This window comes from Mytilus edulis, chromosome 13 (genome assembly GCF_963676685.1).
Source record: "Mytilus edulis chromosome 13, xbMytEdul2.2, whole genome shotgun sequence".
In the NCBI taxonomy this organism is placed as follows: Eukaryota; Metazoa; Mollusca; class Bivalvia; order Mytilida; family Mytilidae; genus Mytilus; species Mytilus edulis.
This window is the reverse complement of record NC_092356.1, coordinates 26,500,648-26,557,139: the sequence shown is the minus strand read 5'-3', so window position 1 is coordinate 26,557,139 and position 56,492 is coordinate 26,500,648. Positions and strand designations below refer to the sequence as shown.

The 56,492-nt window shown below is 31.7% G+C and overlaps 2 protein-coding genes across 8 annotated transcripts; one reads left to right on the top strand and one right to left on the bottom strand.

The window, feature by feature from the left end:
* Positions 1-8,528: 8,528 nt before the first annotated feature.
* On the bottom strand, positions 8,529-33,192 carry LOC139501071 (transmembrane and coiled-coil domain-containing protein 4-like). Of its 4 annotated transcripts, none has more exons than XM_071290042.1 (15): positions 32,876-32,994; positions 28,139-28,245; positions 27,463-27,520; positions 25,491-25,635; positions 24,704-24,836; positions 21,305-21,402; positions 20,249-20,392; positions 19,495-19,574; positions 18,858-18,927; positions 17,398-17,559; positions 16,696-16,832; positions 15,094-15,178; positions 13,898-14,015; positions 12,800-12,917; positions 8,529-12,143 (listed from the first exon to the last, which is right to left on the bottom strand). In XM_071290042.1, exons 1-15 carry the CDS (start codon positions 32,906-32,908, stop codon positions 11,397-11,399), a joined length of 2,235 nt encoding a protein of 744 aa, XP_071146143.1. In that variant the 5' UTR covers positions 32,909-32,994; the 3' UTR covers positions 8,529-11,396. The 4 variants fall into 4 exon arrangements, with proteins under 4 accessions (XP_071146143.1, XP_071146145.1, XP_071146146.1 ...); XM_071290044.1 differs by having other exon boundaries at positions 28,139-28,242; positions 32,876-32,975; XM_071290045.1 differs by lacking the exon at positions 18,858-18,927 and having other exon boundaries at positions 19,428-19,574; positions 28,139-28,242; positions 32,876-33,192.
* Positions 32,978-52,835, top strand: LOC139501072 (OTU domain-containing protein 3-like). Of its 4 annotated transcripts, none has more exons than XM_071290048.1 (9): positions 32,978-33,059; positions 35,417-35,655; positions 40,151-40,299; positions 46,805-46,917; positions 47,537-47,665; positions 48,471-48,620; positions 49,280-49,376; positions 50,686-50,852; positions 51,610-52,835. In XM_071290048.1, exons 2-9 carry the CDS (start codon positions 35,426-35,428, stop codon positions 51,775-51,777), a joined length of 1,203 nt encoding a protein of 400 aa, XP_071146149.1. In that variant the 5' UTR covers positions 32,978-33,059; positions 35,417-35,425; the 3' UTR covers positions 51,778-52,835. The 4 variants fall into 4 exon arrangements, with proteins under 4 accessions (XP_071146149.1, XP_071146148.1, XP_071146150.1 ...); XM_071290047.1 differs by having other exon boundaries at positions 33,005-33,245; XM_071290049.1 differs by having other exon boundaries at positions 33,007-33,333.
* The last annotated feature ends 3,657 nt before the right edge of the window (positions 52,836-56,492 follow it).

Below are 56,492 nucleotides of genomic sequence, written 5' to 3'. Positions count from 1 at the left end.
TTCACACATTGTTGTCAATATAATGGAATTTTATGCGACTGTTATGCAATTGAATGATTGAGAGGATAACCTAGTAATAAAACCAGGTTTAACCCACAATTTATTACATGAGGAAATGCCTGTACCAAGTCAGGGATATTTCAGTTGTTATCCATTCGTTTTATGTGTATAAACTGTTTCAACTGCCATTTGATAACTGAATAGGGGACTTTCCGATTTGAATTTTCCATGGAGATCGGTAATTTCGTTATTTTACTTTTAACTACATATGCCTTGAAACTAATTTTGGGTTTCGAACTTTACATCAAGAGCTGTTTACGAAATTTGATTACTCACTCACCGTAGAGTGAACATGTCGATGAACGGTAAGTCATTCTATACATTACATAGTTAAATGAAATGCTAACATGATTAAAATTTGTGTATCTGAAAAAAGTTTTAAGGTAAAGCATGCTCTAGATGAATAAATTTCAAAAATATTTTATGTTTGAGAAAATGAAAAACTTGACCATGTTGACAGGATTCAACGGTGTACTTTTTTTCATTCCTTCGAAAGTATAAAAATAAAGTAAGTTGTGAAAAAGGTTTGAGAACTTCCCCAAAGGAAATAATTGAAGTGAACTGTATTGATTGAAATGCATAATGGATGGACAATAGTTACCTGACAATAATTGGTGATTTAAGGGGATAGACCTTGGTTCAGGGAGATAACTCTTTAAATCAGTTAAGCGTTTGTAAAAGTCAAGTTCATCCATGTATTTTAAGCATTTACCTGAAACAGATTGAAAATAATCTATGTAACCTAGAAGCTTAGAATATATTCTTAACAAGAGTGCACACACTGAAATGTCTCGCCTTCTTTACTAATCATTGATATTATGTTGAAAGTCCTAAGTATAAAGCTTTATTACAACTGTCACATAAACTTAACATTAACCAAGATAGCTAAACAAAGACCAATGAACCATGAAAATGAGGTCAAGGTCAGATGAACCATGCCAGACAGACATGTACAGCTAACAAAGCTTCCATACAACAAATATAGTTGACCTATTACTTAAAGTTTAAGAAAAATAGACCAAAACACAAAAACTTAACACTGTGCAATGAACCGTGCAATTGAGGTCATGGTCAAATAAACCTGCGGGACTGACATATAGATCATAATATATTTCCATACACCAAATATAGCTGACCTTTGGCATATAATATTAGATAAAAAGACCAAAACTTAAAAACTTAACTTTGACCACTGAACCATGAAAATGAGGTCAAGGTCACATGACATCTGCCCACTAGACATGCACACCTTACAATCATTCCATACAACAAATATAGTAGACCTATTGCATAAAGTATGAGAAAAACAGACCAAAACACAAAAACTTAACTATAACCACTGAACCATGAAAATGAGGTCAAGGTCAGATGACACCTGCCAGTTGGACATGTACACCTTCCAGTCCTTCCATACACCAAATATACTAGCCCTATTGCTTATAGTATCTGAGATATGGACTTGACCACCAAAACTTAACCTTGTTCACTGATCCATGAAATGAGGTCGAGGTCAAGTGAAAACTGTCTGACGGGCATGAGGACCTTGCAAGGTACGCACATACCAAATATAGTTATCCTATTACTTATAATAAGAGAGAAATCAACATTACAAAAATTCTGAACTTTTTTTTCAAGTGGTCACTGAACCATGAAAATGAGGTCAAGGACATTGGACATGTGACTGACGGAAACTTCATAACATGAGGCATCTATATACAAAGTATGAAGCATCCAGGTCTTTCACCTTCTAAAATATAAACCTTTTAAGAAGTTAGCTAACGCCGCCGCCGTAGCCGCCGCCGCCGCCGGATCACTATCCCTATGTCGAGCTTTCTGCACCAAAAGTTGCAGGCTCGACAAAAATGGTTGACATAAACGTACTGATGATTTTAAGAGTTATTTCGCTTAACCTAGGTCTACCTCCTTAAACTGTGTACCTGAGTGGACCAAATCAAGTGAACTCAACTGTTTGTTAATGATATCATCTTCTGTAGGGACAAACAAAAAGGGCACTGCAAATGTCTAAAAGATACATTGCATTTGAATGTTATTCACCTAGGGCATGCTATGCCTTAAAACTTTTCCTGATGCACAGGTTTGTCTATACTAAGAGCAAATTTTGAGGTGAAAACGCAGCCACCTTAGCCAAAGGGTCCACATGAACCTTAAAACATGTGTACTACATGCAAACAAATATTTGTAATTACACTAGTTCAAATAAAAGCACATACCATGAAATACTTTTGATATAATAATATCATTTTTCATGAAGTAAATTATAATACATGTATATTATTTGTTAAATGACAAATAATCCTAAATTGTGATGCCATAATAATTTATTCATCGAACAAAATTAACGGAGAAGTGTTAAGGATACTATTAAAAAATTCTTGTATTTCGTAGGTGTAAGGTAAATACACTACTGTTAATCAAATTTTTTTCCCACTGGCATGTAATTCAATTTTGGATGTAACGCGTTTTTTGATTGGCTGACGTTATTTTGTTGTCTGCCCATAGACATAATATAGTCATGTGACCGTGACGTCATCAACGTTTTTTTATGGTTTTCTACGGTTTAAAATGGAATTTAGAATTAAATTATAAGAAATGACTGTAATATTTTTTCTGTCTTTTCGAAGTAACATTTAAAATGTGGTGCACACTGTTAAATAACCCGCTACGCGCGTTATTCAGTGTGCACCAAATTTTTTATGTTATTTCTTCATAGACAGAAAAAATATTACAGTCATTCCTTAATTAAATTTTATCAGTATCTGGCTGTCGTCCATAGTTTTTAGTACTAGTATTTTGAAATTAGCAACGTATATACTCATCTCCTCAATTATCGAGGACAATATAAAAAAAAATAAAGAGAGGTGGTATGATTACCAATAGGACAACTATCCACCACAGCTCAAATGAATAAAAACTATAAGAAGAAAGCTATCTTCCAAGTAATAAAATTCGTAACTGTAAAATATAAAGGCAGAAACTACAAGCACGGGGACACATGCTACAGCATCCACAAAGTACGAGCAACAACCACAAATTGAAGTTATAGCTTAGCCTTCACAATTGGATGTCTTGAATTGTCAACTTCTAAAGTACACAACCAACAGATACAACACTAACCATAGGTTCAACTGTATGACTATTGTTGCTGAATAATAGTTACATGTTACCTATTTCGTAGATGCGACGTTAAAAGAAGACTAAATGGAATATAAATTTAGTGGCCATATATTGTTGTTTTTAACTTAGATAAAACGGTGATATCCCAGAATTACATCTGACCTTTTACAAAACCTGCTAACTTCAATTAACAGATTTATCCTAACCGCAACCCTTATCTATGACATCATCATGAAACGATCTAAAACCGGAATAAACTAGAAAAGTTTTCTGATCTGTAAATTTACCGTCTTTGTTTTACTACGACATTTGATAAAGGGTGGATTCGCGTAATGAATGATGTATGATTTACATGAAATATTTACAAAATTTCATCATTACTGCATTTAATTTGATTTCCCAGATGTGTTATCTTAGATTTTGTTCAAAATTAATTTACTGGATTTGAACATCGGTTTACTATTGTACATGTAGCCTTCGACGGTTTTGTGATATATATATATTATTTCTACCATTCACCATATGCAAATGGAAATTAAACATCAAAATAACGATTGAATTTTCGTAGATGCGTAAAATCTGACGAGCGATTAAAATTGAACTTTATAGAATAAAATTATATTTAGCAGCACTGATCGTATATTAATATTTTGTACAATTAATAGAACCGATTTCAACAACTTAAAAATAATAAAAGTAAATTACATGAATTTTTAATGATTCATAATAAATAAAATGTCAAGAGAAACTTTGAATTCCTCTAAAACCGTATTAAAAATACCGAGCTACCAGTAACTCGAATAATTCTGCGCCCTCTAGCGGCATATAGCCTATATGTTAATGTAGCAATCGGAGATTAGACGGAGATCAGCGGAATATAACGACTGACATTATTCGGGTTAAGCTACCAGGTAAATTATGCAGAGGGGAAGTCCATAAAAACTGACAAAAAATCAATCAACGGAACAAGCGAAAAACGACGGTCATATTCCAGACTTGGTATATATGTATTATCCGAAGAATTGTGGGTTACACATGTTGTTATATTAAAGTAAGGTAAACCTCCCACTTGTATTACAGTTGTCATTCAAATTTCAAAGTAAATAAAGGCAACAGTAGTATACTGCTGTTCAAACTCATAAATCAATGGACAAAAAACAAAATCGAGGTAACAAACTAAAACTGAGCGAAGCGCATTAAATATAAGAGGAAAACAACGACACAACACTACAATGTAACACACACAGAAACGGACCAAGCATCAGACAAAATCCCACGAGAAAACAAATATAACATAAAAACCAAATACATGAATTTGGGATAGACAAGTACCGTGACACGTTTTATCGCAATGTGAATTTACACTCAAAGACAGCGTTAAGAACACAGATCTCATTACCAACTGTTTGAAATCGATGGTTTTCGAGGGGCTGCCTATTTCATGTATTTAAAGCTGTTGAAAAAAAAGAATATTTTTGTTGAACAGTACTGGACAATATTGCCAGACGAACTGGTTGGGAAATAATACGTATCTAAAGTCCAACTGTTAATCAGAAAAACTTTATCCAAAGGATTTGAAATTGACCAATTAATATGATCTCCAAATATAATCAGAAAAGAGTCTTTTGACTGAATGTATGAAACTCTCTAATTAAGATTGATTGGTTTATACTTAACGCCACTTTCAGCACTATTCTGCTAGTTTATGTAGTCAGTTTTCGTTGGTGGAGGAAGCTGCAGTGCTCTACCTTCAGTAGGACGACTGACAATCCTAGTCAATTAAGATTGAAGTAGAGCGCACCTGTCACGTGCCAGTTTCGAACTCACAAAAGGTTAAAGAAACAGAAGTTCAACTTCTTAGACAACTCGGCCACGGCAAGGTCCCTTAAATCGAGGTGATGAAAATGTTCATCATCATAACTGTCACAGGTCCATGGTGGCAGATGACCATCAGCAGTTAGCTAATTTTAGAGCAGAATCTTGTTTTACTTGCATTTTGGTGGCTTTCCTGTTGCTAAATCTTATGGTATCTATGCAAAGTTAATTGACATGAATATCGATTAAATGGTTATTTTTTAATTTCCTGTTTACAAAAGTATGAACTTTTCGAAATACTTAGGATTTTCTTATCCAGGCATATATACTGAGTGCCAATGAAAAATCAACACTTGGTTTTTCAAAAATAAAATTTATACTAGAAATGATAATCGTTCAAAATAAATTGTTCTTGAAAATTAACAATTTTAACAAAAGATCGATATCAAACAAAAACTGTTTCCTTGTCATCTTTCGTGCACAATAGGTAAACGAAACATCCAATGTCGATTCATCAACTCACAGTCCCAACACAAAATGTTACAGCCCTGTGGTGCAGTGCAATCTCCACAGCGCCGTGGAGTTGATCATCCCGGACGATTAATGTGATCCCGAGGAATTTTATTCCACTTGTCCCGCAAAGCAAACTCAAGCTGACTTTATGATATTGGTGGTGGTTTTTATCGTCTAAACCATGTTAAATCTGATGCAAAATTTGCTCGATTGGACCAAAATCCGGCGAAAAGCAAGACTTTTGGCCAAGGCGCGTGCCAAATGTCTATGTAACCACCACTGATGTTTTTTGGTACATAATGAATGTTTTTTGGTCTACAGAATTCGATGTTTACACCAGACGGCCGTTTAGATGTCACTAAGGAAAGACTGTGGTGCTCTTTAACAATTTCTGCGCAAATGGTGCTTTACTGAAATTGCTCCAAAGGTTCTACCGTGACCACCATTGAACTCTCGTGACCTTTGAACAGCCATCAGAGTCGATATCGGATATGTTAATAAAGACCAAATGTATCGGTCTTGCTGAGCGTTTCTTGCTTTTTGTATCCCGGGATGTGGCTTATCATTAAATGATTCATTTTGGTTGAATTTGTGGATGATTTGGGTTATTGTAGAGGCTACAACTTCAGTCTTTTCGTAATTGTATACTGTGAAAGGCTTCATTGGATCATGCCCAAAACTGAATGTCGCTGGTTGTCAGAAAGTCCTGGCATTTACTCAGATGTTTATTGCAGTTTGTAAACAATAAGGGCGGGAAAATTCCTGACATTAACCAAGCTTTAAACGACAAAATCATGAAAATGGTGGGTATGTTGAAAAGCGGTGAACTCGGTTTATGTCCGTTCAAAATAACCCACCTTCGCATTTGTTCCAAAAATCACTCAACCGTAAAATTGTCGACAATTGTCTTAAAAGTCATTTTCAACCAACTATACAAAGTTCTAATATAAATAAAATAAAAATGATAAGATTTTTTTGAAAAACAAAAGTGTTGCATTTTCATTGGCACTCAGTATATTACCTTAGCCGTATTTGGCACAACTTTTTGGAATTTTGGGTTCTCAATACTTGTTCGGCTTAATAACCATTTTGATCTGTGCATCACTGATGAGTCTTATGTAGGCAAAATGCGTGTCGGACATATTAAATTACAATCATTGTACCTTTGATAACTATTGGGGTAATTCTTGAACTTAAAAAATATAAATCTTCAGTCAGAGAAAGACAAAACATATCACAGGAACGAGAAAAAATGAAAACAAGCAATAGTCCATAACAAGATACCAACAATAAATAGTTAACCAACAGTATTTTTTCAGCCATCATTTTAGAAGCAATCATGTCCTTCAGCTTATGATTTTTAATGTCTGTTTAGTATCCTGTTAATCATATCTTTGTAAAGCAAAATGATATAACGTTGATGCATCATAACTATACGGCTACTTTCCTTTAAAAATGCAGCAAAACTGAAGACTTCTCAGATAATCCCCAAAACTGTCTACTCTGCATTATATCAAATTCTATTAAAAACAAGAAGAACAACCAATTAGATTTCAATAGGTTTATTCCAAAGAAATAGCATTTAATATAAAAAAAAATAAAGGTAATTATATTGCACTCAAAAGAAACTAAAACTTACATTATTCTCATTAAAGAGTACTAAATATACAATATTTGTACATTGTCCGAAAACATAAAAATTTATTGGTTAAACTTTAGAAGCAGGACATAAAAGCTCAGTGAGATGTTTCATATTTTCTACCATATACTTATATTGTTTCTATCCTGCAATTTGCACCCTGCACTCGAAACTTTATTTGTAAAAAACCAAATCATTGTTCCTAATTTTTCTAAGAAAATGGACATAGTTTAAACGCGGACAGCGTAAAGGACCCCAAAATGAGCTGTTAGGCAAAAAGAATTATCCACATTACCGGTTGCTCAACATGTAACAGGGTAACAGGAGATTTTGCTTGTACAAGTACAATTAAGCAAACATTTATTTGTGTACTTATTATTAGTACGATAGTTGGCTGATTGCAGGACAAATATGTGCACCTACATGTAAACAAACATTAAATTAGATGGGATAATGAGACAGTCTCTTTAGAGAGGTTTCACTGTGACATTTTTAACATCATTGGATCAATTAAGGAATACATCATTTTCGTAAGCAACACAACTACCAAATCAAAGTAAGAATAAGCAGCCTTGATCTTCCAAAAAAAAAGAGTCACAAACAAACAAATAAGTGAAAAATTTTACCCTGCTGAAAAGGTGTTTAATTACCACAAAATTTAATTTCTGTGCAAATAAAGCATTTTACAGTATCTCCTTATATTGATATTTATTGGTTAAAGTGTTCATAAAAACAATGCAAACAGGAAAATCAGAGATTTATTCAAAAAATAATTCCCTTTAAAGGAGTATGGCCACAAAGTCCCAATATTGGCCCTGTGAGGTGACAAAAAATGAAAGTGAAATAGGTGTTTATTGTTACTTTTTATTATAGTAATTAATCATGATGTTTGTGACGTGTATGTATGCAAAAATGAACATGTCTACTAAAGATTGTTCAATATTTCTAATATGCAAAAACAAAAAAACAGCATCTAACAAAAATTAAAACAAATTCCATATCTCTTTTCATTTACTAAAACTTTTTCAAATGAAAAATAAATTGATACTTCACAGTAGATATTAATTATTTTCATCCAAAGAACTTTTAAACCACTACCAAATAAAAAAATTAACATTTAAACAGTTAAAAAATTCAAAAAAAATTGAAGATGCCTGCCAGTGGAGCTGACACCTCTTTTATATTCTCCTTAAAAAAAATGTATAAATGCTTAAGCAACAACATATCATGAGTATAGCAATGATGTATTAATAATATTTATGACACATTTAAAGTTCTGGTTCACCTTTTCAACAAAATTTACAAAAATTGATACATTGCGAATATTTCATGATATTTATTTTAATTCTGTCCAATTTTTTGTTTCTCAAAAAAAAAAGTTATGTTTACACAAAATTAAAAGACTAGTACAAATACATCTTAAAACATCAAAAAGCATGCTATGTAGATGTATAGACAAAAAATAATATGGTTCTTTTCAAATGATAGTTGATGGTGACAAAACAATTCTAAATAGGCACTGTTCCGTAACAAACAAATCTTCTCAAGAATATACTGTGAACCAACTTATTTCGCAAATAGAAAAATAAGGCGAAAATATATTGTCTTGAAAGTGCCACACAAATAAGACTGTTTGAAAATTGAAACTTGAATTTTCTATGATTTAAAAACATCAACAAAATTAAAAATCATCTTAGAATTGTCTAAAAGCTGCTCAAAAGGGTATAAACACTTAAGTTGTATCTGCTAACATAAGTTGGTTCACAGTATCTGATGACTTAAAAATATATGTATTTTGACTGTATTAATATGTGCAAAAGGCAAAATAGTGATCTAGCTCTCACACATATATCAAATTTATTTCTAGTAAAACCAATTTTAGGTGGTGACCTTTCACAGTGAATCCTAGTGATTGTGGCGAATACACTCTAATGAGGGTTGTAATGGGGGTACTTTCAAGACGAATAATGGTTAAAATACTTGCAAAATGACGTAAACAGTTTTTTTGGTGCATTCAATAAATTGTACACTTCATTTGGACGATAAAAAAAATCTACAGATTTTGAAGAATCACTTTAATTTTTGTCTAAAAATGATGGTAACATTAATTATTTGAGACCTCTGACGAATCATTAGGATACTTTGATGAATCACCGTAAATTTTTAACCATTTTTTGGCTTACGGTAGCCGAAAATGACAATTTGAAGCCTGACAATAAAGGGCATTACTTCCCTTTATAATGTACATGTGTATTTCTCTTCTTTCTCTGTATATATCTAAGATGTAATATCTTATGATTGAGTTGAAATAAATGTGCTTTCAACTTTAATCAGCAACAATCATTTTAATCCAGACAGTGACACAATTCACACACCAACAAAAGTCTCATTTTTGTGTAGAAGGCATTTAAAGCATTTTATCACAGATAATTTGACAGTGTAAATACATAATGTATGATATAAGAAAATGCCCATTCAATGAATTCTAGAAAAATAGCCTTTCAAAGAATGTTCAGAGTAATGCTTATACTACATACTGCTAATTTTACATTTTAATTGATGACTTCAAATAATAAAATTACTCTATATAAACAATTTAATAATCAAACATTTAATTTTCAGAATGACAAATATGTATTGTTGAAGGCCGTACATTGACCTATAATGGTTTACTTTTTTTAAATTGTTAATTGGATGGAGAGTTGTCTCATTGGCACTCACACCACATCTTCCTATATCTATTGTACAGGATAAGGTTTTAAGATGATAGGTGAGTAAAAGGCATCAAGAAAATAATTTTTGATAAGTTTGTTTACTGGAGATTGATTGATATATTGGTGATAAATGCCACTTTCAACACAATTGTGCTTTTTTGTAGTCTTTATTTTAATGGTGGAGTTATTTACAGGAGAAAAACTGACCAATATCAATATTTTATCTTACAAAAAATCTGTATAAAAATGTAGACTAAGGTAACTAAATTGATGAGTAAACCTTCCTTTCGATGAAAAATGTGAAGATGACTAAAATCTTTCGATGATTTTCTGAATCTCAATATTAAACTTAAGCCTCCTGAGATTTGGTAAAAATAAATATGAATTAATGTGATGAAAAATTTCCCTAAACCCTAGTTTGTTACCAAAATGTGTGCCCTGATGGGTCATTGCTAATATTATAAATGACCTTTAAAATATTAAATTAACCTACATGAAATGATTGATAAACAAAATTAATGCACAAAATGATACATCCCTTCAAAAACTCTGCATGATCAAGGTAAACTACAGAATTTTGCAAAGACATTGAAATAACAAAATTTTACCCAAACCAATTCAATACATTTGACTGGTATGATTACTTTACAACTAAAAAAACAAATGTATTAGTGTCAACAAAATTTATCAGTTCTAATGAATCTAAATTGATTTTTTAATTTCAGTCAAATTTGAAATTTGAAAATGCACTGAGATGAATATAGGTGTGCTTGAAATCAAAATGAAAGTAGACAAACTACTAAATAAATGGAGCATTTTACACATGTGATGCATGCTAATACACATGTTGAAACAAACTTCCTGCAAAGCAGATTAAAAAATGTATGAATTGCATAGCAGCAAAATGCAAACATGTGTTCACCAACTTTCTTGCAAATGGTTTATTTATTTGAAGTTTTATCAAAAGCTTTTTAAAAATTGTTAATTACTTTTATATTATTCAGGTAATATATATAGCTTTGATCAGACGATCTTAAACATGATTTACTTAGGTTCAACATTACAGTTTCAGTACCAATATCTTGTTTTATATAGCACTAGATAAAAAACAATATAATTCACAACTTGAAAAAAAAATATGTAGAGTAAGGAAAATTGATAAACCCTTTTTTTTTTCATCAAGCAAACCATCAAATAATGGTATTTCATAACTTATAATATTTGACAGTGTCAAACAAATCTCATAATTTTCTACAGATAATTTTGTTGCTTTCCATTATAAGATCTATGTACTTAAATGTATAATTTCATATAGTTTAAAGTTTCTTAATTTTTTATTTTACCTAGCAGTTTGCTTAAATTAAAAGTAGCAACATAAAAATAGCAGTTATAGTTTCAAAATAAATAAAAATGCTTAAGTTTGGTAAAGATTCAGGCTGCAACATCATCACATTACATAAATATTACGATTAAATCATAAAAATTTCAAAGGATTTCAAAGATTTCTATATATCTTTGTTTCAAAGGTTGTTGTTTTCAATTTGACTAACATCAATCTCCTGAATTTTATCATTTGTTGAACTTGAATTCTTATCTAAATCTAATGGAAGAACTTTAATATCATCTGAATCATCTGTACAAGATAGTTCAGTTGCCTGGTTTAGACTAGTTTCTACTGGTTTTGACTTGACTGGACTAGTATTTACTGGTTCTTGCTGTATTTGACTAGTATTTACTGGTTCTGAGGTTTGAAGTTCCAAGGTAGGTTCTGATTCTGAACACTGATTATTTTTATCTATTGGCTGATCAATCCCCTGTTTTGAATCAGGTGAATCCTTAGCATTACTTGATTCTAACTTTTCTTTATCATTGAAGTTAGAATCTTTGACTGGACTTTGATTAACATGGTACATGACAAATTTTTCTGGGTCTAAAGGTGAATCTAGCTGTAACTGGTGTATTCCTGTTTGAACCTGCTCATCATGAGTATTAACATCTGATTGGAGGGAACTGGTTGCATCACATGATGTTGAATTCTTAGGTTGCGTTTTGTCCTTATGAGACTTCTTCTTTTTGCTTTTTTCAGATGATTTTCCACTTTCTTCTACCTCTTCTTCACTACTGGTTAAACTCTCAAGGTTGTCCTTGCTTCCAGCCATCATGGTGTGAGAGGTCAAAGGTCTAACCATTATATCCTGCTTCATTCTGACCCCAACAACTTTCATGACCGTGTCCAGCTGTTTCAGGTATTCACCATGTCCAGTGACCTGTGAAAACAATGAAGTTATTTGTTTGCATAAACACATTATTATAGAGTTAGAATTCTTTCATTCATAATATAAAATCTTGTTTGTGCATGCTTGGGAATACATCAGAGCAAATCGATGGCCCAATGAGATATTTCTACAGTATGAGTATTTTCAGCTGATCTTTTCATTGTCAACATGGTCAACAAATGGTTGTTCTCTTTGTTGATTTAGGGCTATTTTATTAAAACATAGATGGTACAAAGGGAAAGCACTTTGAAAATTGAGGAACCAAAAGTAGAAGCAATATTGGAGAGTTTTACATTTTTAAGGTGGTACCTAACACTACAGGGAGATAACTCTGTAAAATCAGCTAAACGTTTTAATCACAATGTATTGTTAAGGGAATATTAAGCTTCTCAATGATCAAAATGAGTGTTTGTCAAACTGCTATAAACCAGTGTAATTTTAGTGATGAAACGGTTGGTTCAAATTTTTTGAAATTTTTATATTTTTGTCAAAGGGTCAAAGTAAATACTTTGTAAAATATTTATGAAAATTAAACGAGCCAAACTAATTTTAGTGAAAGTGTTGGGTACCACCTTAATTTGTACATAAAACACTTAATCCAACTTCAAAAAAAAAAGTTTGCATGTAGATTTCCTGCGGACACTTACTATTGCTGTGAGATCTATGTTGTGCATTCTTCTGTCATCCCATTTGATTGGCTGTAACCCAGCAACACTAAATTGTACTGATGAGGTTCGGTAGAGGAACTTCAACATCCAATCAGCCCTGCAATATATTAATAAATACATTTGATCCTGTAATATATTAATAAACACATTTGATTGGCTGTAATCCAGCAATACTTAATATGACTGATGAGGCTCTACAGAAGAACTCCATTTACCAATCAACCATGTAAATAAGATAAAAATAAGTTTCGGAAAAGTCTGGTAACTTTTAGCAAAAATCCTGTTTTCTCATTGCATCAAATTGTTCTGTAGTGTATGGAATCAGTTGAAACTGTAACGATAAATCAGAATAATCGGACAGGATGCTTTTATTAGATTTTCATCCTTAACATGTTCAATCAGTTTTTTAATTGATGCAAATAATGTAAGAATTCATTTTGTTCCTTGCATTCTTCTTTTTGGATCTATTTAATTATGAGATTAACTTAATTTTTTGCTCACCTGGCCCACAGGTCGTCGTTAACTTTTTACATTTTGAACTTCTTCTAGAGAACCATAGAATGGAAAAAACCAAACATGGCATGAATGTTCCCTATAAGGTGCTGACTAAGTGTTGTTACTTTGTAGCGGATCCATCATCCAAGATGGCTGCCCAGCGGGGGACTTAGTTTAACATTTGACCCAATGGGAAATGCATACAAATGACTTCTTTTAGAGAACCACAGAATGGAATAAAACCAAACATGGCATGAATGTTCCTTATAATGTGCTGACCAAGTGTTGTTACTTTGTAGCCAATCCATCATCCAAGATGGCCGCCAGCGGGGGACTTAGTTTAACATACGACCCTATGGGAAATGCATACAAATGACTTGTTTTAGAGAACCACTGAATGGAATGAAACTAAACATGGCATGAATGTTCCCTATGAGGTGCTGACCAAGTGTTGTTACTTTGTAGCAGATCTTTTTAATATGATTTCAAAAAACCAAGTAGAATCAGGTGAGCGATACAGGCTCTTGAGAGCCTCTAGTCTGTTTCATCAAAGCTTGCTTAAAATATTTCAAAAATAATTACTTTGAATATCCATTGATGATTTTTCCTGCCACTACCTTGCCCAGGGTTTTCCAACTTTTTTCATCACCAGTAACTGGGGCTCCCAGAAGGATAACATCTTCAATTATGCCTTCACAGCCTATAAATATAGGAATGACAGAAGTGTAAAAGAAAATAGGGAGGGCTCAAAATAGGATAATTTAAGAAGATATTTGATTAAGAAATAATTCTCTTATGCCATATGCTCTATGCTCATTTTGACATGGGTAGGCATTATATTTGTCAATTTCTTTATACCAAACGTAGTGACGTAACCATTTAAAATACAACTGACGTTGCAGTTTCAATTGTCACATCAAACATGTGCAGCCCATTTTTTATTCAAATTATTATTACACCATGGCCTTAATTCTAAAGCGAAAGAAGAGTGTCATATTAGAATTTCTTTCAAGGTAAGAGGTCCAATATTGAGATTCAATTTTTTAAAGGAAAAAAGGGAGTGTCCCCATAGAACTGGTGATAACAGAATTCACAACTGAATAAAATTAAGGAGAGAGTTTGGTGCTCTCTGTACATTCTGTATGTATGTGCCTGTCCCAAGTCAGGACCCTGTAATTCAGTGGTTGTTATTTGTTTATGTGTTACATATTTGTTTTTCTTTCAATTTTTGTACATACATGTAAATTAGGCTGTTAGTTTTCTCGTTTGAATTGTTTTACATTGTCATTTCGGGGCCTTTTATAGCTGACTATGCGATATGGGTTTTGCTCATTGTTGAAGGCCGTATGCATGGTGACCTATAGTTGTTAATTTCTGTGTTATTTTGGTCTATTGTGGAGAGTTGTCTCATTGACAATCATACCACATCTTTTTTTTTTATAGTTTAACCTCCCCACATTCTGTATGTGCCTGTTTACAAGTCAGGAACCTCTATTCAGTGGTTGTCGTTTGGTGCTGTATATCATATTTGTTTTTTTGTTCATTATTTTGTACAAAAATAAGGCCGTTAGTTTTCTTGTTTGAATTGTTTTACATTTGTCTTTTCAGGACCTTTTATAGCTGACTATGTGTCTTTTGTGATATGGGTTTTACTCATTGATGAGGGCCATACGGTGACCTATAGTTGTTAATTTCAGTCATTTGGTCTCTTGTGAACAATTGTTTCTTTGGCAATCATACCACATCTTCTTATTATTTATATTATCAAAATTACTTACATTTTCTCTTTGCCATCTCTTCCAAACAGTGAAATATAACCCTAGCACCTAGACTGTATCCTATCAAAGTTACTGGCCTGTTTCCCTAAAAAAAATACAATGCATTATCTTAGAGTTTAACTATTTGATTGTGGACTTCATGCATAAAAGTTGTGTCCAAAATTGTTTGGCGATTAATAACCTTTTTTAATGATCCAGACCAAAGTTTCAATTCTGTTTATTTTAAAGAGGTAACTTTATTTACTATATAGTTACACCATAATAATTTTGAATCTGAATTGAATCATAGAAAAATGGACTGGAACCGACCTCCAAACAGTCAGGATTCTACTTCGTCAAAATAATCTCCCCATTACACCAGTTTATTTTCACAATCGTAGAAATGGAAGCCATTGTAGGGATGATGCGCTGCCAATTTTGCTCTTGAAAACCGATAAATTTATCCACATAGCACCATTACGATCCTTATATGTCAGTTGTGTTTTAAAAGACAAATATATTTACTAGCTAATGAGCATCAGTTAATGATCTTGTCTGCATTGATTCAACTTAAAACTATTGTCTAATTGGTTGTCAGGTGGAATTTTGAAAATTCATAAACATTTAAAAAAATTCTAATTAAATATTTCGTGGAAGGGCAGACTAGCTTTTTTTAGTGGTTGAAGACTATAAACCTTAGTTATCACACACAATTTTTTTTTCTTTTTTCGAAGATACGATTTTTCATCATCCAACTTGAAAGACTGTCGTCAAGTACTTTTAGTAAAAAAAAAGCTATTCGAACACACCTACTCATTTTTTATGATTCAAAAGATTTTAAAAACAAAACACTTCGTAATTGAGAAGAAAATTGTCATTTTATTTGTTTCTATTAACTTTTTTAATTTTTTGTTACTATAGTAAACATTACAGTGAGCATTTATCGCCTTCTCTTACAAAGAGCTTCAATTCTTTTGTTCTATTTCAACCTGAAAACCATCAATGATTCTGAATTGAGGAGTATCAAAATTGCATCCCTGCTTAAATTCAAATCCTCAAAAATCAAATAACATGTTTTGTTCTATAAATTCAAATATTTAGAACAATTTAACATTAGTTCATACATGGTATTCTTTTTTTTTTCAGAAATGGGTGCTTGTGACATATGATATTTTATTTGACCCTTTCTAAAAGATAAATTTTTGTAAAGATTGCATGGCAATGTTTCTGTAGGTTTTACTTGTTCAGAGAATGATTCATGTTAATATATACTGTGAACATTTTGTGTATATCTAAATATATTCACCTATGTTGGAAGACATGTACATTGTCAAATCATAAAATTACAATTTGTTTGGTGTTAAAGAAAGCTTATGAGATTTCCCCACCTACTTTTGTTAGAAAAGGTGCAATTTTGGTAGTGACATTATGCATCAATTTCCAGTTAAATTCTACCATAAAAAGATGCACCTCATACCTATTTCGTTTATTTTTTTTTTACAAAAAGTAAGTTGATACATTTTGTACCACACTTCTAAAGTAGAATGTATATTTTGTACCTCACATTTGGCAGTAAATAATTACAGATGTACATTATAGTCAGCAAGTACATTTTAACTGTACCTGTTCTCTAGCTAACAATGTTTCTGCCAATTCTTTTCCTACAGTGACAGATCTCTGTAAACAAACACTCCAGGGATTGTCAATAATATTAGCTGCTGATATCAGAGTTGCTGGCCAAGCTATAGCACTTATTATCCCTAAAAAAGAAAAGTCCATCTTAATAATACATGTGCAATCACCTTACCTTCAAACCTTATATATACCGAATAAGATTCCTTTGCTCCTCTAAAATCATTTAAATTACTGTAATGACCATTCTTCCTCTTACAAATTTCCTTGTAGGCAGTCAGTGGTATTCTTAATATAACAATTAATTAAATCTGTATGGCCTTTTAAGAATAGTTTTACATTTTTCATTTCTTGGCTTTTTATAGCTGACTTTTCGGTATGGGTTTTACACATTGTTGAAGGCTGTACAGTTACCTAAAGTTGTTCATATTCGTTTCATTTGGTCTCTTGTGGAGAGTTGTCTCATTTGCAATCATACCACTTATACCATTCTTATCTTTATATTGGAAATCAAAATTACTTAACCAGAATAATAGAAATAACTTATTTCAACTAAACTTTGGCATTTCATTTTCTTTGAACATTGCAGTTTTTGATATAATAACTCATAATATATTTATAAAGAATTGATTACATGTACTTGTAATTAAATTTGTACAATTTTGAGGAATCTTATAAAAGATTTCATCTAACCTGAAAGAAGTGTATATTTCAATGCCTCTTGAGTTGCCATGGAAACAGCTCCGCTTAAAAACAGTTCAAAGGCATCACCAAGGATACAGAGATGTTTGGATTCATACCGTAAACAATACTGTTCATTTGATTCTGCCAGATTCTTCCAGGGAATCTTGACATCTAAAATAAAAATATAAATTCAGTGTACGTAAATACCTGGCTGCGTCAAACTTATAAAACAAAACTTGGGTAAACTGATCTCTTGCATCAGATCCTATAATTAATATTTTGTCAGTAGTCAATAAAATTGAGAATGGAAATGGGGAATATGTCAAAGAGACAACATCCCGACCATAGAGCAGACAACAGACCAAGGCCACTAATGGGTGTTCAACGCAGCTAGAAACTCCTGCACCAGGAGGGGTCCCTCAACTGGCCACTAAACAAATATGTATACTAGTTCAGTGATAATGGACGTCATACTAAACTCCATATTATACGCAAGAAACTAAAATTAAAAATCATACAAGACTAACAAAGGCCAGAGGACACCTGTCTATTCTGAATAAATCAGACTTACTATGGGATATCATTCACTACTGGTACTGAACTAAAAATAGTTTTATTTACATGTTTTAAAACCACTGGGTATGCACTGCTGCAAAAGAGATACCATTCATAGAGTAATGTAGCCAGTATATATTCATTTTTGAATGAAGCGCTTTCACACCCCAATAAAGTTACAAAAAGAAGCATTCAATTCTTAAACAATATTTGTCTTCTTACCTCTCATTGTGTGAGACAGCCAGCCAGTGACAGCTATAGTAACATGTAACTGTTTAGCCATAGAAGTCCTCTGTAAGACACCACCAGATATCATTGGCTTATATTAGTGACCCTTACCTCTCATTGTGTGAGACAGCCAGCCAGTGACAGCTATAGTAACATGTAACTGTTTAGCCATAGAAGTCCTCTGTAAGACACCACCAGATATCATTGGCTTATATTAGTGACCCTTACCTCTCATTGTGTGAGACAGCCAGCCAGTGACAGCAATAGTAACATGTAACTGTTTAGCCATAGAAGCCCTCTGTAAGACACCACCAGATATCATTGGCTTATATTAGTGACCCTTACCTCTCATTGTGTGAGACAGCCAGCCAGTGACAGCTATAGTAACATGTAACTGTTTAGCCATAGAAGCCCTCTGTAAGGCTCCACCAGATATCATTGGCTTAGTGACTCTTACCTCTCATTGTGTTAGACAGCCAGCCAGTGACAGCTATAGCAACATGTAACTGTTCAGCCATAGAAGCCCTCTGTAAGGCTCCACCAGATATCATTGGCTTAGTGACCCTTACCTTTCATTGTGTGAGACAGCCAGCCAGTGACAGCTATAGTAACATGTAACTGTTCAGCCATAGAAGCTCTCTGTAAGGCTCCACCAGATATCATTGGCTTATATTAGTGACCCTTACCTCTCATTGTGTTAGACAGCCAGCCAGTGACAGCAATAGTAACATGTAACTGTTTAGCCATAGAAGCCCTCTGTAAGACACCACCAGATATCATTGGCTTATATTAGTGACCCTTACCTCTCATTGTGTGAGACAGCCAGCCAGTGACAGCTATAGTAACATGTAACTGTTTAGCCATAGAAGCCCTCTGTAAGGCTCCACCAGATATCATTGGCTTAGTGACTCTTACCTCTCATTGTGTGAGACAGCCAGCCAGTGACAGCTATAGTAACATGTAACTGTTCAGCCATAGAAGCCCTCTGTAAGGCTCCACCAGATATCATTGGCTTAGTGACCCTTACCTTTCATTGTGTGAGACAGCCAGCCAGTGACAGCTATAGTAACATGTAACTGTTCAGCCATAGAAGCTCTCTGTAAGGCTCCACCAGATATCATTGGCTTAGTGACTCTTACCTTTCATTGTGTGAGACAGCCAGCCAGTGACAGCTATAGTAACATGTAACTGTTCAGCCATAGAAGCCCTCTGTAAAGCTCCACAAGATATCATTGGCTTATATTAGTGACCCTCACCTCTCATTGTGTTAGACAGCCAGCCAGTGACAGCTATAGTAACATGCAACTGTTTAGCCATAGAAGCCCTCTGTAAGGCTCCACCAGATATCATTGGCTCAAAGCGAAACTCTTCTATAGCACCAAATCTTTTACGCATTTTGTGACCTGTTAAAAGTCATGTGATAAACTATGTAAGATAAGCGAAAAGATATGAGAATGTGTCATAAGATATGTAGCTTACTGAGATAAGCTTTGTAAAAAATACATAATACATATGAAAATTTCTTAATTTTTATTTTCTTAAAATTGTGGAAAAAAATAGTCAAGGAATAGATGATTAATACAAGGAAGGTGGGTATACTAAAGCAGTCAGTTATTATCTAAGAAGATCTAGTTAAGTTCTCAAGGAATTTATAAAACTCAGGAAACAATTATCTTTCCATAAGTCTGTCTGTCAAGGCATGTATTGTAATAACTGTAATAACTCATAAAACTGATCTTTATAAAGTATTTACACAATGTTGTATTCAATGAAGATCCGCTTTGATACTTCCTTTCAATATCAATTGTCTTTTAGATTTGGTGTTCCAGACAACATGACGTTGATCGTTAATGCTTTACAATTCTAACCAAATCTCAATTGAATTCATACGAAGTCTACATTTAAAGAGTTTAAAATTGAGAATGGAAACAGGCATGACAGGGAATGTGTCAAAAAGACAACAACCCAACCAAAGAGCAGAAAAAAGCCGAAGGTTTCTGTTAATCAATGGTGGCATATTAATTGGTGGATTGCAGAAATTTTGCAAAAACAATTCCCGTTAAATGACTGACCATACCTGCAAGTCCAGCCCCTGCAACACCAAATAGGGAGCCTATGATGGCCACACCTGCAGTTGTACCCAATGCTGCTGCTCCGGCCCCTCCAATGATGGCAGATGCACCTGCTGCTACAAGGGGAGCTGCTAATCCTCCGGTCAAACCTGTAGATAAAATCACACAACATAAAACTATTTCAAATCTTATATTTTTTGATTGATTGATTGTTGGTTGCTTAACGTCCAGTGGCAAATATTTCATGCATATTCAGGACGAGAACAAGTTAATAATAAATACAATAAATAGGTCTTTTCATAATATCTAGGCCATCCGGGATGTGATGGTCAGGGAAATTTGGACTGCCACTGGAAAATGAGGGTATATTGGATAGGGACAGAAATTTTGCCGTTCAACAGGCCATCTATGAACCCCTCAAAGAGTTGTTGCAAGGGTTCTTAATGTACAAAGAGCATGGCACTCTCTTTACACGAGACATCGGATTTAATGTCTCCATTCTGACCGGACGTGACTGCGTACTTAATACATCCCGCACAGTCAAATGGAAGCCCCACTTTGGCAAGCGTTTTACTGCCGGTCGGGAAAAGACCAAGTGACCATATTTCTATTCCCCAGTCACCCTTGGGGGGTATATGTTTTGAATAATGTTATTAATATCATTACAATGATATAAACACTTTATAAATTTGGTGCATCTGAAGCCCTTTTCTTTCCTCAGCAACGTTCAAACCTCATAGAGCTTAAATAAGTGAGTCCTGAGCTAAATATATGATCAAAAGATACCTAAAAAGAATAACTAAATCTATCTAATGTCAATTTTCCTGAGGGAGTTAGAACCTTATTTTCTTAATCATGTTAATAATTTCTAACTTTATCAACTGTGAGTTTAATTAACGCATTCTTATAAATAATATCAGTATCCAAGCACGGATGTGGCAGTTCCGGGATATGGTAGTTAGTTGAATCTGTCATGTGACTTCCATCACCATATAACCTAAATGTAAGCAATGTCACTTGTGAACTTTCCACTGTATATCTATATCGCCTTAAAAACTTACCTATTAAAGCACCACCACTAACTGTTGCTATGCCAATCAAAGCATATCTTTTTATTTTTGAGTTTCTGGATTTCTTTTTCTTTTCAGTTTCTTCCTCTCTGAAAATTTCAAAAAAGAACATTATTTTGCAACAGAAAAATACACTTAATCATAAATTCCTGCTTCAATTTTATAGGATTTTGATTAGTATTTATGGAAAGCTAGGACAGGACTTGTATATTAATTTGGGTTTTCTTGGACATAGAAATATGAAGAAGTGGTATGATTGCAGCCACCAGAGTTCAAATGAATTGGACATGATGGTTTTTCTTTAAGTTTGTTTTGCTACACATTCTAAAATTGTGTGAAGAGAATTTTTTCCAAACAAAATCATAAACGAATATTCAGTATCTTAATTCCTACTACCCCAAAATTTAACAATATGTTACCTTATAAACAAGGCACAATTCAGTCTTATATATGGTATCAGTACAGATTTTATGTTGAATTTACAGGTTCAAAATAAGTGTAGCTGTCCCGCTGGGGTTTCAGCTATTTCTCCCTTTTTTCAAATTTTCAAAAATGAATGAGCGGGAAAAATTAGATAAATGATGTTTGAACTTTAAATAGTAAGAACACACTTGAAAACACAGTTTTATTCATCCTGATTCAACAAAGTTTGTGCATTCTTGAATAAGTGTCTTTTCTTATTATCTTAAGCAATAAACAACTACAACTGCTGATAAGCAAAAGTGAAAATTTGTTAAAACTAAACCTAATCTCTATTTTGTCATAAAAAAACTACATTCCAAAATATTAAAACTTAGGAAGAACTGGTTGACTAATTTTTTAAGTTATTGTTCAAATTTGTTTAATTCATGGCCTGGGAAAAGCTCGAAGGAGATACAAAATATTCAAGAAAATTTACAATAAACATGAAAGCAAACATCCTTAATAACATATATATCTACATTTTCTGTAAATATAAGAATACATTTACATTGTACAACAAGAAAACTTATAAATATAAAGGAAAGTGTATATGTATATCTAAAATCAATATATGAAAATCATGATCAGTAAAAAAACAACACTAAAAGTTATCAAAATCTGAACAATATAAAAATAAGGAGATGTGGTAGGATTGCCAATGAGACAAATATCCACCAAAAAACATACAATGAAGATATAAGAGGCTCCCATAGGGTACCCCCCTCAGGTCGCAAGGTCCCTTTTAAATTCGTCGAGAGGTCGTTTTTAAGGGAAATGTACAGGTCGCAGGTCGTTTTTTCCCAACACAGAGGACGGAAGTCGGTCAGAGGTTGTTTTTCCAAATTTTACAGGTTGCAAGTCGTTTTTAGAAGGCCCTCAGGTCGGAAGTCGCCTCTTAAAAGCCGAGATGTGGCAGGTCTTTTTTACCCTGGGGGAGCCTCATATAATACATTTAGTACAATGATCCATAGCTGCCATACGTCATTTATTTGTAAGTACATTACTACATGGGTAGTGAATTCATGATAATTGAGCACTTTAATTATAAAGTTTCTAAAGTACAAATTGTGGTTACAAAATGTAATGTCATAATATAACTATGGAACATTTGGAAACATTATTCCAACTTAAAGTCATATATATATACATGAAACCAGTGACTGGTGAAAAATAAAGTTTATCCAATTCTTGAACCAATGCATGTATATAACATAAACTTAATCTTCTGTGCAAGAATTTATCATTTTTTTACGCAAACATATTGTATAATCGTCAATTTTTTTTTCTCTCTCTGTTATGAAGTGAAAAAATATGGAGGCCCATAAATTGTCGCGTTTTGAAGCTGTTGTTTACCGATTGTCACCTTATAGTAAACAATCAACAACAAAAAAGAAGCATGGATATGTAGCACCTGTTTAACATGTACAATAAGATAATAGTTTATTTCAGTGACAGATCGATGTGTATTGTGATCACCGGATTTTTACAAGGGGGTCACACTAAGGTCACTTTGCAAACATAAAATATGTCGGTGAATTGCTTCCTGGAAGCAAGCAATTAAAAAAAGTCATCTTTTTCTAAATGTGGACAAATTAAAGAATTTTCTTCAGAAAAAAGTATATGACTTGTACATAAGTTTAATATAAACACTATCCATTTTGTTTAATTTGAGGTTTCATATGACTTTAAGGTGTTGGTTTTACTCTACCCAACAAGAATAAAATGATCTTAAATCAAAATTAAAAATGTTTCACCTAACCATTTCTATGGCAGTTCTCAATTCAGAATTTATAGCACTCTTGATCATGTTTTTTAAAACGTTTACTTCAAAATGTTGTCCTTTTAAACAACTCACTTAACAATTGATATTCAACCAATTTATTTGATATTTAAACATACGCTTTGAAACTAACTATAGTCCTTAACTACTAAAATGATAAAACAATTACCATTTTTATTTCAGTTTGTTCACAACATTAATCTTACCTCTTGCGCTTCCTTTGACAGAAAGTAAATAAAAAATATACAGGTATTATAATATAAGCAACTTTGAGTAGTAATACTTTTAATATATCATTACACAATGAGCTGTTGCTTTATATACTGGTATCCCAAATAAACAAACTGCTCACCTATTATCTCAGTCGTGGATCCAGGGGGTGCATGGGGTTGGAACCCCCCCCCCCCTCATTTTTTGACGAGATGCATTTGAATGGGGACATATATTTGGAACTACCCTCCTCCCTTTATCCTGAGTTGGGAACATCCCCTTCTAAAAGGGCTGAATCAGCCCCTGAACCTATTACAGAATACTTTTCAAGTTAATATTAAGAATAGTTTTCCCTCAATGTTTGATACTTTAGAAAATAAGGAGTGTCAAATTCTATCTATAGGGTTGTTTAATATACCATTTCAGAATCTTATGCAATACTGAATAACATTTTCAAAGACCTACATGTACACTATAAAGATGAAATACTATTTTGTCTTAATCAACGAAATTATTACAACACAGGCAATGTTTCTGCAGTACTTGGTTTCAACATGTTAAGGTGGTACCTAACACTACAGGGAGATAACTCTGTAAAATCAGCAGAACGTTTTAATGACGTTGTGTTGTTAAGGGAATATTAAGCTTCTCAATGATCAAAATAAGTTTTTGTCCAACTGCTATATAACCAGTGTAATTTTTCTGACAAAACGGTTGGTTCAAAATGTTTGAAATTTTCATATTTTTGTTAAAGGGTCAAAGTAAATACTTCGACAAAATTTTATGAAAATTAAACGAGTCAAATTAATTTTAGTGAAAGTGTTGGGTACCACCTTAAATGGGTACAAATGAAGACTTTACTCAATGTAAAACTATTAAAGTCTCCACTGAATACTATATGCCAACAAGCAATCAGTCTATCTAATTTGAATACATACTCTGATATTTCATATTGCTTTGCTTCTAATGTTTCTGCCAATACAGTTTCTATTTCCTCTATATGATCCCAGCTTACTCTCAAATGCCAGGCCACATGTTTTATCAATGTTCTCATTCTTGAATCATATCGCCCTAAAAAAGCAAATCAACATTAGAATTAAAATATTTAGCATACACAAAGTATAGCAGGGGTTTAGCTTATTGGTGAAAACAGTACGGTGACCTATAGTTGTTAAGTTTTAAGTCATTTGATCTCTGATGGAGCTGACTTGCTTATTGTTGAAGGCTGTACATTTATAATTGTGGTGTTCAGTCCTAAATTTAAATATACTTCATATGTCAAACATATTTTAATCTTTATCTTTTATTTAACATAAACTAGGATGTTTTTTTATGTTAAATCTTTGGATTTTTAGGGTCTTTCATACACATGTAGCTTAATTGCTATGCTGTATGGGATTTGCTCATTGTTGAAAGGCTGTACAATGCCTTAAGCTGCACACATATTTGGTCTGATTAGCTCTAGTAGACAGTTGTTTCATTGTTAATCAGCTTATTTTTATATTGAATCTGGATTTTTTGTTTTCTTTCCATTTTATCATTAAAACACCAAAGGAACAAATATATCTTAGTTTAAACATACTGTATTTGTTAAAAGGGACACTTCTAAAAAGTACTTTAAGTCTTTTCAAGAATACCATTACTAAAATCATACTATAAAGGCCTAGCAGAAAATCATGATAACATATATTGAATATATAGACAGCTTATTGAACTGGTACATACCAGTGAGTAAGGAGAAGGTTACCAGGTCAGTAACAACAGGTACACCACTGCCATTTAAACAGGACTCAGTCAGAAGAATATCTGCATATGGTTTAGGATCATCAACTCCTTCTCCCTCTGTGATGGCTTTCACTGACTCACATGCCTGTTAAAAATATCAATAATAACATCTGACCATGCAAATTATGCAGAGAAAAAAACACAGATGCTCTGCAGGGCGCAGCTTTATACGACCTCAGAGGTCAAACAGTTGGGCAAGTATGGACACAAGATTTAAACTTGATATAGCTCTGAATTTGGATTGTGATTAAATAGTTGACACAACATAGTTTTCTGACACAGAATGAATGTGGTCTATGAACTAAAACTTAAAAACTTAAAAATTTAAAATCTTAAAGTTTAATTTTTGACCCTTTTGGCCCCTAATTCCTAAACTGTTGGGACCAAAACTCCCAAAATCAATCCCAACCTTCCTTTTGTGTTCATAAACCTTATGTTAAAATTTCATAGATTTCTGTTTACTTATACAAAAGCTATTGTGTGAAAACAAACCAAGAAAAATGCTTATTTGGGCCCTTTTAGGCCCCTAATTCCTAAACTGTTGGGACCAAAACTCCCAAAATCAATCCCAACCTTCCTTTTATGGTCATAAACCTTGTGTTCAAATTTCATAGATTTCTATTTACTAATACTAAAGTTAAAGGGCGAAAACCAAATGTCTTTGGACGACAACGACGACAACAACATACCAATATATGACCAAAAAATTTTCAATTTTTGCAGTCGTATAAAAATTCAATAATCATTCTTGGAGGTACACAGTCTGAATGAAACCAGCTCCCACTATCTACTTGCGCCTACAAAGTTTCAAACACAAGTGGGTAGTAAAGGCTGGTTTTAATCAGACTGAGAGGTATAATGTATCAAACAAAAAGATATGAAAAAAGTATTTACCAACAGTAAATTTTTTATATTATATTTCAGTTGGCGAACTGTCAAAGATGTGATAAATTTAAACAAAATAATTATCCTCGCTTCACACTACCCTTTATTGAAAAATCCAAATTTTGCCTTTTCAACATGTTCAATAACACTGGATTTTCACGGAAAAAATATATATCGTATGGAAAAATACATTTCATGAGGAGACTTCTGTTGCATCAATAACATTCATTATAAATCCCTTTATAATGATGTATTTCGTTATTTAAGTTTAAAAACTGTATTCAGTATAAAAAGACTATCATATGGAGGCATGTATTCATGGTGAATTGACATCTTTTATTGACTCGCGGTGCATTTTATGCAAATTACCTATTTCTAAAAATAGAACCAACACTAATGGAAAAAATGTGTTTTTTATATCCTCTTGATGTGTGGATTCTTGGAACATATCAAACATAAAATTTCTTTGATACTGCTTTTGGACCATATTTCACATATTTTGCTTGGTTTAGGCTGAGACAGCTTCTTAAAATAAGTACAATCTTGTGCGTTATACAATGTTATAAATGACTGAAGCTAGTAATCCCCTTAAAAACTTTTTGTTTTTTTTCTTGTCATTTTATTTAAATCTTCCCCATTTGCCAAGACATGAACCAAATTAAAACTGTGCTTATCCTACACTAAATCTCTCTTTTAAAAACCTAGTTGTGGTGCTCAGCTGCTGTCTTGAATGCAATTCTACATAAATCTGTATAAATTTAATTCTTGTATTCCGGATTAAGTATAAGTTGTCACCCTTAAAATTGTAACAAGTTTTATAGGTTATTACATTGTTCAGGTTTTGCTCATTGTTGAAAACTGTAGGATAACTTTTAGTTATTGATATCTAGCTATATCCTTTAGTCTTTGGTGAATGTGGTGGAAAGTTTCACAAGCAAACCTTATTTCTATTTTGTAATTTGTTTAAACAGAAATTATAGTCCTCTTATCACAAGTCTTACATAGTGTTATCATTGTATACACTTACTTGCGACGGTAACCGTAAATGAGCCAAGATAGATTCTATGGCAGCCTTCTTGAATTCTCTGAAAATTAAATGGCAACTTCATAATACATGTATTTTTTTGACACTAGTAATAAAGGAGGTTAGTTAACTAGTAAAAAAGTAAATTTACATGATATTGTCTTTGAGAACAAGCATTTTTGTGCATGTCTGGAAAGGCTTCTTTATTTCTGCATTTTCTTAATTTGCCATTTTTTTTCTCATTTTATTTGAGTGCCAATAATCTCTATTCTTTCATTTTTGCTGCCAATTTTTTCTGTTCTTTCATTTTTGCCATTTTTTCTTTTTTTGTTGCCAATTTTCTATATTCTTTCATTTTTTCTTTTTTTTGTTGCCAATTTTCTATATTCTTTCATTTTTTCTTTTTTTTTTTTGCCAATTTTCTATATTCTTTCATTTTTTCTTTTTTTTTTTTGCCAATTTTCTATATTCTTTCATTTTTTCTTTTTTTAATTTGTTGCCCATTTTCTCTATTCTTTCATTTTTGCCATTTATCATGTTTGTTCTTTTTTTGTTGCCAATTTTATCTATTCTTTCATTTTTGCCATTTTTTCTTTCTATGTTGATGCCAATTATCTCTATACTTTAATTTGTGAAATTTTTTCTACATGTATGTCCAGTCTAATATCTTTATTTCTACCTGTTCCAGTCATCATTGAACAGCTGAAGTAGTGAGACTCCACAAAGGCACGAATAGGAAAATGTCCCCACATCTGTCAGTTTGCTGGGAAGGCAGACAACTTCCTGCTAAATAAAAAAATAAATGTGTATACTTGAAAAATATGGAAAAAACTAATAGTCATTCATAAAAAGTTAGAACAGAGAAACTGATAAAATTGAAAAGGGAAAATCAGGATGAACTTTCGCTCTAATTCACTGAATATCCTTTATCTCTTGAATTTTGCCTAAAATTCTTGTCGGCTTTGAGCATGTTTGGCAGGATTCTGCAGGTGAGAATTAGATTGGTATCAGAGCATCACATTTTTTGCCTTATTTGCAATGCATTTATAAATTTTAAAATCTCCATGCTGGACGTGAGACACCTAAATCTAAAGGTTTTCTATATATTTACATAAGCATGCACACATCTTAGTTCCTTGAAACCATACATTTTATTTGTATATAAGCTTGAATGAATTTTCAAAAAAATAAAATCATAAATCCATGAAATTATAAAGATTTATTGTAAAATAACTGGTTTCTGCCAACATAGTACTGCAAACTTTTATATGGGAGATAACTCTAGACACATTTGATTACAAGATTTTTGAGAACTTGTCTTCCCCTTGTGTGATCGGTATTGAATGGCATGGACAATACATATCTGACAACGAAAATTAAATGAGTATTAAACTCACAGTGTTATTGAATGGGCCGTATCAAGTGAGACTCAGGTGTTTGGGAATGATTTTTTTTAGAGCAATCCACTTTAATAAATTAATCGCTTTGTGAATAGTTATTAATGTTTTTGAAACTGAAAAAAATCTGCAAATTCATAAGGTTTCATGGGTCTGAAAACTGAATTGTCTGAAAATTCCAGTATCTTTCATTTACATGTACAAATATACACATGATGTACAATGATGTATAGGTACATTGTAGGCAGGGATAGGGTAATTGAAAATGTAATGGTAATTAAGTGTAATGCATTACAATTTCCATGTAATTGAATGTAATGTGTAATTGAGCATTTTAAAAATTACATGTAATGGCTATTTTGAGAGGGGAAAATTCTGGAAAATAGCTAGATGCAAGAAGTTTTGGCACACTACCAGTGACAGACTTTCTGGCCATACTTTGTAAAGTATATTGTTTTGAAGGGATAAAAGTATAATATATTTAGAAACAAATTTAGAGAAAAATGTAATTTCAATCATACATGTGTACTCTGAGACATTGATACACATTAATGAATGTTATTATATGGTCTACCTACATTTGTATACTTGTTTTCAACAGTATATGACTATCCAACCAGAAATGATATATCAAATGCATGAAATGAGGAAGGTAATTATTGTTTTTATCATAACAATTATGATTATATATATGGTATCATGTTTATTTTCATTTTTTTATCATATATATCTGCTGTAAATTTATTAGATGCTTAAATTTGATAATTGTAAAACAACAGTTTCAGACTGATAAATTTAAATTTACACTCAGAGATAAATTTAGGGGGGCAGGGGTAGTGCCCCCCCCCCTCTTTTGCGGGAAAAATTTGATTGATTATATAGGGAATCACTGAAGCATAACTAAAGCTGGACACCTCTTAAGTAGTCAGTACCCCCATGCCTTATGAAAAAATCTGGATCCGCCACCACTTCCACTTTTAATGATTGATACAAGCTGCTTGAGTGACCCAATCCCATTAAATACACATCCCTTAAATATTTTAATGTATGCTGATGATGTAGTTCTTTTATCATCATCAGAGCAAGGACTTCAAAATTGTGTTAACAAATTAAATAAATTTACAGTTGATTATAAAATGACAATTAACACAAAAAAGACCACGGTTCTTGTATTTAACAAATCAGGAAGACTTAAAAATATTAAAATATCATTAGGAAACCAGACTTTAGAATGTGTACAGAACTACACATACTTAGGTATACATTTTTCATCATCTGGGAGTTTCCAAATAGCAAAGAAAGAACTTTATAACAAAGGAATGAAAGCATATTTCAAATTAAGGAAGACCTTTTCAGTGGAAAGCCCAAAACCTAGTACTTTATTACACATCTATAACCATACAATCCGACCAATCTTGTTGTATGGATCTGAAATTTGGGGTTATACTTATATACCACATAAGAAACAAATACATTTGGATAAGTTTATATCAAAAGAAACTGATTATCTTGTACTAGAGAAAATTCATACTAAGCTTTGTAAATTTTCACTTGGAGTTAATATAAAAACATCAAATATGGCATGTAGAGGAGAACTAGGTTCACTCCCTACACTGTATTATGTAATAATGAATATGGTAAAATATTGGATCCATCTGATGAAAGATATTGAACCTTCAAATATTATTCTAAGGGAAGCCATAAATCTATCTCATTCTATGGACAAACATAACAAGGAATCTTGGATAGGAAGCATTAAACATATATATTTAAATTTCTAGACTTAGAATATCTATTTGTTAACCAGTCAAACTTTAAACAAAACCATATTCTAAAAAAAAGTAAAAACATCTTTAACTATTAAATTTAAAGAAAGCTGGTTAGCTAGTTTAGAAAGCAATTCTGGGAAGTGTACTAATTTACAATCTGGCAATAAATTAAGAACTTACAGAAAATTAAAAAATATTTTTATGTTTGAACCATATTTAAAAAAGAATTAAAAAAAAGACAGGCAAATAATCACAAGATTTAGAACAAGCTGTCATGATCTTGAAATCGAAAGAGGGAGGTATATTGGAATTAAAGCTGAAGACAGAAAGTGTAAGCTATGTAAGAACACAGTTGAAGACGAACTTCATTTTCTTTTAAAATGTTCTGTTCTAAAAGATACTCGATCTCAACATCTATCTAATTTAAATTCTAAATTCAAAAATTTTTCAAGATTATCTGACAAAATGAAAGTTGTTTGGATTCTTTCATCTGAAGATTTGTATCTAATTTATTGCACTCCCTTTTTGAAGAACGAAAGAAAATTATAGAAAATATTATTGTTTGAAAAAAAAATAGAAGAAAAATATAAATAGATATTTTTTAGGAAATAAAATTGATCAGGAGTTGTCTCCCATAGACCTAGAACTATAAAGAATTATGTAATTTCTCCAGGTCACAGTGGCACCCATTACAACTATGTTTTGTCAATAACTTGGTTTATATCAGGTTAATTAGTGTAAATGTGTATTCATGTGTTTTTTTGTTTAAATGTACTTTAATCATTCTAATCATTTTCTGTGCTTTATTTTGTAATTCATTTGATTGTATAGCTCAAATTTTGGGCACCATGATTGGTTAATAAAATTATCTATCTATCTATCTACCTGTTGAAGTTCCAACCTTGAACAATAATGAAGCATGAATGGAATCAAAAATACTGCTGATCAAATTAATTGTGAGAATTGAAGTGAACAATAATGTACCTGCGTCATGAATATAATTTAATTATAATCATGTTGCCATAAGAAAGTCATGCATGTGTCCTCTAGTTTCAGATCAACTATAAATGACAAAATAACTTTTTGTATTGTGACGAAATTGCTTCCCTAAGAAGATGTGGTAGATACTTAGTCAGCCGTAAGCGGTTGAGCTAAGGAAATACTTCTTTAGCTCAGTCGGTTAAAGGGCTGCCTTGTAACACAGTGGTTCCGGATTCAAGTTCTAGTGGAGACATGTGATTTTGCAAGTAGAATTAATCTAGTCTAAATAATTATGACATCTTAAAAGGCTATCATATTTTTTCTTTGACGCCTTACATTGATGAAGGAAGGTGTTAAAGCAAAAATTTAGAATAGCCTTCCAAGACGTCATAATTATTTTGAATAATGTTGTGAAAATCTTTTCAACCATAGAAGGTATTGCAACAGAACCAGCGGGATTCGAACCCTCAACCTCGGGATCTAAAGGCAGCGCTCTAACCAATTGAGCCAAAGAAGATCTCCTCTAACTCAACTAGTTAGACTACCTTTATATCGCCAGGTCTACAACACTCTTCCCCTTTTTCTTTTTTCGGGCTGCGTACCATCCATCCGAGCAACTCAAAGGTCCACTACCTGTACAACCCCGAGACATCTACTCAGAAATCCTCTGGCCAGTTCCACCTAGATATGTCATGGTCATCTTATGACCCCTGGTCAACCACCATGACCCCATATCAAACTGCCAGGCACCTATATACACTTGTTTGTACAAGTAGTAATTGCTCGCAGCGCCATTGTTGTGAAAATCCATGGATGGTACCATCGGGATTCGAACCCTCATTCTCGGGATCTAAAGGCAGCGCTCTAACCAATTGAGCCAAAGAAGATCTCCTCTAACTCAACTAGTTAGACTACCTTTATATCGCCATGTCTACAACAATAAAGTAGAATCATGCTCTCCTGTTACAGTATTTAGTAATAACAAACTTATATTCATAACAAATTTAAAAGGCTTAAAATATAAGAACATGTTAACAACACCAAAAAGTGGGACCGAGTCGACTGTGGTCGAAACGACCCGCTGTCTAACTCGTTTGTTGTCTGATCGAAACGTCGCAAAAGCAAAATACCCCACGACTAAATCATCTCCATATGTTTAAAAAGAAAAGACACATCTTGTCATTTATAAATTTAGAAGTAGAACAAACAAATACTTTCAAATGAGAAAGTTTGGAAGTCGTACGCGCAAGATTATGTGTCATAACTAACCTGATTACTATCTGTCATCTGATGTTTTGACATTTTTATCAACTTTCATGTTGACATCCTCAACGTTTCCTGTTGTTCGAGCCTCTCGAGTCTTTTCTAGCCGTATAGGTAAAGTCTCGAGAAACTACCGTGACGCAATTTCCTCTCAAGGCGGTTTGACAGGTTGCTATGCTTTGTGAAATAGGTATTTCTTAAAGTTTCATATAAAAACTTATTCGAAGAAAATTGCAAATTGAGAAACATACATTTGAGCGATTTATTGGAAAAATATTTTTATTCTGCATGCCAAACATTCAGTACAACCGTGTTGACAGCCTGACTTTTCAACAGGTGATTTTTGAGTCACACCTGATTTAACTTTCACCATACAGTAAGTTATTAACAGTTCATCGCTTATTTTAATCTATGATTTAAAGAAGCCGGTCGGTGAATCAGGATTACTATACCTGTCACTTACTGTGAGTAATATTTATATTTTCAAATGACCATATTCAGAAATATACATAAAATCACTGTTTTAAAGCTTGTTATTTCTTTAAATATTTCTTTATTCACTGTTGTTATTCTATAATCATGGATTGTTTTCTTGGGAGTTTAGGATTATTAGTACCACAGGTCAGTTGTGTACCAGGTTTGATACAGAGCTATATAGGTTCTACTGATACAATTAATTGATGTCAACAGTATGAGCAATTATGAGATGATAATGCTGGCAAATGTTAAATTCACAGCACCATCTTACATGTTAAGGCTTTTACTAATGATTAGTGGTGCTGTCGTTTAACATTGCATTAAGAAGAAAGATTAGAAATAAAATAGTTTGACTTATTCATTGTCATCATCATGTCTTCATGATCATGGTCTGATGATGCTTGTGATACCACTATTTTAGTTAAGTTGTATTCTTCTTATACATGTTTATCAAGGTAAAACCATTGGTTCTCTGTCTGCAAATTCTTTATTTTTTGGTTTGTGTTGGTTTCTTTTAATTACTCTGTGTACTTTTAAAATGAATTAAATAAATAATTTCTGAATAAAAGATTGCTTAATAATGAAAACATTAAAACATTCAATCCTACATGTAACTTTAAATTTCAAATGACATGTTTTCACTAATTTAATAATTATGTATTTAAAATACAAAAAATGTATTTGAAAATCATCTGTAGATATAAAATGTAAGAAGATCTTTAAATTAGTTACATGTTTATATATTGAGAGAATAATGCATTTCTTAATAATATATATGCCTTGTGGTAAAAAAAGATACATTGTATAATCATTGTCTATAATTAATTTAGTACATGGTACATGTACATGTAAGAACAACACCTTTAGGATATTTTGACATGTTTTAGTTTGTTATAATCTGATAATGTAAACAATTCAAATAATGTTTTAATTGATACATGTAAAATAACACTTAGTAAGTTATTGATTTGATTAGCAGATTAACCTGTTAAATTAGTTTCTTTGAAGTCAGTTATAAATACATGTAATAGTTACAAATGAATATAAACCCAGGTACATGTAAGACATGTAAGAGGTAGGCTACCATGTGATTCATAATTTCATACCATTTACTGTGTTTTAGAATTAAGACTTTTGATTAAACTTTTAATTATAATTGGTTATTTATAATAATTATAATTTTAACATGTATACATGAAAAAGGGAAAAATGTGCCATATTTATTTTATAAGTATCTGATTTAATTTACATGTAATTAAAATTTAGCTATTCTCTGACTAATGAAATGCAAAAACATTTTCCTCTAATCAAAATTAACTGCCAGGCAAATTTATTTTAAAATTTGATAACACGTCTGGTCTTTGGTTACACAAGTCTGGCAGTGGTTCAATAAGCTTATGATTTAATTGTATTTACTATGTTATATTGGCTATGGTAAGCCATTGCAACACAATTTGTGTAATATAAACAAAAATTTGGGTAGTTATTTTTGGTAATATAAAAAGAGTTTATTTATAGAGAAGTTTTGCTCATTGTTGAAGCCCATACATTCAATGACCTATAGTTACTGACCCTCTCTGTCATTTGGTTTTGGGTGGAGAGTAATGTCTCATTGATAATCACTCTTTATCTTCTAATTTCTAAATGCAAAATTTTATAATCTGCACCAGTCTTTCCTACTCATGACTGAAATATTAAAGATATTATTATGCCCCACCTATGATAGTTCAGGGGCATTATGTTTTCTGGTCTGTACATCTGTTCGTCCATCCCCCTGTCCTGCTTCAGGTTAAAGTTATTGGTCAAGGTAGTTTTTGATGAACATGATGAAGTTGAAGTCCAATAAACTTGAAACTTAGTACACATATTTCCTATAATATAATCTTTCTAATTTTAATGTCAAATTAGAGTTTTTACCCCAATTACACATTCCACTCAACATAGAAAATGATAGTGCTAGTGGGGCAACCATGTGCTATGGACACATTCTTGTTTTTATTTTAACTACAACAATTAGAATTAAGTGAATCTATTTTATCATGATTATAATGATCATTATGTATTTTTCAGAAACATACAATGTCAGCTAGGAGAATTCGTGTGATAGCTGCCAGAAACCAGAACCCTCGGTACGTCCAGGCTGGTCGACAAGATGTTGTCAGTAGAAAGAAAGAAGAAAGACAAATCCGACAACAACATAAGCGAGAGAAACAGATCGACTCATATTTAGCAGATGATGAAAATTTTCCAAGTTTCTCAACCCAGCTAGGAAAATTAGGCCTTCAGCTAAGAGATATTCCTGGTGATGGGTAAATAAATTTCATTATAATTATAAATAAATTTGATTAGTCAATCCTTATACTTATACTGAAATGCTTGGTTTCTTTCATGTTTAAGATCAATTAATGCCATGAATGCTATTTATATTTTTCAACACCCTGCATACCTCAGAATATTGTCTACATACATGTATTTGTGTTTGACCTTATTTATTTCATTTTCTTTTTCCAAATCAGAATAAAGGATTTAATTAGTATTTGTATATCACAAGTCACCATAAAATTTAAATCATTAGTCAAAACTTTTTGTACTTAGTCGAACACAATTATCATGATCATATTTAATAGCTTACTGATTTTTTTTTCACAAATTCTTATTGATGATCTTATTTCTACAGCATGCTGCGTTGGCCATGTTGACAACAATTTATTTTTTATAACTATGAATTAAGGTAAAATATAATGAGGTCAGACAAAGTGCTATTCATTTGGAATGCAAGCATATTCTTCTTAAATCTTTTTCTTAGAAATGATTGTATCGAGGAACAAAATTGTTGAAATTAACATATGAATGTAAATTTTTTTTACCTGTGAATTATAAATAGCATGAATAGTAAAGACAATTGTCCAATTCAATTTAGATTTGATCTTTTTCATGTAGAAAAAAGGTACTGCACATCCAACTATGTATTATGGGTTTTGCTCATTGTTGACTGCCGTTACGAGTGACCTAAAGTTGTTAACTTCTATTTCATTTGATCTCTATTAGAGCCTTTTTGTTCTGATGTGGTGTAAATTAAGCAATCACAAATCAATCAAACAGGGTGATTTTTGGTGATCCCTTAAGTGAAAAAAAAATAGACGTTTATTTTCCCCCATTGAAGGGTTTTACACTAGTATTTTGGGGGGTCCTTTATAGCTTGATGTTCGGTGGGATCATACATACATGTCATAGGCTCTGTGTTGAAGACTGTACCTTGACCTATAATGGTTTACTTTTATAAATTGTGACTTGAATGGATAGTTGTCTCAATGGCACTCATACCACATCTTCCTATATATTGTTTTGCTATTTCTGTTAATATTGACTGCACACAGCGGACGACGACACATGTCTTTATTGGAAGACCAACACCATTTTTTAAACAGCTCTAGATTTTGAACATGTACACACTGCAAAAAGTTGTATTGAAAGTTTCTACATTATAAATCATAATAATTCACAAGAAATAGATCTATTAAACATAATGACCATGCAGCTCTTGATTTCATTTCAATGTGTGAATAAATGAAACCACATGGTGTCAAGTTAAAACTTATTTATATTCAAATAAATGAAGAATCTTGTGAAGTTGAACACCTTTAATTTTCTTTTGATAAAGAAATTGTAAATGGCTGGATACATCTGTAAAAATTCACAATTTTATGAAAGAAAGAAAGATAAACGCCACAGTAGATAATTCTGATTGACAAATATCAAATTACTGTCTGGGTTTCGTTTATGTTCGTTGACTGAAAAAAAAATCATCAGAAACTAATATATGTACCGGTTTGTAACATTTAGTGATGTCTTACATCTGATTGGAATTTGAAAACCACCATACTCTTAAGGTTACACCAAGGAGGTTGTATATATTACATATATTATAGACAATACCTATCATTAATGTACGTAATCACAGTATTATGTGTTACAGCATTTTAGTGAAGTCACTCACTGTTGTAATAGTTGTTTCAGAGTATTAAAAATTTCACAAGTCATAAAGAACATGATATTTGATTGTTAATGATACAACAGTCTAAAAAAAAAATTATGCCAGATAAAACACAAAAAGATTACAAAAAGTTAGCTTTACTTCACAATAAAATTGAGAATGGAAATGGGGAATGTGCCAAAGAGACAACAACCCGACAATAGAAAAACAACAGCAGAAGGTCACCAACAGGTCTTCAATGTAGCGAGAAATTCCCGCACCCGGAGGCGTCCTTCAGCTGGCCCTAAACAAATATATACTAGTTCAGTGATAATGAACGCCATACTAATTTATATTTAAAAGACTAATGTCTTTAATTAAGATTTTTTTTGGCATGAAGAAGTGCTGATCCAGAAACTTTAATAATTAAGATAGGGCCCACTGACTCACTTGACCTAAGAGGGGCCAACTCCAGTCATGATGCAGTGAAGCCCATAATTATCAACCAAATTTTTCCCACAAAGGTGGGGACTCAGCCTCTGTGTACCCATAATGCAATTGTATTTGCAAGTAAATCCTTCATGATAGTTAGTGATTTCTTTCATATGAACCCTTTGGACTTGAGTGAGTTTAGTTAAAATCATACTGTGACTAATTTTGTCTTTTTTATTGTCCTATCAAAGACGACCTATATAGCATGTATAGAAACCAGCATTGTTAAAATTATTCAATTCATAAGGACAGCTTGACATGATATCTGGTCAAGGTTTAAGCAAGCCATTAAGACTTTTTAAAGGCCACAGTACTCTGTGGTGTGTTTGTTCACCTGTCCTACTTGTGCTTTGTGCTTAGCTTACACAGTTCAATTTTAAAACACACTATATTATGACCTTTAATTAGATATACATGTTTAAATTATATTGTACATAACCTGGCTAAAAAAAAATTCTAGAAGTCTAGATTGGGTTTTCTTTAACAAACATTTTCTTTTTACATGTATTAAAATGTTTGTTAATTTTATAAAAGATCTAGAACTTTGAACTGATGGTCAGATCTTTCCTAATTTTAACAGATGATATTGAAAGGGGATTGTTCATTAGAATTGTGATAAGAATTTATAAATAAATACCTTTTATTTTGCTATTTCTACAAACTATGCCCAAAAGTAGCATAAAATTTCTTATATTGGGACTTATACATTGTACATGTACATGTAGTCTGAAGATTTCATGATGTGTTTTGCTGATGGAAGAAACTATTTGTCATTGGGAGTTAACACTCTATTACTGTGGAGGCGTACATCATGTTTCCATTTCAAAATTTGTACGAGGTCTTTCAACATATTTCACAAGTTTTGCAAGTAAACAAACCTTGAAACTGACAGGATTAACCTTAAATGGAAAACTTTATTCCATTTTACCTACTTGAGTGTTTTTGTACTTGTTTGGTTTTGATTATGTTTTGAAGAGTTTAATTAAAATTCATGAATCTGCTTTGATGTAAGTTCATCGAAGCATAGCTCGATACCCAGTTCATACAATGAATAATTTACTTTTTTAAATTCACTACATTCCGTTGATGTAAGCCGTGTTTATATTTAATTCATAAGAAGCTTTAAGTATGTCAGACTGTTATTAAGCATATAGTGGGTGTTTAATTTCTAAAAGACGACTTAGACGTCATGAATCGGGCACATGAAAGCAAAGCATGTACATTTATTTAAGTTAGCAAGAAATTTCATATTTAGAATAAAAATAAATTATAAATCAGATTCTTAGTTGGTCATGTTGGCTATGATGCTGATATAAAATTAAGTGCTAACTTATGTAAAAAAGTTCTATTGGGACCTGAGTAACTTTAGCTATAGATAGATATGGGATATTGATATTTAGAAGTGTTGTTATTTTGGTTTCAGTTTTATTGGGGTGTGCCAATCAATGGAGTTACATCCTATTGTAATCAGTCATCTCAGTATGTTCATCAAGGTCACCTATCATTATTCATCCCTCCTTCAGTCCATCGCAATCATCTCAATGATAGCTAAGAACAGTTGTAAATTTTTTAAATTATTGCATTTCTCATTACGATTTTTGGAGAATGAACAAAAATGTGAGATTATATTTTTTGCCATTTTAGGAACATCTGCATATATACAGAATACTATCGCAATATTTTAAATATTGCGATACTCAAACAATCACTATATTTGCATTAATAAAAACCTTGCAATAATTTCTGAATTTACATTAATCTATAATGGTTGTTATTCAGCTATTAAAGAAACTTATTTCAAATTCATGAATTTGCTGTTCATCATGCAAAACTCCATACCCAGTATATACATGATTTACAAATGAATAATCTACTTTTTAAATTTACTAAATTCCATTGATGTAATCGTGTTTAAAATTTAATTTATAAGAACCTTTAACTATGTCAGACTGTTATGTATAATTTAGTATATCGTGGGTGTTTTATTTCAAATAGACGTCACAAAGTCGGACTCATTTCGAAGGAAAGCATTTACGCTGCACTTATACTTATGTAGGCAAGAAAATTGCATATCCAAAAATTAAATGGAAACTTGGAAAATGGGACACTTCTCCATCTGCTTATTCAACTTACAACACCCCCCCCCCCCCCCATAAAAAATAACAAAAAACATGCAAAAAAATACATTTTAAATAAAAATTATTTTTAATAATAAGTCAAATTTTACAACTGGTATGGCTGTAGAAATCTAAATAAAGACAGAAGAGTTATACATTGAAAATAAAGTTACTAAGAAAAATCATCTTCATCTTAATTTAAAATTGATTATTTTATTTCAGAAATTGTTTGTTTAGAGCACTTGGTGACCAGTTAGAAGGCCACTGCCGTAACCACTACAAGTACCGCTTTGAGATTTGTAACTACATGTCTGAACACAGAGAAGAGTTTGAACCATTCGTAGAAGATGACACACCATTTGAAAAATATAGTACGTATCTAGATTACATTTCTGTAAATAAAGACCATGTTATTTCCCAAAGGACCTTCCTTCATTCCCATTGCAGCTAAAACTGTGCCTCTCATACTCTGGAGTTTCCTTAAAAAAATAAATCCTAGAATGGAAAGTTGATATGCAATACTGTCCCTCTGATGAGTTCAGCCTTTTTCAACTGATTTTTATATGCCCATTTAGTGGATGTATTATGGTATACTGTTGTCCGTCCATCGTCCACATGTCATACAATAACTCAAAAATGCTTAATCCAGTTTGTATGAAACTTTGTTGGATTGAATATATCTATTGACGTGAGCTTCTTTTCGATTTTTTTAAATTTTAGGTGTAACACCACTAATTCAGGCCTGGCCAGAAAGCACATACCAGAAAGTAGTACATATTTAACACAACACCTACGCCTGAGTGTAACTTTCAAAATATGTAAAATATTTAGGTATTTTTGGTATCAAATGAAAGCTGAATTAAGGACTGGTGATCATTGTAGAACACTTTTGGACTTTAAATTTTGAATATTAAAAAAACTGCACCAAATTTTAAAAAGAGGATACATTTTGTCTGTTTGTCAGATCTAAATATCTATTATGGTAAATCCGAAGTTCTGGGAACCAGTTCTTTCTTATATGCCTTTAAAGGTATGCTGATTTTTTTCAGTACAAGACACAATAAAGTGTTGCTTTGAAATGCAATGATTGCCACTTTATTTTAACTGTAAACAAAAGAGGTGTGCTGTGCCCTCTTGAAACAGTGGAATTTAACATATAAAGCAATGGGACCATGAATTATAGTGGTGTACTTCCATAAGGAAATATTTCATTTTGTTTACTTCTTAGTTTTGAGTTAACACTATGTCAATAACATTGAATTAAAGATTAAGATTAAACTTGAAATGGATTGCACAGATTTAAATGGTCTTAATGGCATACGATTAAAGCTTCTTTATCTTTTAACACTTATATTTGAATTGGAATTTTCAATACTAAAGCATTCAACTTTATCTTGCTTTGATATACATATACCTGCTGATTAGAAAAGCAATTGCTATTAATTAAAATGTAATCAAATACTGTGGATTCATTATTATTCGTTGGATACCAATTTTCGTGGGTACAGATTAACCACGAAATTAAATGTTCAACGAATAACAAATTCTCTTTTTGCTTTGATGCAGACCTCGGCAAAACCATGAAATTAATTATCCACGAACCTACAAGTTTTCCTTTATCCACGAAAACTGGTACCCATGAAAAGTAAATGAATCCACAGTATTTCTGTTTAAAAAAAAAGAAGATTAAAAGTAGAAATGTATGTTCTAATTTGGTATTTTAGATGTAAGGCAGATTCACATTTTTCTTAAATAATTATGACATTATTTATACATCAAAAAAGTATTGTATTTACTACAACTTCAAGACCTCTTAAATAATTTGTTCTTCATAAAAAAAAACCAAATCAGTTATACTTCTTAAAATAAAGTTGAATACTTTTTTGAAGTCCCTCAGCTTACAAGAAAACAACAGCTTTTAACAATTAAGAGAAAGAAATGAATAACCATTAAACACTTTTTAAATATTTAAATTTACTATTTAAATAGAAATATAAGAGGTCTAGTATTTAGCCAAAGCAAGATATAAGCATGATAAAATAAAGCTGCATCAACGATCCAGTCTCACATTATTCTATTCATAAGTATGTTAAAAGTATAATTGATTCACAAAACATTGGTATAGGGTTATGTTTCAATGCCTTTAGCCAATTTTATCAAAATTAGGTTTTGAATTACTACAACCTTATCTGAATTGAAGTCCCATTAGTGAAATCAAATTAAATGCCCTTTCAAACCTGAACTCAAGATTTTGCTGATATTTCTAGATGACTGCATTTTTTTTCGTCCATGCAACAGTTTTTTTTAAAAGCATGATTTTGGAGTAAAACACTGATATTGGCATAATGCTTAATGCAAAGTTTATTTTAATTTTTCTACAGAACTCTACTCCATATCTTAGTATGGGTGATTAAATTTCATTGCCAACTAAATTTGCCTATTTAAAAATTGCCTGTATTCCAATATTATAGAAAGGACATTATGAAATATGTTTTGGAAAGGGACAGAAACTTTGCCGTTTACATGTTTAAATCGTGAATCTTTTTTTTAACCCTCAATGAGTTATTGCTGGGGTTCTATAAGGTTTTAGTCCTTGGTGGCAAAGTGGTCCTAGTTATTCATCCAAAGTGATCACTAGCCAGTAGCCACATTATAACTGAAGTTGCAAGTTTGAACCTAGCAAATCTGCAAGGTGTTTTCAACTCCAGTCTCCATGATTTCAAATAATGGTGAATCAAGTCTCCATGATTTCAAATAATGGTGTGTCAAGTCTCCATGATATCAAATAATGGTGGGTCAAAGGTCCAGTACTTGTCTTTTCTAGAAGAGGACTTTTCATTTTTAAATAACAAAAGTCAACAAGCTACCATTCTTTACACTGATGCTTCATACACAACAGTTGATTTCTCATGGAGGGCCTTTCACTAAAATGACTAAGGGTCTTGGACTTTTCATTAATTAAAGTAAATGTGAACCCCGCAGGTATTAAATGGTTAAAGATTTTTAAGTTGTCTTGCTGAAAGTTATTGGTTTCTCACTTTCTGTAATTAATCAAGCTTCCTCAAATTAAAACTACTTTTAAGGGTTTAGACCTTGGTTCAGGGAGATAACTCTTTAAATAAGTTATGCAATTGTAAAAGTCAAGTTTCGTAATTTCGAATTTTAAGCATTTACCTGAAACAGATTGGAAATAATCTATGTATCCTAGAGCTTAGAACATATTTATGAAAATGGTTGACACAAACATACTGATGATTTTAAGAGTTATTTCCCTTAACCTAGATCTACCTCTTTAAACACTTACAATCAATGAAGCTATTATGTGCAGATGGTCCATTGTATCATTCCCATACTGACCTTAAAACTCAATGGAATATAAACTTATAGTGTTTTGGGAAATTTTGTGCTTGTCTAATTTCTATATATTTATGGTAGACATTTATTGCGAAATTAACCCTATCTCAACATTTGGCTGTCAATTAAAATGCATTTATCTTCAAGGTGGTGATAGGTGAATAATGAACCTGGCAAAAGTTGAATATCCTCTTATAGTCTCCAATTGCTAACAAACCATGACACGAAAATAACCTAATACCTACCGGTACTCTATATCATGTATATTAATATGTAAATAAGAAACTTTTGTGATGAATAATAAATTAAGGTAAAGCAATGATAAAATTATTATGTCTGCCAAAATGATAATTTCAGTCATACAAAATTGTGTTTTCCAATTTACATTTTTGTACTTGTTTTGATGAAAGGAAAGACCTAATAGCAACAGCAAAGACATGAACTTTTTTCAATTTGAATACAAAAATGTATTTCATTTAAGATGATATTTCATGTTACTGCAGTTATAAATATATTTAAAACATTAGTTTAATACTGAGAAAAATTTAATGATATTAAGACCTTCACACATATTTAAAAAATATTTATGGTAGATTAAAAGTGTCAAATTTTATTTTTTACAATATATTATATAACAATATTGTTCTTAAAATTGATGGCATATATCAACAAGATAATTAACTTGATATGTGATGGTGGAGGTTATAGTTTGATACATAAGAACATTCTATGATCAGATTTTAACTTGAGTATCTTTCTTCAAAACACATTGTTGTGAGATTAAAAGTACAAAATAACAATTTTACAATATTGCATAACAAGATCCTATTTTCTGACACTTGAGATGAGCGTGGGATAGGACATTTAATTTATTAAATATCATATGAAGGCTTATGACATGCAACCAAAAAAAAGTAAAGAATTTCAGTGATTATTATATCTTAAAAACATATTTTTGCTAGATTAAAAACATGATAACAATTTTACAATATTGTATAACAACACCCTATATTCTGATAGTTTGAAAAATATCAATGGATCGAACTTTTAATTTACTAATTAAATCATGAAGGCTAAACCCATGGGACAAAAAAAGTAAAGGCATTTCAGCATGTTGATTATTATATCTTAAAAACATATTTTTGTTAGATTAAAAACACAAGATAACTATTTTACAATATTACATAACAACACCCGATATTCTGATAGTTAAGAAGATCGTTGTATCTGTCATTTAATAATTGAATATCATATACGTAGTCTTATGACATGTATGAAAGGCACAAAAAAAGTTAAGGAACTTTCAGTGATTATTATATCTTAAAAACATATTTTTGCCAGATTAAAAACACAAGATAACAATCGTACAATATTGTGTAACAACACCCTAATGACCCTATATTCTGATAGTTAGGAAGATCGTTGGATCTGACATTTTATAATTGAATATCATATACTTAGTCTTATGACATGTATGACAGGCACAAAAAAAAGTTAAGGTATATTTTTGTTAGATTAAAAATGTAAGATAACTATTTTACAATATTGTGTAACAACACCCTTTATTCTGGTAGTGGTAGTTAAAAAGATCGTGGGATAGGACATTTAATTTACTTAATATATCAGTAATATTAAGTTCAACTTTCTCTAGGTGTCGAGCATTGTGGTGATGACCTGTTTACACCTATTAAAGTATATTTATTTTAAATAGCCTACAATAATAGGAATTGGGGTCATGGTTGGTTCAGATAATTATATTGGGTTGAAATTCCTAAAGGTGATATTTTCCCAAGGCTTTAAATTTTAGGTCTGATATTTGGGACAAATTAATTGCATGTTTTCTTATTTCTTGTTTTAAAACTGTAAAAATTTTGCTACTGAAACTTTTAAAACTTTTAAAAGTCAATTTAGATGTAATCAAAATGCTATAAAATTGTTTTGACTCTAGGGCTAACAGTTCAGAACACAGGCACTTGTCTCAGAAAAAAAATTCCTATATACCTTATATTAAGGAGCATTCAATTCTTAAATCAAAAAAAATTCCTATATACCTTAATAAAAAAAAAATCCTATATACCTTAAAAAGAAGCATTCAATACTTATAATTACATAATTTAGCTATGATCATGAAAAATTGAATTTTATATATTTTTTTATTTGATTCACCAGTGCACTTTATTGTTGGACCACGTGTTATCATGAATGAAAAGTTGTATTGAGCAATGCAACTGCTTACGGAATAACACGTGATGTGCAGTTAGCCATTCAGAATAAAGTATTATAATGAAATATACATCTAATGTAATTATTAAGGTATATAGGAATTTTTTTTTCTGAGACAAGTGCCTGTGGTTCAGAATTACTTTAGCAAATTAAAAAAAAATAATTGAAGTATATGTAAGATCCATGTACTGCAGGTTTCCATTAGTAAATGATTTTAAACTTTAATAATATGTACTTTTATACCCCATTAATTTTATTTTTTAATAAATATAAATTTTACACTCAAATTTATTGCGTCATTTAAAGGGGTGGCATATTTGTAATCACAGAAAAGATGTGGTTAATGGGTTGTTAAAGAAAATTAAATGTTTTTTTTTATAAATTACATAGTCAATTAAAATGGCAACATTAAAGGCACATGCAAGATATATGTTAACCTGGTAATGTATCTAGTTCACAAAATGTCTTTTTATTAGTTTGTCCAGATAAAATTTATCTCTAGTTCCTGATGATACTATCATAGTTTATATTTGAAATGGAATTGCCTTAAGAAGATATAATAAGATCTTACAATTTTGATGCCCCATTTATGGGCATTATGTAATATGGTCTGTTCGTCCGTTCATCTGTTTGTCCGTCTGTTCGTCCATCTGTCTGTCCCGCTCCAGGTTAAAGTTTTTGGTCGAGGTAGTTTTTGATGAAGTTGAAGTCCAATCAACTTGAAACTTAGTACACATGTTCCGTATGATATGAACTTTCTTATTTTTGCCAAATTAGAGATTTTACTCCATATATATGGTCCTCTGAACAAAGAAAGTGGTAGTGCGGATGGGTCATCCATGTACTAGGGACACATTCTTGTAAAAAGTACTTTCCAAATGATTGGTCCTCATGAATAGTTTTCACATTTGGTCATTGGTAATGTTCTCCTTAATTTTAAACAATGTACACTGTTTGTCAAGTGGAAATATCTCAAACTATACAGACTACTATAACATTATTTCTTCTTTAAGGAAAAAATGGTAATCACTGTACCATTTACAGAAAATTTCTCATACAAAACGCAGATCATGTTAAATAATTTATCTGAGATCACCCCATGTTTGGTGGGGTTCATGTTGGTCAATCCTTATTTTTCAATGTAGTGCTTTGAGTACAAGTTTGTCTTTTGTTTTTTGCAAAGGCGTTTTTATAATTCTGACTTATTATGTGTGTTATGAACATTCAGATTCCTTTTGTATCTTTTTTTATTCACTTGAATCAAATTTGTAAAACATTTCTTATATATTTTCTTTCCAGTAAAGAACCTAAGTGCCATAGGAACCTATGCTGGGAACGATGCCATCGTGGCATTTGCTAGACTGTATCAAATCAATGTTGTTATACACCAGCTTAATTCACCGTTTTTATTGGTAAGTGTAAAACAACATAACGATGTGTTGTATAAGCTTGATAGTGGAGAAATTTCAATATTTGAATACTTGCTGTATGAATGAATATAAAAAAGAAGATGTGGTATGATTGCCAATGAGACAACTATCCACAAAAGACCAAAATGACACAGACATTAACAACTATAGGTCACCTACGGCCTTCAACAAGGAGCAAAGAAGTCTGTTAGACTTATTTTTAATGATTTATGAACACCTAACATGCCTAATAGATTTATAATATGATTTGATTCCGATTTTAATGTCCTAAAAATTGATATCATACCTTCTGCGTTAATAGGCAAAAGAGAGCATATACAACTATTTAGTCATAAGTCTTATTTCTGCTTGCAGCTTTAAAACAATTTTCTTTTTTAAATGCAAGGACAGTGTTATCCATTTTACTAAACTTTGAGCAATCTTGCTTTAGTTTATGATGATAAGAAGCAATGTAAAAACACTGCAGAAAGAAACTGAATTAAGCATTTTAAGAGTGTAATAAAAAAAGTTTTGAGTAAATTTAATTCTGCCATTTTAAATTCAGTATAAACATTGTTGTGGTAAGTTGTTATTGATATATTTTTTTTATATTTTTTAACAGATTCAGGGACCAAAGACACAAAGTCAAACAATAAAACAGATACATATCTCCTACCACAATGGGGATCATTATTCCAGTGTACGTAAACATGGAGATAATACAGAATCTCCGGCTAATATCAGGGTTAAGGTACGTATTATTAACCTGATCATTATTCTAGTGTACGCAAACATGGAGATAATACAGAATCTCCGGCTAATATCAGGGTAAAGGTTAGTATTATTTACCTGATCAAAGAGAAACAAACATGAAGGACATAAAAAAAGCAAAATAAAAAGATAAAAACAACTAACAAAAATCTTTCTATTTTCATTGATTAGCCTTTCAACCTTTGGACTTAATATATTTTGATTCCTAATGCGTGTATTTAACACATCGAAATTGCATAGTATACCCCCAGTTTAGGAGGGAGACTATATTACAATCCATTTGTTGAAACAAATATGTTGTCACTTTTCTTAGAAATTACCAACCAGAATAAATTTATATTTGGTCATTTGCTTAACAGTGATGAATAATTATCATAGGGTGTGCATATCTGTAGTACACTTAATTCCAGTTTCATGATACTGTAAACCAACTATTTTTAGCGAGCGATTTATTTTCGCGAGTAGAAAGATAACGCGAATATAAATCGTCATGAATATGTTAAAAGTATATTTTTTCTTATTTATATTCATCAAGAAAAATTTGAAGAATTACGAAATTAAATCTTCACGAAATGGGTTAGAAAGGGCTAAACGCGAAATAAAGTATCTGCGAAAATAAGTTGGTTTACAGTACTCTGCATTACACAAGTTTGGTATGCATAGCAATACAAAACATGCTAATTGTGATTGGGATGGAGAGTTGTCTCATTGGCACTCATACCACATCTTCTTAAAAATATATCTTGTTATTTCAATTAAATTGAAACTTTTAATTGTTTTGATAGATTGGGGGTGACAGCCAATCAGCTGCAGGGAACAAGCCTCAGGCAAATGGTGTAACGAATGGGGATATCCCACATTGTGGCAGGGTTGTTAAAGCTGTCAGAGATGTGGAGATAATAGAACAAGAAATAATGGCTGCCACTGGATGTGATGTAAGTATCGAAACCAAAATTTTCTACATCCAGACATTTGAAGAAACCAAGAACTCATAAATCCTACAAAAAGAATGGAATCCATAATTTAATGAGATAGAAATTGAATGATACATACAGATATCTCAATTTAGAAAAACAAAAAACAGATCTCCATGATTTTAGGATTAAATGTTTTTAAAAAAGTTACATGTATTTGCATTTGTGTATATAAAGGGAGATAACTTTTTGCAGTCATAGTCTAAAATGGGAGATAACTCCTTACAAATTTTATTATTTGACCCATACACATACAAGATGATGTTGATACTTGTCATGATAATAATATGATTTTGGATAACTCTTTATTTATATGTAAGTAATATTGAAAGAAAATATTTTGTTTGTAGATATTTGAATAATTGATTGTCTCTGGTATTTGTTCAATGGGGTAAACCAAATTTAACAGAAATTTCTCAGAGATTTTTTTTCTAATTGGATCAGGCTATCATGATGCTATAACATCACAATATATAAAAGTCTAAGGAGAACATTATAAATGGATTAATAATTGTCATTTTTTTTTTCTTCAAAATTGTATACAATATAGAATATGGCCATTGTGATAACATGCCAGTTCATTTTGTGTATATAATGGGAGATAACTCTTTATATTTCAGGACTTGACAATGATACATGAGTCACTGTATGAATGTGATAATGATGTTGATAGTGCTATTGCCCATATATTACAGATCATGACTCTTACAGATGAAAGTAAGTATCTTGTTATTGAACCATATTATGAGTGAATCATAAAATCTCAAGGGGATTGATTGCAGAGTGGTCCAAGTGGTAATATTACTGTATCACTAGCCTTTCAACAGAGGTTGTGAGTTTTGAACCAGAATGTTGCAAGTGCCTTTGACTCAAATCTGCAGTTTTCCATCACAAAAGATCATGGTTTTCTGTAGGCACTCTAGCTTCTTATCTAATAAAATCTGCTAGAAATAACTTGAGTGCTGAAGTGGTGCCCTGTTCACCACTCAAAAAAAATAGATTTATTATTTATGCATGATTTGTACCTGTGTGTTTAATTATTATGAAGGACCAAAATGGGGAGATTGAATACACAATAATAAGGTTTGATATCGCTAAAAGGTTCAATGTTCAAACTATGTAGTTTACATAAATCTTATAATATTTTTCATGCATTCCAAATTTATGACGGCACATTCGACTTCATATGAGTCGAATATTTTGGTTAGGTCACATCAATTTCCACACAACAAGGTTTGACTGTATTTCATAATTATTAAGTAATTCTTCAAAACAAAAATTCTGGTCAATGTTGATGGTTCTCTCCAGGCACTCCAGCTTCCTCCATCAATAAAAACTTAGTTTAGTTTAAACATATTTATTTATAGTGGATTGGGAAACAAGTTTTGCAACTTATATTAATCCCTTTCCACTTTGTGGGTGCGAGTGCTGCCTTGTAGCGGCATTAGCCTGCTCTTTTTCGAAATCTACAAGGGTGTCTTTTACGTGCAAGAGATATGGCTCTCTCTTAACACGAGTCAGCCATTTATCGTCCCCTTCCGATGGACTATCATCGCTTCCTCAAGACCATACTCGCAGATGGTGTCAAGGGAAAGCCGAAAATTCAGTCCCTGAGATGTTCATCCCAAACGGGAATCAAACCAGGCCTCAGGGTCATAAAACTTTCAAGCATGATTTTTGTACTCAGACTCGGAAATCAACCAATCAAATTGCTGGATTTCATGTTTCGAGCATGATTTTTGTGCTCAGAGCACTGAGCGAAGTTTTATGCCTTCAAGGCCAGGAACCTTTGTGTTAGTAATTAAAACTGACTGCCAAGAAATAGATAATATTGCTGAATGTGGCATTATACACCAGTCAATCAATCAGTCTCACATTTATGTAAAAATATTCGACTCTTTAAATATTTTAACTATGAATATTATTCAATATCTTACATGTATCATATTGTATGTATTTCATGTATGTTTTAATTGTTGGAAATGAAAAAAAATAAAATTAAAAAAAAAATATTATTCAATTTCAGGTTTTAATACAGAAACTTCTTCCGAGGTATCTCAACGAACATCAACAGATAGCGGAGTATGTACTGGTAATAATTCTCCTGTATCTAGCCATGTGAGGGACAACAGTTATGGTGGCAGCTCAGGCTACGATTCTATTGGCAGTAATGGAGGAGCTAGACCTAAAAAGGTACACATTTTTATATCAATAGTACTACGCGACATTTATTTAAAACAAGCTTAGGTAGTTTTTGTCTTGCCTTGTCAAAGTAATAAATGTGTAAGGTTTCCGCAGAACCCAGTGTCTCGCCTACTTTTGCTGTAAATCGCAGACTCAACTAAAATGATGCAAACAGAATGTAGGATCGCTATGAATTGATTTTTCGACTAAAGTTGAAGGCTCGACAAAAACCAATACATTGGTATGCTGTTTCCAGCAGCATCAGGGTTGCCAATGTATTACCTGTGATTAGGTCAGTTAATGTAAAACCACTGTGTAGGTCAATAATATTTGATATGCAGTAGCTAGTTTTAGCATTGGCACATCTCATTGCTGTTGAGATGGTTTGGCCCTAAACCTTCAGTCATGTTTCATCGACTTTGAATATTTTGCATAACTCACTAACACACATGTTAAAGTATTACTATTTTAATTTCAACATTTGCATTTCACTATCATAATAAAAATAAAAAAGGCAAGACATAGTTTATTATATTTCACTATTGTGGATACCAATTATTATTGGATTAAGGAAAAAATCTTTTTTCATGGATTTTTAATATTGTGCTTTTTGCCAGATTTTGCCTGAATACCAGCACATAGAAATATTTAGCTTCTTTGAACATGTAATTTCATTGTTGATCTGTACCCTTGAAATCAACAAATGTGGGATCCCACTAGTAATAATGAATCCACAGTATACTTTTACACTGTATTCCTATTGCAGGACGCTAGGGTCACAGCAAAAGAAAGAAAGGAAGCAAAGAAGATGGAGAAGAAGAAAAGAGCAGAGGAAAGACATAGGATGAAAGTTGGTGGAATGAAAACACAGTTCAGTCATGATGAAGATGTTCACACAGTCATCACTAAAGATATTGCTATGATGAAAATCTAAGTAGGACTGAATTACTCTTCAATTTCTCAAGCAAGAGAATTGAAGAAAAAGGTTGTGGGAATACTCACTTTTTCAACTTGAATGTTGATGTAAATAGTAGATTTATATGTAAAAGACTTGTCTTTAATATAAATTGAATAATATGCTCAATTATAGAGAAAAATTATATATGAATCGAGAAAATTGTAATACGGTTTTCCTTTATTGTATTTATATGTCTCATTCAGGGTTGTAATGTAGAGACCTGATACTGACGACTTTAAATGATGAAAATTACATTTTATTTGAATTTTGTTTAAATGTATATTTAAGGGATGTATTTTATTTTAGAAAAAGGAAAGCTTTAAATACTCTCTGCTCCTCTGATCCCCATTAAATCATTCATGGCAAAGTTAAATTTATTGCTATTTGCAATCCCTTTTTTGAAAGGTTTGGACAAAGTCCAAAAACTAGCTTTTGCCATGATGATGGGAAGGCCTAAGGCTAGATGTATTAGATATGTTTCAAGTCTCAATTGAATAAAACAAAGTCTCAATTTAAGGTTTTATAAAAAATTGAGTATGGTAAAAAGTTTTTGAAAGCAAAATTGTCTCAAAAGGAATTTAGCATTAAAAATTTAAAAATGAATGTTTCAGCTATAGATAATACAAATATGTTATAAATTACTAAGAAAAATCCTATAATCATTGTAAGAATGACAATTTTAGACTTATATATGTAATAGTAGTACCTATAACCAAGTAACCAAACAGGATTTATCTGATATTTGATGTTTTTTATATATATCATCACTTGTAAATATTACTAACTTCCTTGCTGTGCCTTATGGCACTTATGGCAAGGACAAGTTGTAAGTTAATGTTACTCCTATTGACTTTAATGAAGAGATTATATACCATTTATGTTGAATTATCCTTTTTTTTGTTAATGAAAGATCTGTCTTTCCCATTTGAACTAATCCTCTTTTCCAGTGACAATAAGATTTATAGTTTTTATCCTAGTTTATTCACTTTTGAGGGAAATGCGTGTTTGCATTTTGCTTTGATTTGTTTTAAAATGATGCATCAACAGTGTTGAATTATATTTATAACTTCTCTATTCCAATGTGTCTTTTTCGAAAATTATAAGAAAATAAGTAAGTCTCTAAAAAGATATATTTATCTGAAATAGAATTTGTCAATTGAGTATTAGACAAATACATAATTCTACTATATAGATTAAACTATTGAAACCAGGGTCTCACTGTATTATAGTTGTTACAGTAAAATTATATGCAATTTGTTATATACAGTGAAACCTGTTTAAACCGACCCTCCTCAGGACTTACGATTTTGTTCGGTTTTATCAGGTTCACAAAGCATGCAATTTGATATGACGGTGCTTAAGAACATGTTTGGTTTAGAAAGGTTTTGGTTTATGCAGGATTCGGTTTAGTCAGGTTTCACTGTACCAAGTATTATCTATATAAGAGCCAGTAACTAATATTGTGTAAATAATAAAATGTTTTGTATATGTAGAAATATGTCTCATTCCTTGCTTGGTGTTCATATTGTTATTGTACTGTAAATATTGGTAACTAGGACAATATTGACTCAGAGAACATTTGTTGTTGATTTTCCTATTCCCTATTCTCTGCTGATTAGAGCTAATTTCCTAAAGCAAGTGGAGTAAAACTTTGGTTGGCTTGCTTGCATTGTTTGTATGAATGTTTGCTCAAGATTTGTTATTATTAACATTCCAAAAAATATATATAGGCTTTGTTAAACCTGTATATATTATATTTAGATTTGATTGGACGTTATCCCAATTACAATTGTACAATATACAAACAAACCATGCAAGCTAACCAAAGTCATGCTCTACATTCATTAGGAAATTAGCTCTAATAATGAAAAAAGTTGTAAATGGTCAAGCTTCACACAAATTGTGGTTCCAATAAAAACTATTGTTAAATTTAAGAACAATTTGTTTAAAACATTTGGAATATTATTTTTTCAAATTTATATTTTTTAACATTTCAAAAATAACTTGCTAAGGATCATCATTACAGGGTTAAAATCATTACAGTATTCAATTTAAAGTGTATATATAATTGTAGATATGTTAATTATATGTTAATGATGCCTGTTCTGTTATACTGTTTCAGAATATACTATTTACATGACATTTTATATATACGTTGTATTTGTTCTTGTTAAAGGCTATTCCATATTCAAGAATTCACCACATTTTGGACATGGCAGTCATGTTTTAGTCCATAACTACCTATGATACAAAATTTTATTTTACTAAGAATTCTTACAAAATTTTTAGAAAAATGTACTCACTCACAATTAACTAATTTAAATAGCTCCAATCACTAAACAACAAACTCAAACAATTTTGGAAAAGGCTTATGAAAGCTGGCTTGTCATGTTTTTGATTTTCGGAATCCTCTGGTTTTATCCATTTGAATGCCTTGAAAAAAATTCTCCGATGACACCCATTTTTTTTGTAAATCTTTTACACATATATTGATTAGCCATCTGTAAAAGTCTTATAAAATTTTAATTACTTTTTAACAGTTTTGGAGAACTTCAACTTGTCAATGATAAAGCTATGAAAAGTCAAGAGAGAATATTTTCCTTCCAAAATTTCATTGGCTAATACATTGTATCTCGAAAACAAGCACGATGACCTATATATTTTTTTTGCTGTTTGGGTGTCTTTATTAATTCCCTGTCAATATAAACTAGTGTTTTGATAAGTTAATTACTTTGAAACTGAGAAGCGAACTCCCTTCTTTATCTAGGAAATCTGTGATTATATATATGTAGAACTTCTACGTCCTTTGCTATGATACCTATGCATGTTTACATTTTTAATTTGATATATATATATATGTACATCAAGTGCTTATTTACAATTTGTGTAATGTGAAATCCTTTTGTTTCAGAAAATCATCGAAAAATAATTAAGTTTTATTTTGCATACCCAATTGTGTCTTTCAGAAAAAGAAAAAAAAGTTTGGATTTTAATATAACTTATATGTAACTAAAAAAATGGTAAAAAAAAGAGTATGAATGTGTATCATAAAAATATAAAAAAAATGCATTCCACCATTACTTATTTGTAGTTATCGTGTTAATGGTATGGATTTAATTAATTTCAAAAATCCAATAACAAATAAAAATAAGAAAAAAAAATCAAAAATGTGACATCAATAGTTTTTGGAAAAGGGTTTATTAGGGTTTGTGGCACTTTACAGTTAAAGAAAATACTCAGATAAAAGAGAACTTGATGTCTGTCTTGAGTGTTATGTACAATGAAAAGGTCAGAGAACCAGATCAATTATTTACTTGATTTGAACAGGGAACCAGAAGGTGAAGGTTGTTATATCATTTACAAGGAAACTTACAAAATCATGGGATTTCTAAGATGGTCTAGTATTGAGTTTGATAATCATGATTTTGTACTCTTAATTTAGCCACGATTCTTTCATTTGTACATATGTGATAATGTTATATAATATAATGCAATAGGAATGTATTCACATATCAAAAGGGATTTATATGCCCAGTTTATGTTCTGTGTTAACTCATATTTGCTTGTTGAAATTATATTAAAAAAATATTTTATTAATTGTGTTTTATGGAGTCTTATTTTGCATGTAGGAGGTTACCAACTGTTATTTATATAAATAAGAAGATGTGCTATAAGAGCAAATGAAATAACTCTCCATGCAAGTTATATTGTATAAAAAGTTAAAAAAAATACAGGGCCTTCAACATAGAGCCTGGTCATAAAACAGCAAACTATAAAGGGTCCAAAAATGACTAGTGTCAAACAATTCTAACAGGAAAATGACATAATCACTATAAAAAGAAACACCAATGAACCCCACATTCAAAGGACAATCACTGAACAAGTCTTCTGACTTAGGACATAATCAATATAAAAAGAAACACCAATGAACCCCACATTCAAAGGACAATCACTGAACAAGTCTCTGACTTAGGACATAATCAATATAAAAAGAAACACCAATGAACCCCACATTCAAAGGACAATCACTGAACAAGTCTTCTGACTTAGGACATAATCAATATAAAAAGAAACAACAATGAACCCCACATTCAAAGGACAATCACTGAACAAGTCTCTGACTTAGGACATAATCAATATAAAAAGAAACACCAATGAACCCCACATTCAAAGGACAATCACTGAACAAGTCTTCTGACTTAGGATATAATCAATATAAAAAGAAACACCAATGAACCCCACATTCAAAGGACAATCACTGAACAAGTCTTCTGACTTATAGATATAATCAATATAAAAAGAAACACCAAAGAACCCCACATTCAAGGGACAATCACCGAACAAGTCTCTGACTTAGGACATAATCAATATAAAAAGAAACACCAATGAACCCCACATTCAAAGGACAATCACTGAACAAGTCTTCTGACTTAGGATATAATCAATATAAAAAGAAACACCAATGAACCCCACATTCAAAGGACAATCACTGAACAAGTCTTCTGACTTATAGATATAATCAATATAAAAAGAAACACCAAAGAACCCCACATTCAAGGGACAATCACCGAACAAGTCTCTGACTTAGGACATAATCAATATAAAAAGAAACACCAATGAACCCCACATTCAAAGGACAATCACTGAACAAGTCTTCTGACTTAGGATATAATCAATATAAAAAGAAACAC

Bases quoted from the DNA above. Each gene is read 5' to 3' on its own strand.
- LOC139501072 (XM_071290046.1), top strand. From the start codon at position 33,449: ATGGATTGTTTTCTTGGGAGTTTAGGATTATTAGTACCACAG. The intron at 47,666-48,470 runs GTACGTATTATT...TTGTTTTGATAG, and splicing joins CGGCTAATATCAGGGTTAAG to ATTGGGGGTGACAGCCAATC. The intron at 50,853-51,609 runs GTACACATTTTT...TTCCTATTGCAG, and splicing joins GAGGAGCTAGACCTAAAAAG to GACGCTAGGGTCACAGCAAA.
- LOC139501071 (XM_071290042.1), bottom strand. From the start codon at position 32,908: ATGTCAAAACATCAGATGACAGATAGTAATCAG. The intron at 20,393-21,304 runs GTAAGTTTTTAA...TTTTATCTACAG, and splicing joins TAGTGGTGGTGCTTTAATAG to GTTTGACCGGAGGATTAGCA. The intron at 17,560-18,857 runs GTAAGGGTCACT...TTTTTATTTTAG, and splicing joins GCTGTCTAACACAATGAGAG to ATGTCAAGATTCCCTGGAAG.